At 44.1% G+C, this 72,089-nt stretch overlaps 2 protein-coding genes and 1 long non-coding RNA gene across 6 annotated transcripts; all 3 read right to left on the minus strand.

Moving 5' to 3' along the window:
• Positions 1 to 11,465: 11,465 nt before the first annotated feature.
• LOC100136663 (leukotriene b4 12-hydroxydehydrogenase/15-ketoreductase) lies at positions 11,466 to 23,149 on the minus strand. 3 transcript variants are annotated; one of them, XR_016488658.1, is made up of 10 exons: positions 23,019 to 23,149; positions 20,961 to 21,114; positions 19,866 to 19,969; positions 18,967 to 19,134; positions 18,722 to 18,839; positions 17,522 to 17,677; positions 17,250 to 17,355; positions 14,611 to 14,729; positions 11,748 to 12,048; positions 11,468 to 11,674 (listed from the first exon to the last, which is right to left on the minus strand). XR_016488658.1 is itself a non-coding variant. In NM_001124634.2 (9 exon segments), coding segments are annotated over 8 exon segments (990 nt in total). In that variant the 5' UTR covers positions 21,069 to 21,114; positions 23,019 to 23,133; the 3' UTR covers positions 11,466 to 11,937.
• A 1,707-nt stretch (positions 23,150 to 24,856) lies between these two features.
• LOC149974979 (uncharacterized) lies at positions 24,857 to 37,894 on the minus strand. The gene is made up of 4 exons (XR_016488767.1): positions 37,260 to 37,894; positions 32,827 to 32,951; positions 32,498 to 32,622; positions 24,857 to 27,032 (listed from the first exon to the last, which is right to left on the minus strand). It is a non-coding gene; the product is annotated as an uncharacterized LOC149974979 (long non-coding RNA).
• A 16,754-nt stretch (positions 37,895 to 54,648) lies between these two features.
• Positions 54,649 to 57,774, minus strand: LOC110518994 (N-acetylaspartate synthetase). Of its 2 annotated transcripts, none has more exons than XM_090210108.1 (3): positions 57,449 to 57,774; positions 56,942 to 57,106; positions 54,649 to 56,320 (listed from the first exon to the last, which is right to left on the minus strand). In XM_090210108.1, exons 1-3 carry the CDS (start codon positions 57,663 to 57,665, stop codon positions 55,926 to 55,928), a joined length of 777 nt encoding a protein of 258 aa, XP_090066234.1. In that variant the 5' UTR covers positions 57,666 to 57,774; the 3' UTR covers positions 54,649 to 55,925. The 2 variants fall into 2 exon arrangements, with proteins under 2 accessions (XP_090066234.1, XP_090066235.1); XM_090210109.1 differs by having other exon boundaries at positions 56,942 to 57,024; positions 57,449 to 57,767.
• Between the last annotated feature and the right edge of the window lie 14,315 nt (positions 57,775 to 72,089).

A 72,089-nucleotide genomic window follows, 5' to 3' on the forward strand; every position in this document is an offset into this window, starting at 1 on the left:
GTGCAAGTAGAAATACTGGTGTGCAAAAGAGCAGAAAAACAAAAACAAATATGGGGATGAGGTAGGTAGTTGTTTAGGCTATTTACAGATGGGCTGTGTACAGCTGCAGCGATCAGTAAGCTGCTCTGACAGCTGATGCTTATAGTCAGTGAGGAAGATATAAGTCTCCAACTTCAGTGATATTTGCAATTTTTTCCAGTCATTGGCAGCAGAGAACTGGAAGGAGAGGCAGCCAAAGAGGTGTTGGCTTTGGGGATGAACAGTGAAATATACCTGCTGGAGTGGTTGCTACGGTGACCAGTGAGCTGAGATAAGGCTGAGCTTTACCTAGCAAAGACTTATAGATGACCTGGAGCCAGTAGGTCTGGCGATGAATATGTAGCAAGGGCCAGCCGACGAGAGCATACAGGTCACAGTGGTGGGGAGTATATGGGGCTTTGGTGACAAAACGGATGGCACTATGATAGATTGCATCCAGTTTGCTGAGTAGAGTGTTGGAGGCTATTTTGTAAATGACATCGCTGAAGTCGAGGATCGGTAGATAGTCAGTTTTACGATGGCAGCATGAGCGAAGGAGGCTTTGTTGCGAAACAGGAAGCCGATTCTAGATGTAATTTTGGATTGGAGATTAATGTGAGTCTGGAAGGAGAGATTACAGTCTAACCAGACACCTAGGTATTTATTTATGTTGTTCACGTATTCTAAGTCAGATCCGTCCAGAGTAGTGATGCTAGTCGGGCGGGCGGGTGTGGGCAGCGAACGGTTGAAGAGCATGCATTTAGTAGCATTACTAGCATTTAAGAGCAGTTGGAGGCCACAGAAGGAGTATTGTATGGCATTGAAGCTTGCTTGAAGGTTTGTTAACACAGTGTCCAAAGAAGGGCCAGATGTATATAGAATGGTGTCGTCTGCGTAGAGATGGATCAAAGAATCACCCACAGCAAGAGTAACATCATTGATATATACACAGAAAATAGTCAGCCCGAGAATTGAACGCTGTGGCACCCCCATAGAGACTGCCAGAGGTCCGAACAACAGGCCCTTCGATTTGACACACTGAACTCTATCTGAGAAGTAGTTAGTGAACCAGGCGAGGCAGTCATTTTGAGAAACCAAGGCTGTTGAGTCTACTTGTGATTTAGGAAGTCGAAAGCCTTGGCCAGGTTGATAAAGACGGCTGCACAGTACTGTCTTTCATCGATGGCGGTTATGATATCATTTAGGACCTTGAGCGTGGCTGAGGTGCACCCGTGACCGGCTCAGAAGCCGGATTGCGTAGCGGAGAAGGTACTGTGGGATCCGAAATGGTCGGTGATCTGTTTGTTAATTTGGCTTTCGAAGACCTTAGAAAGGCAGGGCAGGATAGATATAGGTCTTTAGCAGTTTGGGTCTAGAGTGTCCCGCCCTTTGAAGAGGGGGATGACCGCGGCCGCTTTCCTCTCAGACGATATGAAAGGTTGAACAGACTGGTAGTAGGGATTGCATCAATGGTGGTGGATAGTTTTCAGAAGAGAGGATCCAGATTGTCTAGCCCAGCTGATTTATAGGGATCTAGATTTTGCAGCTCTCAGAAAATCAACTGTCTGGATTTGGTTGAAGGAGTAGCGGGCGGAGCTTGGGCCAGTTGGTGCGGGGGGTGCAGAGTTGTTGGTCGTGGTTTGGGTAGCCAGGTGGAAAGCATGGCCAGCCGTAGAGAAATGCTTATTGAGATTATTGATTATCATGGATTTATCGGTGGTGACAGTGTTACCTAGCCTCAGTGCAGTGGGCAGCTGGGAGGAGGTGCTCTTGTTCTCCATGGACTTTACAGTGTCCCAAAACTTTTTGGAATTAGTGCTGCAGGATGCAAATTTCTGTTTGAAAAAGCTAGCCTTTGCTTTCCTAATTGACTGTGTATATTGGTTCCTGACTTCCCTGAAAAGTTGCATATCGTGGGGACCAATCGATGCTTGTGCAGTACGACACAGGATGTTTTTTTGCTGTTCAAGGGCAGTCAAGTCTGGAGTGAACCAAGTGCTATATCTGGCTTTGGGGGGGCAAATCATTTTTCTGCTGGGCCATATTTGGCCCACGGGAGCCAGTTGTGGAATCCTGCTTTATAGAGACCAGAGCTATGTGGAGAATGTCTACTATTCATGAGGACCAAGTGAGAACTGTGGTCTAATAGGCTCAAACTGTGGACTAACTAGACTAACTGTGGACTAACTAGACTAACTGTGGACTAACTAAACTAACTGTGGACTAACTAGACTAGTGGTGGTCTTACTAGACTAGTTGTGGACTAGCTAGACTAGTTGTGGACTAGCTAGACTAGTTGTGGTCTAACTAGGCTCTAACTTTGGTCTAACTAGATTGTGGTTTAACTAGACTAGCTGTGGTTTAACTAGACTAGCTGTGGTCTAACTAGGCTCTAACTGTGGTCTAACTAGGCTCTAACTGTGGTCTAACTAGACTAGCTGTGGTCTAACTAGACTAATTGTGGTCTAACTAGACTAATTGTGGTCTAACTAGACTAATTGTGGTCTAACTAGACTAATTGTGGTCTATGTGTTACATTATAGTGTGCATATAACTGCCTTTTCCAAGAACTTCTCAGTATTTGGTATTCACACTTACATTATTCAGTCACGGAATGCGCTCTGCAGGTGTGGCTACCTTGCACGCTCTGAATACATTTCATTCAACCACTGAAAATCCTCCTTCTTGCTGGTCAACAGAATTTCTCGTGGAGTTTTCATTCAATAGGGTTTTCAGCACATACACTTGATCTAGTCCTTGGTTTATATCCTAATCAGACTTTGGTGCAGGTCATGTTGTTCTTCACATTACCGTCTCTGGTAAACACACACTACATCAAATATAATATAAATGGAATGTGTCACATGCACAGGATACAGAAGGTGTAAACAGGACAGTGAAATGGTTACCAGAGACCATAATGTGAAGAACAACATGCACAGGGTACAGAAGGTGTAAACAGGACAGTGAAATGGTTACCAGAGACCATAATGTGAAGAACAACATGCACAGGGTACAGAAGGTGTAAACAGGACAGTGAAATGGTTACCAGAGACCATAATGTGAAGAACAACATGCACAGGGTACAGAAGGTGTAAACAGGACAGTGAAATGGTTACCTGCATAGTAGCAATATCAAACACAGAAAGCGTCCAGATAAAAATATTTGACAAACATTTTAGAATTATGAGATTATGCCTACCTGACACACTTGTCTAAATTGATGGGTCTTGTAATGATCTGGTGATGTAGCTAGCTATTTAAAAACAATGAATTGGCATAATCCCAACTCATACAACTACCAACCAATACAAACATTGTCATAGCTGTAGTATGACTCTGCAGGTAGCTGAAGAAAACCAACCAGGTTCAATGTTAGCTAGCTAAAATTAGGCTACAAATTGCAATGCAAATGGATTTCTGATTCGAATAATATTGCTACACAGATCATACATGTAACGTTAGCTAGAGAGCCAGCAAGCTAGATTTCACTACCTAGCAAACAGTACATTTTAACTCACAACAACTTTCTGACTAAATTAAAAACGTGTCATATCTGAAAATGAAGATAGACTCTTACCCGAATACATAGATGAACGCTTCAAGGCAGACTGGAACCATTTACCTCTGTTTGGTTTGTAGCTACATCTTGTTTGGTCAGCGTTGTGTCAAGTCACTCCAGTTCACGCAGAAAGTAGCAAATCACTTTTTTCCAACTGATCTGTTGATAGTGTCTAAATTCAGGGCATAAACGTTGTCGAGAAATGTAGCAAACTTTTATAGTTCTCGATGGCTAACGTTATATATTTCAAAGACGGCGCGGTACAAAGGACTATCAACACATACTGAGCAGCTCACGTTATAGACAGAAGCATGCTACATGGCAGACGATTCCAAACTCATCTCCCGGCATGTTCAACCCAGCCATTATCTCAGCCAATTGTGATTAACGGTTCCTGACTTTCTCTGTGGCTAAACCAACTAGGCACGTCATTTAACAATTGTATTTATGGATGGGATACATGTTTGTTATGAAGGCACATGAAAGTTCCAGAAGCAATTTCTGCCCAACAAGGCCTTTTGATAAAAAATGTATGTTTACATTCAAATTTCTCTCCTGTGAAGTGGTGACTTGTGACATACACCTAGTTTAGTGAAACGAGTCACATTTTTAGATACGGTGTGCCTTTTGGTTAGAATTTTGTTGACACACAAGAATATATAGAGAGAACGGGTTCAGAATATATGCATATTCATCTCTGTCTCAGCACCAACTGGTAGATTTAATAATACTCTTGATCTTGTAGATTATTTAGGTTTGGGAAAGTGTTTAAGAATCATTAAAAAGTGGTTTTGGGAGCCTTTACACACGAAAGAAAGATAACGATGGTTTGATTAATTCTGAAAATTGCTACATTCAGTTCTTCAACCCATGTGTATGTTGTAAAATGATACCCTCGTCTATTGACTGTACTAATCATGGAACTGTGTGATGATACGTGCAACCAAGTATTACCCTTCGCATCAGGTTCAAACTGTTACAGCTCCATTCCATAACGAGCTACAGTTATTATAGCGATTATAAAATATAAAAGGGATCCAAAACAATATTTACAACTCTCAAATGGATAACTAATTCATGTCACATCCTAACCTGTTTCACCTGTTTTGTGCTTGTCTCCACCCCCCCACCAGGTGTCTCCCATTTTTCCCCATTATCCCCTGTGCATTTACACCTACGATTTCTGTCTGTTGCCAGTTCGTCTTGTTTTGTCAGGTCATACCAGTGTGTTTCCCTGTTCTTAAGTTTTGGTTTCTAGTTTTCCCGGTCCTGACCTTTCTGCCTGCCTGCCATTCTGTACCTGCCTGACTCTGACCTCGATTACGAACCTCTGCCTGCCCTCAATCTGCCTTTTGCCTGCCCCTGTGTTATAATAAATATCAGGGATTTGAACTATCCATTTCCTGTGTCTTATTCATGGTTATTCTAGACCTTGTTCAAGTTTCCTCGTGCTTAAAGGTGGTGGAATTAAGTCAAGGTCAGAATATGGCCTATCTGTAGAAACACCTCTGCCACACCTTAATTTATTCAAGCTGCACCCAAAAGGAATAGTGGGTGAACAGCATGCTATTCTCATACTTAAGTTCAAGGTCAGAATACACACAGAGAGAAGTGCATTAAAAGGGAATTACGTTCCATTAACGAGCGCTTAACTCGGGTCAAAATAGGGCCCTTAATTATTAAATGTATTTAGTTAAAATACAGGTCCTTGTCTAGTACATTGTTCTCCCTACTCTGTTTTTATCTAACATGGAGTCTAGAAAGACAAGACAAGTTTTAAGTTCCTCGGCATACACATCACAGACAAACTGAATTGGTCCACTCACACAGACAGCATCGTGAAGAAGGCGCAGCAGCGCCTCTTCAACCTCAGGAGGCTGAAGAAATTCGGCTTGTCACCAAAAGCACTCACAAACTTCTACAGATGCACAATCGAGAGCATCCTGGCGGGCTGTATCACCGCCTGGTATGGCAACTGCACCGCCCTCAACCGTAAGGCTCTCCAGAGGGTAGTGAGGTCTGCACAACGCATCACCGGGGGCAAACTACCTGCCCTCCAGGACACCTACACCACCCGATGTCACAGGAAGGCCATAAAGATCATCAAGGACATCAACCACCCGAGCCACTGCCTGTTCACCCCGCTATCATCCAGAAGGTGAGGTCAGTACAGGTGCATCAAAGCTGGGACCGAGAGACTGAAAAACAGCTTCTATCTCAAGGCCATCAGACTGTTAAACAGCCACCACTAACACTGAGTGGCTGCTGCCAACACACTGACACTGACTCAACTCCAGCCACTTTAATAATGGGAATTGATGGGAAATTATGTAAATATATCACTAGCCACTTTAAACAAGACTACCTTATATAATGTTACTTACCCTACATTATTCATCTCATATGCATACGTATATACTGTACTCTACATCATCGACTGTATCCTTATGTAATACATGTATCACTAGCCACTTTAAACTATGCCAATTTGTTTACATACTCATCTCATTTGTACATACTGTACTCGATACCATCTACTGTATCTTGCCCATGCTGCTCTGTACCATCACTCATTCATATATCCTTATGTACATATTCTTTATGCCCTTACACTGTGTACAAGACAGTAGTTTTGGAATTGTTAGTTAGATTACTTGTTATTACTGCATTGTCGGAACTAGAAGCACAAGCATTTCGCTACACTCGCATTAACATCTGCTAACCATGTGTATGTGACAAATAAAATTTGATTTGATTTGACCTGTCAATCATCCACACCTGAAAGCAACAGGGTTGGGAGTCTACTTTCATATAGCTTCTCTGATCAGTAATCACCTGTCAATCATCCACACCTGAGAGCAACCTGGTTGGGAGTGTCCGTTCATTTAGCTTCTCTGTTCAGTAATCACCTGTCAATCATCCACACCTGAGAGCAACAGGGTTGGGAGTCTACTTTCATATAGCTTCTCTGATCAGTAATCACCTGTCAATCATCCACACCTGAGAGCAACCTGGTTGGGAGTCTACTTTCATATAGCTTCTCTGATCAGTAATCACCTGTCAATCATCCACACCTGAGAGCAACCTGGTTGGGAGTGTCCGTTCATTTAGCTTCTCTGTTCAGTAATCACCTGTCAATCATCCACACCTGAGAGCAACAGGGTTGGGAGTCTACTTTCATATAGCTTCTCTGATCAGTAATCAACAGTCAATCATCCACACCTGAGAGCAACAGGGTTGGGAGTCTACTTTCATATAGCTTCTCTGATCAGTAATCAGGGTTGGGGTCATTTTCATTTTCATTCAGTCAATTTAAGAAAGTAACTGAAATTCCATTTCCACAATGTTGCTCTCAGGCTGTTTATCTGGCAGCTCAATTCTGACATTTAGCCCAATGACGAAGGGGCACAACGATGGAGGAATTCAGATATTATATCATAGTTTGAGCATCATCCACAGACTTTAAACCACGGTGCGTAACATGGTTCAATGTGCTTATAAATCAGCACAATCTGCTTTTTGTTTTTAAAATTGCCGCTGTCTTGGAGCTAGAATTGGGATCATGTATACTGTGCTAATGACAATACAAAAAAATTGTAACAGAGAGTACTGGGCAATACAGTTAATTTAGCAAATGAGGTGTTTGTGGTAAGAACATGAGGGACACCATCTTCATTCACCTTCGCCATTATTGGCAAAGAGCTGATCTCATTGTCAAAAGACAAACTTTGTCTCAGCACATTGGCTGCATTTACACAGGCAGACAAATTCGGATATTTTTCCACTAACTTGTCTTTTGACCATTCACACACATCAAATATTTTTCAGAGCTGATCTGATTAGTTCAAAGACCAATTTTGAAATGAAAGAATCAGAATTGGGCTGCCTGTAATAATGCAGCCATAGAGAAGCATTGAGAAAAATGTGGATTTCAGTTGGTTCCCTGAATTAACTTCTACATCTGCATTGCACACTGTTTGGGGTTTTAGGCTGGGTTTCTGTATAAGCACTTTGTGACATTTGATGGAGGTTTGATTTGACTGAATGGAATTGACCTCAACCCTGGTGAAAATCACAGGATCCTCCCTGATCCTGGCCCTGCCTGCTGCTGCCACCTAGTGGGAGGATGTGAGTAGTGGAAATGGAGGTGAAGGGAAGTGAACAAGTGCCCACTACAGGAGAAAGGAGACATTATTTGTACGCAACCTGATTCCCTGACATAATCCACTTATCTACCTCCATTCCTAACATCATGTCGCTGTATCTCATGTCAAATGTTTATCTTTGCGAGTTGTGACAATTACTAAATGCTTTGGATAGAATGTGACTGAATGTGGCAGGAAAAAATGGTTTGAAAGTAGTTCTGTTGTGAACATTGTAAATTAAATGTGTGATATTTTCCTTGTCCCAAATGACAGGTATTTATCCATGGCTTGAGAAGGGAGGTCTGGATGGGACTTCATGACAGCCATGCAGAGGAAGTTTGGGAGTGGGTTGATGGGACATCTTACTACCCAGAGAGTTGACCACCTGGCTCTCTGTGCTATTGAACAAGATGATTTGGTTACACTTTATAACAACCCTCATGAATAGGCCATTATAAATGCTCAGGAATTGTAATGGTTATAATGTTTAGAAATTGTTTATAAATGTTTACAAATAAGACAATAATAATGTATTAATACTATTGTCACACCCTGACCATAGTTTGCTTTGTATGTTTCTATGTTTTGGTTGGTCAGGGTGTGATCTGAGTGGGCATTCTATGTTGGATGTCTTGTTTGTCTATTTCTATATCTGTTCTCAATCAGAGGCAGGTGTTAGTCATTGTCTCTGATTGGGAACCATATTTAGGTAGCCTGGGTTTCACTGTGGTTTGTGGGTGATTGTTCCTGTCTCTGTGTTTTGCACCAGATAGGGCTGTTTTTGGTTTTCCACGTTTATTGTTTTGTAGTGTTGTAGTGTTCATGTTTATCTGTTTTTATTAAACATGAATCAATATAACCACGCTGCGTTTTGGTCCGCCTCTACTTCACCTACAGAAAACCGTTACAACTATGTACATTATTTATGAAGAGTCTATTAAAATATGCTTATCCATCAGTAATTCAATGTCATTTTAAACAACTGCTTTGGAGGACTGTGCTATTTTCACCCAAAGTTAGTCAGATCCATTGAAGAGCTTGAACAATGTAGGGAGCACTATGAAATCAACTGGGTCTGTGAGAACCAGACACAATCAACTGGGTCTGTGAGAACCAGACTCACAATCAACTGGGTCTGTGAGAACCAGACTCACAATCAACTGGGTCTGTGAGAACCAGACTCACAATCAACTGGGTCTGTGAGAACCAGACACAATCAACTGGGTCTGTGAGAACCAGACTCACAATCAACTGGGTCTATGAGAACCAGACGCACAATCAACTGGGTCTGTGAGAACCAGACACACAATCAACTGGGTCTGTGAGAACCAGACACAATCAACTGGGTCTGTGAGAACCAGACTCACAATCAACTGGGTCTGTGAGAACCAGACTCACAATCAACTGGGTCTGTGAGAACCAGACTCACAATCAACTGGGTCTGTGAGAACCAGACTCACAATCAACTGGGTCTATTAGAACCAGACACAATCAACTGGGTCTATGAGAACCAGACACACAATCAACTGGGTCTATGAGAACCAGACACAATCAACTGGGTCTATGAGAACCAGACACAATCAACTGGGTCTGTGAGAACCAGACGCACAATCAACTGGGTCTGTGAGAACCAGACACAATCAACTGGGTCTGTGAGAACCAGACTCACAATCAACTGGGTCTATGAGAACCAGACGCACAATCAACTGGGTCTGTGAGAACCAGACACACAATCAACTGGGTCTGTGAGAACCAGACACAATCAACTGGGTCTGTGGGAACCAGACACACAATCAACTGGGTCTGTGAGAACCAGACACACAATCAACTGGGTCTGTGAGAACCAGACGCACAATCAACTGAGTCTGTGAGAACCAGACACACAATCAACTGGGTCTGTGAGAACCAGACACACAATCAACTGGGTCTGTGAGAACCAGACACACAATCAACTGGGTCTGTGAGAACCAGACACACAATAAACTGGGTCTGTGAGAACCAGACGCACAATCAACTGGGTCTGTGAGAACCAGACACACAATCAACTGGGTCTGTGAGAACCAGACACACAATCAACTGGGTCTGTGAGAACCAGACGCACAATCACCTGGGTCTGTGAGAACCAGACACACAATCAACTGGGTCTGTGAGAACCAGACACACATCCATGTTGAACACTAGTTGTAATGGTTATGGGTCCATGGTTAAAGAAGGGTTTGTAAGAACCAGACACACATCCATGTTGACCACTAGTTGTAATGGTTATGGGTCCATGGTTAAAGAAGGGTTTGTAAGAACCAGACACACATCCATGTTGAACACTAGTTGTAATGGTTATGGGTCCATGGTTAAAGAAGGGTTTGTAAGAACCAGACACACATCCATGTTGAACACTAGTTGTAATGGTTATGGGTCCATGGTTAAAGAAGGGTTTGTAAGAATCAGACACACATCCACGTTGAACACTAGTTGTAATGGTTATGGGTCCATGGTTAAAGAAGGGGCAGTCTGGGATTGTCTAAGTGACAGGGTGTCTGGTCGCTTTGTTGTTTGATTCCCAGACTGACCCTTTAAGGTTATCTGATGGAGTTGTGTTGGATATCCATGTGGGGTTTTAAGCTGTTTTAGTTTCTATTTGTAATTAAACTGACAACATATCAGAAATTATTATGTAATCTAGTGCACTAAATATATAATAGAGGTTAGCAGGTGTTATATTAGTGGTGAAGAATACATGTACACCATTGTGTAATGTATTGTAGTGAATGTGGGGACTAGTCCCTCATCCAGCAACTGTCAACCCAACACCTTAGTCGTTACACCAAGAGATATGAAACCTTTGATGAGGTTGCTAGGTGTTGGGTTAAGGTCACTACAGTATAAACTCAGTATAGACCAGGTTATGAGGTTGCTAGGTGTTGGGTTAAGGTCACTACAGTATAAACTCAGTATAGACCAGGTTATGAGGTTGCTAGGTGTTGGGTTAAGGTCACTACAGTATAAACTCAGTATAGACCAGGTTAGTGAGGTTGCTAGGTGATGGGTTAAGGTCACTACAGTATAAACTCAGTATAGACCAGGTTATGAGGTTGCTAGGTGTTGGGTTAAGGTCACTACAGTATAAACTCAGTATAGACCAGGTTATGAGGTTGCTAGGTGTTGGGTTAAGGTCACTACAGTATAAACTCAGTATAGACCAGGTTATGAGGTTGCTAGGTGTTGGGTTAAGGTCACTACAGTATAAACTCAGTATAGACCAGGTTAGTGAGGTTGCTAGGTGATGGGTTAAGGTCACTACAGTATAAACTCAGTATAGACCAGGTTATGAGGTTGCTAGGTGTTGGGTTAAGGTCACTACAGTATAAACTCAGTATAGACCAGGTTATGAGGTTGCTAGGTGTTGGGCTAAGGTCACTACAGTATAAACTCAGTATAGACCAGGTTATGAGGTTGCTAGGTGTTGGGTTAAGGTCACTACAGTATAAACTCAGTATAGACCAGGTCATGGGATTGCTAGGTGTTGGGTTAAGGTCACTACAGTATAAACTCAGTATAGACCAGGTTATGAGGTTGCTAGGTGATGGGTTAAGGTCACTACAGTATAAACTCAGTATAGACCAGGTTATGAGATTGCTAGGTGTTGGGTTAAGGACAGTATAAACACGGTTGTGGGGACTGTCTGGTAATTAGTCAAATGTGACGTTATTGGTGTAGAAACAGTAAATGATCAGTAGGCTGGATGTATTATAAACATTATATTGTGAAGACATGTTTATTTAGTTAATAGCATTACACTGGACCAAACCTGTCTGGCTGTCTGTTGAATTACACTGGACCAAACCTGTCTGGCTGTCTGTTGAATTACACTGGACCAAACCTGTCTGGCTGTCTGTTGAATTACACTGGACCAAACCTGTCTGGCTGTCTGTTGAATTACACTGGACCAAACCTGTCTAGCTGTCTGTTGAATTATACTGGACCAAACCTGTCTAGCTCTCTGTTGAATTACACTGGATCAAAACCTGTCTAGCTGTCTGTTGAACGTGTCTATGAATAAACATGGAACAGAACACTTGAGTGATTTTCATGAAGGATATTGGAATGTTAAGGTGAAACAGATTCTGGTTCTAGAACCTGGAGTGTATGAAGTTGAGTGTTCTGGAATGCTTTCGCCAGATGTTCTGGAGGAGTGTAATGTTGATTGTGACGTCATCACACCTTGACCACAGCCTTGCCGGTGTTGTCTCCCTGTAGCATGCCCATGAAGGCAGCAGGCATGTTGTTGAAACCAATGGTGATGTGTTCATTGCATCTCAGCTTGCCCTGAAGGATCAACACAAACATTTTATTCTCCTCCTCCTCGTCATCAGCATCATCATTACCAACTATTTTCATGGATTCAGATGACTGTATAAAACTACCTTCACAAGGAATCTTAACTGGATTGGTTTCTATTGTATCCTGAACACTGGTAATGGAACACTTTTTAACATATGACCTTTATTTAACTAGACAAGTCAGTTAAGAACAAATTCATATTTTCAATGACTGCCTAGGAACAGTGGGTTAACTGCCTTGTTCAGGGGCAGAACAAACGATTTGTACCTTGTCAGCTCGGGGATTCGACCTAGCAACCTTTCGGTTACTGGCCCAACACCCTAACCACTAGACTAATTGCCGCCCCTGCCAACAGAACACTGGTAATGGAACACTGGTGATAGAACACTAGTAATAGAACACTGCCAATAGAACATTGGTAACAGAACACTGGTATTATAACATTGGTAATATAACATTGGAAATAGAACACTGGTAAAAGAACATTGGTAACAGAACACTGGTAATGGAACACTGGTGATAGAACACTAGTAATAGAACACTGCCAATAGAACACTGGTAACAGAACACTGGTAATATAACATTGGAAATAGAACACTGGTAAAATAACATTGGTAATAGAACACTGGTTATAGAACACTAGTAATGGAACAATTGTAATAGAACACTGGTAGTAGAACACTGGTAGTAGAACACTGCCAATAGAACACTGGTAATGGAAAACTGCCAATAGAACACTGGTAGTAGAACACTAATAATAGAACACTGGTAGTAGAACACTGCCAATAGAACACTGGTAATGGAAAACTGCCAATAGAACACTGGTAGTAGAACACTAATAATAGAACACTGGTAGTAGAACACTGCCAATAGAACACTGGTAATGGAAAACTGCCAATAGAACACTGGTAATGGAACACCGGTATTGGAACACTGGTAATGGAATACTAGTATTGAAACACTGGTAATGGAACCCTGCCCCTGTACATCAGTCATCCAGTCCAATATTGTCACAAGTAGCAGGACACTGCTAATAAAACACTAGTAGCAGAACACTGCTAATAAAACACTGGAAATAAAACACTGGTAATACAACACTGGTAATACAACACTGGTAAAACAACACTGGTAATACAACACTGGTATAACAACACTGGTAAAAGAACACTGGTAATACAACACTGGTAAAACAACACTGGTAATACAACACTGGTAATACAACACTGGTAAAAGAACACCGGTAATATAACACTGGTAAAACAACACTGGTAATACAACACTGGTAATACAACACTGGTAAAACAACACTGGTAATACAACACTGGTAAAACAACACTGGTAATACAACACTGGTAAAAGAACACTGGTAATACAACACTGGTAATACAACACTGGTAATGGAACACTGGTAATATAACACTGGTAAAAGAACACTGCTAATACAACACTGGTAATACAACACTGGTAATACAACACTGGTAATGGAACAATGGTAATACAACACTGGTAATACAACACTGGTAAAATAACACTGGTAATGGAACAATGGTAATACAACACTGGTAATACAACACTGGTAATGGAACAATGGTAATACAACACTGGTAATACAACACTGGTAAAATAACACTGGTAATACAACACTGGTAATACAACACTGGTAAAATAACACTGGTAATACAACACTGGTAATACAACACTGGTAATACAACACTGGTAATGGAACACTGGTAATATAACACTGGTAATGGAACACTGGTAAAATAACACTGGTAATATAACACTGGTAATACAACACTGGTAATGGAACAATGGTAATACAACACTGGTAATATAACACTGGTAAAATAACACTGGTAATACAACACTGGTCAAAGAACACTGGTAATACAAAACTGGTAATGGAACACTGATAATACAACACTGGTAATACAACACTGCTAATACAACACTGGTAATACAACACTGTTAATACAACACTGGTAATGGAACACTGGTAATATGACACTGGTAATATAACACTGGTAATAGAACACTAATAATAGAACCCTGGTAATAGAACTTTGGTAATAGAACACTGGTAATAGAACACTAGTAGTAGAACACTGGTAATAGAACACTAATAATAGAACACTGGTAATAGAACACTAATAATAGAACACTGGTAATAGAACACTAGTAATAGAAAACTAGTAGTAGAACACTAGTAGTAGAACCCTGGTAACAGAATCCTGGTACTAGAACACTAGTAGTAGAACACTAGTAGAAGAACCCTGGTAATAGAACACTAGTAATAGAACACTTATTAGAACACTGGTAGTAGAACCGAGGAAGTAGAACACTAGTAATAGAACACTTATTAGAACACTGGTAGTAGAACCCAGGAAGTAGAACACTGGTAATAGAACCCTGGTAATAGAACACTAGTAGTAGAACACTAGTAGTAGAACACTGGTAATAGAATCCTGGTAATAGAACACTGGTAATAGAAACCTGGTATTAGAACAATAGTAATAGAACCCTGCTAGTAGAACCCTCTCTCTGTACCTCAGTCATCCAGGCCATCAGCCTCCTCAGTGACTGCTGGTGTTTGTGTTTCCAGCGAGCACACAGGAAGCCCTCCATCCTCAGCTGCTTGAAGATCATATGGGTGTGTACATACGGCCCTGAAATATAAACACATACAGTAGCCAAATATTAACATGTACAGATATACGGATCCAGTTCCACAGATACAGTAAGATCACATAGGTGTGTACATACGGCCCAGAAATACAAATAAATAACAGTATACCTGTCTGTGGCGTGGACAGTAGACCTGTCTGTGGTGTGGACAGAAGACCTGTCTGTGGTGTGGACAGTAGACCTGTCTGTGGTGTGGACAGTAGACCTGTCTGTGGCGTGGACAGAAGACCTGTCTGTAGTGTGGACAGTAGACCTGTCTGTAGTGTGGACAGTAGACCTGTCTGTGGTGTGGACAGAAGACCTGTCTGTGGTGTGGACAGTAGACCTGTCTGTGGTGTGGACAGTAGACCTGTCTGTGGTGTGGACAGTAGACCTGTCTGTGGTGTGGACAGTAGACCTGTCTGTGGTGTGGACAGAAGACCTGTCTGTGGTGTGGACAGTAGACCTGTCTGTGGTGTGGACAGTAGACCTGTCTGTGGTGTGGACAGTAGACCTGTCTGTGGTGTGGACAGTAGACCTGTCTGTGGTGTGGACAGTAGACCTGTCTGTGGTGTGGACAGAAGACCTGTCTGTGGTGTGGACAGTAGACCTGTCTGTGGTGTGGACAGAAGACCTGTCTGTGGTGTGGACAGTAGACCTGTCTGTGGCGTGGACAGTAGACCTGTCTGTGGTGTGGACAGAAGACCTGTCTGTGGTGTGGACAGTAGACCTGTCTGTGGTGTGGACAGTAGACCTGTCTGTGGTGTGGACAGTAGACCTGTCTGTGGTGTGGACAGTAGACCTGTCTGTGGTGTGGACAGTAGACCTGTCTGTGGTGTGGACAGTAGACCTGTCTGTGGTGTGGACAGTAGACCTGTCTGTGATGTGGACAGTAGACCTGTCTGTGGTGTGGACAGTAGACCTGTCTGTGGTGTGGACAGAAGACCTGTCTGTGGTGTGGACAGTAGACCTGTCTGTGGTGTGGACAGAAGACCTGTCTGTGGTGTGGACAGTAGACCTGTCTGTGGTGTGGACAGTAGACCTGTCTGTGGTGTGGACAGTAGACCTGTCTGTGGCGTGGACAGTAGACCTGTCTGTGGTGTGGACAGTAGACCTGTCTGTGGTGTGGACAGTAGACCTGTCTGTGGTGTGGACAGAAGACCTGTCTGTGGTGTGGACAGTAGACCTGTCTGTGGTGTGGACAGAAGACCTGTCTGTGGTGTGGACAGAAGACCTGTCTGTGGTGTGGACAGTAGACCTGTCTGTGGTGTGGACAGTATACCTGTCTGTGGTGTGGACAGAAGACCTGTCTGTGGTGTGGACAGTAGACCTGTCTGTGGTGTGGACAGAAGACCTGTCTGTGGTGTGGACAGAAGACCTGTCTGTGGTGTGGACAGTAGACCTGTCTGTGGTGTGGACAGAAGACCTGTGTGTGGTGTGGACAGTAGACCTGTCTGTAGTGTGGACAGTATACCTCTCTGTAGTGTGGACAGTATACCTGTCTGTGGTGTGGACAGTAGACCTGTCTGTGGTGTGGACAGTAGACCTGTGGTGTGGACAGTAGACCTGTCTGTAGTGTGGACAGTATACCTGTCTGTAGTGTGGACAGTATACCTGTCTGTGGTGTGGACAGTAGACCTGTCTGTGGTGTGGACAGTAGACCTGTCTGTGGCGTGGACAGTAGACCTGTCTGTGGTGTGGACAGTAGACCTGTCTGTGGTGTGGACAGTAGACCTGTCTGTGGTGTGGACAGTAGACCTGTCTGTGGTGTGGACAGTAGACCTGTCTGTGGTGTGGACAGTAGACCTGTCTGTGGTGTGGACAGTAGACCTGTCTGTGGTGTGGACAGTAGACCTGTCTGTGGTGTGGACAGTAGACCTGTCTGTGGTGTGGACAGTATACCTGTCTGTGGTGTGGACAGAAGACCTGTCTGTGGTGTGGACAGTAGACCTGTCTGTGGTGTGGACAGAAGACCTGTCTGTGGTGTGGACAGAAGACCTGTCTGTGGTGTGGACAGTAGACCTGTCTGTGGTGTGGACAGAAGACCTGTGTGTGGTGTGGACAGTAGACCTGTCTGTAGTGTGGACAGTATACCTCTCTGTAGTGTGGACAGTATACCTGTCTGTGGTGTGGACAGTAGACCTGTCTGTGGTGTGGACAGTAGACCTGTGGTGTGGACAGTAGACCTGTCTGTAGTGTGGACAGTATACCTGTCTGTAGTGTGGACAGTATACCTGTCTGTGGTGTGGACAGTAGACCTGTCTGTGGTGTGGACAGTAGACCTGTCTGTGGCGTGGACAGTAGACCTGTCTGTGGTGTGGACAGTAGACCTGTCTGTGGTGTGGACAGTAGACCTGTCTGTGGTGTGGACAGTAGACCTGTCTGTGGTGTGGACAGTAGACCTGTCTGTGGTGTGGACAGTAGACCTGTCTGTGGTGTGGACAGTAGACCTGTCTGTGGTGTGGACAGTAGACCTGTCTGTGGTGTGGACAGTAGACCTGTCTGTGGTGTGGACAGTATACCTGTCTGTGGTGTGGTGTCGTTGTACATGGAGATGCTTCCACACACAGCTATTCTGCCATACTCTCTCATCTGAGGCATCACTACACTGGAGAACTTCCCACCAACCTGGACGGAGAGAGAGAGATTGAGCTTTGATACACACACACACACACGCATGTCCACACACACACGCAAATCCACACACACACATGTCCACACACACACATGTCCACACACACGCATGTCCACACACACAAAGAGTGTGTGTGTGCGAGTGGTGCAGTGACCTCACGTTCTCAAAGTAGCAGTCGTATCCGTGTGGCGCGGCCTCCCTGAGTGATTCCTCCAGAGAGGTGGCAGTCTTGTAGTTGAAGACCTGGTCAAAACCCAGCTCCTTTAGATAGGACACCTTGCTATCTGTCCCCGCACAGCCCACCACTCTGCAGCCCTGAGGACGGACACACACACACACAGTGTCACGACTTCTGCCAAAGTCGGTCCCTCTCCTTGTTCGGGTGGCGTTCGGCGGTCAACGTCACCGGTCTTCTAGCCACTGCCGATCCACTTTTCATTTTCCATTTGTTTTGTCTTTGTTTTCTACACACCTGGTTTCTATTCCCCAATTACATGTTCATTATTTAACCTCTGCTCCAGCAGGTTTATCTCTCTGGTCACCCCCAAAGCCAATTACTCCTTCAAGTTCTCTGCTGCCAATGACTGGAACGAACTACAAAAATCTCTGAAACTGGAAACACTTATCTCCCTCACTAGCTTTAAGCACCAGCTGTCAGAGCAGCTCACAGATTACTGCACCATCTATAATTTAGCCCAAACAACTACCTCATCCCCTACTATATTTATTTATTTTGCTCCTTTGCACCCCATTATTTCTATTTCTACTTTGCACATTCTTCCACTGCAAATCTACCATTCCAGTGTTTTACTTGCTATATTGTATTTACTTCTCCACCATGGCCTTTTTTTGCCTTTACCTCCCTTATCTTACCTCATTTGCTCACATTGTATATAGACTTATTTTCCTACTTTATTATTGACTATGTTTGTTTTACTCCATGTGTAACTCTGTTGTTGTATGTGTCGAACTGCTTTGCTTTATCTTGGCCAGGTCGCAGTTGTAAATGAGAACTTGTTCTCTACTTGCCTACCTGTTAAATAAAGGTGAAAAACAAAATGAAATAAAAATGTTTGTTTGTGAGTTGTTGTTTATTGTATTACGATCCGTTATTGTGGGCTCGGTTTATTTTGTTGTATGTTGTGAATATTATGAGTAAATATGTGTTTTACTCAATGCGCCTGACTCTCTACACCAGCTACACACAGACCTTATTACACACAGACTCACTATACATTATGAAAGTCACTGGTAACACACAGAGAATATAGAACACAACTTATCCTCATCTTCAGGAAGTAACTAACACTGTTGAGACGTTGTTGGGAACGCTCTGGGAACGTTGGGGGAATGTTGTACCTTGATCTTGGCGATCTGTCCCACCACTGAGCCCACGGCTCCTGCTGCAGCGTTCACCAGAAGAGTCTCCCCCTTCTTTATCTCACACACCTCCTCTAGTCCATACAGAGCTGTCAGACTAGAGAGAGATATCATCATCACCATCAGCACTATTATAACCACTACTGTATATCACACACCTCTCAACCACACAGGGCAGTCTGCATATCTATCTATCTATCTATCGAGAGATCCATCCATCCTACCCAGGCATGCCGATGGCCCCCAGGGCCAGGGAGAGGGGGATGTCCTGGGGCCAGTCAGGAAGCACAGGGGTCAGCTCTGCCCCATCACACACCCAGTGACTCCTCCATCCACAATCACTGACCACATGGCAGCCCACCGGGAAGCTGGGGTTATAGCTCTGGATCACCCTGGAGGGGGGGGAGAGAGAGAGAGACAGAGAGAGGTGAGTGTGTGTGTCAACATGACTGTCAGTCAGTCTGTAGTGTGTCAACATGAGTGTCAGTCAGTCTATAGTGTGTCAACATGAGTGTCAGTCAGTCTATAGTGTCAACATGAGTGTCAGTCAGTCTCTAGTGTGTCAACATGAGTGTCAGTCAGTCTATACATGACTGTCAGTCAGTCTGTAGTGTGTCAACATGAGTGTCAGTCAGTCTATACATGACTGTCAGTCAGTCTATAGTGTGTCAACATGAGTGTCAGTCAGTCTATAGTGTCAACATGAGTGTCAGTCAGTCTCTAGTGTGTCAACATGAGTGTCAGTCAGTCTATACATGACTGTCAGTCAGTCTGTAGTGTGTCAACATGAGTGTCAGTCAGTCTATAGTGTGTCAACATGAGTGTCAGTCAGTCTATAGTGTCAACATGAGTGTCAGTCAGTCTCTACATGACTGTCAGTCAGTCTATAGTGTGTCAACATGAGTGTCAGTCAGTCTATAGTGTGTCAACATGAGTGTCAGTCAGTCTATAGTGTGTCAACATGAGTGTCAGTCAGTCTATAGTGTGTCAACATGAGTGTCAGTCAGTCTATAGTGTTAACATGACTGTCAGTCAGTCTATAGTGTGTCAACATGACTGTCAGTCAGTCTAGTATGTGTTTGCATCCACATGCTCGCCTCCCTCCCCCATAATGTACCCTTACTTGGCAACTTGTGATCCAATCATAACGTCTCCCTCCTTCATCATCGTCTGGCTGTAGGGTCTCATGTAAGGGTCCACACTGAGGAACACAGCCTCCAACAGCACCTGAACAGTGGTCTATTCATTAGTACACACCGTAGCGAAACATTTTGCAACTGAAAATATTTTGCTAAAAAAATGTATAATTTGTTAAGGGGTATATTCATTAGTGGACACCGTTTTGCAAAGAAAACACGTGTTTTTTAACACAGATATCAAGTGCCATGGAACAATGATGCAGTTTCCGGTAGGGCGCCAAGACAATTTTCCCCTCTGGGACATTAAGGGGCAATTCCGCCACTTTCAACTTCATATTCTTTATCTCCAGCAACAATCCAGTGTCTACATGTGAAAATAGTGTGTTACAGGCACCTGTGTCTTTTGACACTATATAAACGAGTCATCCCGCAGTGTTTGTGATGATACCCTGATGAAGACAGCTTGGCTGTCGAAACGTTGGTAATTACATTTTTGCATCTGAGCTCCTAGAGTGTGCGGCTCTCTTTTATTTTCAAGTTTTCTACTCCGCTAGCCAGCACCTCTAGCCAGCACCTCTAGCCAGCACCTCTAGCCAGCACCGCTAGCCAGCACCTCTAGCCAGCACCTCTAGCCAGCACCTCTAGCCAGCACCGCTAGCCAGCACCGCTAGCCAGCACCTCTAGCCAGCACCGCTAGCCAGCACCTCTAGCCAGCACCTCTAGCCAGCACCTCTAGCCAGCACATCTAGCCAGCACCTCTAGCCAGCACCGCTAGCCAGCACCGCTAGCCAGCACCTCTAGCCAGCACCGCTAGCCAGCACCTCTAGCCAGCACCTCTAGCCAGCACCTCTAGCCAGCACCTCTAGCCAGCACCTCGCCTAAATAGGTGTGCGTTTCTTTTTCTTCTAGATTAACTTTTGATGATGTCATCGAGTAGAACTTTTTAAAGTTATATTTTTTTCTACAAAACATAGAAATGTCCACATATGTAGTAGACACTGTTATTGTGCTGCATATGATGAAGATAGGTTGGAAAATGGTGGAATTGCCCTTCAAAGTCTATCCTATCCTATCCTCACCTGTCCATTCTTGGGCTGCGGCAGCGTCTCCTCCCTCAGATGGAAGTCACTAGCCTTGGGGAAACCCTGGAAGTGCTGGCGTAACGTCCAGGCCTTGGACACAACCATGGTGCTCTGCTCCTCTGGTCAAAAACAGTAGATCTGTAGAGACTGGCTGGAGGGAAGAGGAGGAGACAGAGGTCTGAGTGTATGAGAGAGACAGAGGTATGAGTGTATGAGAGAGACAGAGGTATGAGTGTATGAGAGAGACAGAGGTCTGAGTGTATGAGAGACAGAGGGAGATCTAGAACATGTGTTGTGTGTCTTGGGTTGAAATCACAGCGTAAATATTTGCATTCCTTTGTGCATATGCTAATAAATCCTATCACAGCCATGTTTACTCAGGGCAGGTCATGAAAACTATTGTTTAGCTATGTTTACTCAGGGCAGGTCATGAAAACGACTTTGTCCCAATGTTTTCTCAGGGCAGGTCATGAAAACGACTTTGTCCCAATGTTTTCTCAGGGCAGGTCATGAAAACTATTGTTTAGCCATGTTTACTCAATGGCAGGTCATGAAAACTATTGTTATGACATAAAAACAGAATAAGCTACTTTGGGTTGGGAGCAAAATACATTTTCATTCACTACTACTAATGGACAATAAAGTATTATTATTGTAATTCAAATGAATCTACTTGATTCTACCTGAATATGCTGATTATTGCAGCATAAAACTCAAGGGCGCGACTTTGGTTTTAGAAGTGGGGGGGCATAACAATACATATATTATTAACAGCCTACCCGACCGCTCGGAGACGTCCGCATTGTCCTAAAGCACACTTTTGCCTCGTTTTGTATCACATTTCCAATTATAAAACTGGGGTGGAAAAAATTGAAATATCTGCATGCCCCCATCTGTCCGCAGTGAAAGTTGCGCCCCTGATGAAACAGAAGTATGTCCAGCTATCCTAGTCTTCACACTCTACATTTTATTTTCTGGCTGAATCTTTATTTTAACTAGGCAAGTCAGTTAAGAACAAATTCTTATTTACAATGATGGCCTACCCCGGACAACGCTGGGCCAATTGTGCGGCGCCCTATGGGGCTCCCAATCACGGCCTGATGTGATACAGCCTGGATTTGAACCAGAGACTGTGAACTGTGAGCACATCTAGCACTGATATGTAGTACCTTAGACCACTGCACCACTCGGCAGCCCATGTACATCGAGTACATTCCTTACCTAGCTATATTTCAATGTGCAAAGCTGATTAAATATTGTCATCTATGTTTTCCATTAAAGTATTTGGTAATTGAATGGAATAGATCTAAGCATTGCCACTGTGGATTTCAGACAGCTTCATTTCAGCTACTTTGCAACAGTGTTGCTATGGGTTACTTTATAGGTGGCTGTAACGACTTTGATCTCGAATGTCCACTTCATACAGAGAAATCACACCCCAGCAATGAACTAAAGCAGCCGTTCAGAATTAAATATAGTTGTGATGAATGGGCTTTTATGGAATGCAATATATGCACGTGTTCAGACAAGACAACTCAACCCAAGGCTGGTCCCAGATCTGTTTGTATGCCAACTGTAGCCAACATGCAACCTATTCCTATTCCTATAGTCGTTGTTTGTACTTGAAGTTGAATTCTTGGTTTGAAACAGACGACCGAGCTACTCTATGCTAGCCGTTATGCTTAATGTTAAACTGATCAATATGTGTTGTTAATTCAACGTTTCTCAGGAGTCAACATGCGGAATAGATCTACTTCAGTAGCAACAACAAAAAGGCGAGGAGCGGAAGAACCCTCCCGTAAACTACATGCGTGCTGGTAAGCATCTCATCCAAGCAGCCAGATAACGGAATGGGACTAGTCCTACTTTTAGCTAAAGCGAATCCTCACTCGTACGACATCCGTTAGTAAACGCGTAATTACGCCACCGCGAAATCGACTGAATGAGTGTAGGCCAACGTCTTATAAACGCGGAACTTGTAAATTCGATAAACATTTGTACTAGACAAACACTGAATATTAGGGTAGAAAGTGTTGATATGTCTGTTTACTTTACCGTTTGGTCCGTGCTTGCGCGTCTCCTGTTTCAGTTCAGGCTCGCCCAAATCTGCTGGAGAAAGTTGGCTTGTCGGTGGATCTCAGGATTGGGTATAGAAACCGATCTGTCGCAGTGTCCGGAAGGGAACTGTGGGCTTTGTTACTGGCATTGGAGTTATAACGTTGCCTAACCTTTCACCCTAATATTTCCTCACCGACCGAAAAAGCAGAATCATTGAACAGTGCGATGACAGAAGTTGTAGCCTAATGCTACGTTCATAACCAAGTGGAAAGGTTGTATTTGCCATGTACGACTGGGGAAAAACATCCTCTTGTGAACGTCCCCTCCAACTGGTAATTACTAGAGGAAAACACGTTTATCATCCCTGAGCTCAGACTTCTCCCACATGCTGACCTTTGTCGTCATCTACTAAGAAAATTACTTCCAGAACAGCATTTTCTGCAGTTAAGTGCAACAAAACCTTATTTATAAAAAGTAATCTATTAATATGGTTTTGTAACATTATAATTTGTTTTCAAGCATGATGTCCATGGTTGATGCAGCTTGTTGGCTTTTAGCCAGTTGCAGTTTCTCAACGAGTTCAAAGCATGTGAATGCATCAACTGGTATTATGACTTCACAACTGGTACTTACCACTTTACATGAATGCAGCATTACTCCGTCAATTTATGCTGCATTCATAACCAAGTGGGAGGTGGTTATTACTAGAGGTGTGCGGAGTAGTAGAAACAAGCTAGTATGGTGAAGGAAATGAGCAATTCTCTTGATACGATTATGATCCGAGTCTTTCTTTATTATCCGTGATCGGAAACGCATCTTTCTCTTGTCAGTCAGTCAAGTGAGGTGCTGCTACATCATCTAAATACTGGCTAGTTTGCCTGTCTGTAAAGAGAAGGGTGGGCTGTATATTGATCCTGCTGTTCTGATTGGATAGAGTAAAGCTGTATGTCTCTGTCCACTCGCTTCATAATTTCACCCGATCACTTTCATTTCTGTTTCGGTGTGGTCATTCACGTTAGCATGCTTCTATGATAAATCACATGGCAAGGACGTTTGCTATCAAGCTATCAATGTGCTTAATATCTAACAAACGGGTGAGGGTAGGAAAAAAAGATGAAACGCCAACTCGCATTCTGACTGATAGCAAAATTCTCCGCCCACTGCAAGTTGAGGAGACACAGGTGGAACACACACCCCTCCGCGTCTATAAAAGTGCAGGGAGATAGGTATTTGCCAACATCTACTTATCCGACCCAACTATCAACTGTCAATGTATGATTATATGATATATATGATTACGAATATGAGGATGGCCATGTAATTAACAGTTGTGAAGTCGTAAATACCAGTTGGATACATTCGCATGCTTTGCATTGAGAAATGCCGATAAGATAATGGCCAACAAGCTGCTAGGTAATATTTAACTAGGCAAGTCAGTTAAGAACAAATTCTTATTTACAATGACTGCCACACCGGCCAAACTCAGACGACTCTAGGCCAATTGTGCGCCGCCCTATGGGACTCCCAATCACAGCCGGTTGTGATACAGCCTGGATTCGAACCAGGGTGTCTGTAGTGAGGCCTCTAGCACTGAGATGCAGTGCCTTAGACCGCTGCGCCAACTTGGAAAGCCAAGAGTAAGCCAATTAGTGTTCAAAAAACATATTAGTAGATTGTTTTTGCCTAAAATGCACTTATCGAGATCATTTCCTTAGTAGGTGACATCAGAGGTCAACATGTGGGAGAAGTTGGAGCTCAGGGATTTCCCACTAGTAATTACGAGTTGAAGGGGCATTAAAGTGGTGGGAAGGTGGTATTTATGATATTGACTTACATTTGGATATTGTCTTTTTTATTTAAATGTTTATTAATATCACACATTAAGGCATACTATTTATAGGGTTATTGGCAGCATATTGTAGGAAATGTTTCATTTTATTCTTCCACCTCAACATGAATCGATTAATCACTTTTTTTTCTTAGTAGCTGAAAGTCATAGGCCTAGCTCTGGTCCAGTGCGTTAATGCGCGTTTCACTTCAACGATTACGCTTTGAACACACCGACTGTACTTGCGCAAAATAGTTCGCTGCGTCATCTAGATATGTGTGCAACAAAAGTTCAACATTCACCTTATGTTACCATTTCTGTCAACCCGTTTACGCATACAGTTTGACGTATGCGTTAGATAAATCCAACGTATAAACCACACAGAACGCACTGAAACAGCCTCTGCAACGCAATTGTCAAAGGCAACGCAGCGTTCCATTGGAAATTAATGTACCTCTGGTGTCCCAAAACGCAAAATTCACAGTCACTGTGTTCAACGCGTAAGATATAAGAGAAATGCGCTCTAACGCTCTGGACCAGAGCTATGGAAGGAGGAACTGAAGTGCAAGCTCCAATCTATTTCGCCAGGTGGCGACAATAGTCCAGACAAAGTATCAATGATTTTCTACACACCCATACACCAAGGCTTTTGCACTATTATTACCAGTACAGCATACATGGTCTACTGAGCTAAAATATTACCAATACAGCATACATGGTCTATACTGACCCATTATATTACCAGTACAGCATACATGGTCTATACTGAGCCATTATATTACCAGTACAGCATACATGGTCTATACTGAGCCATTATATTACCAGTACAGCATACATGGTCTATACTGAGCCATTATATTACCAGTACAGCATACATGGTCTATACTGACCCATTATATTACCAGTACAGCATACATGGTCTATACTGAGCTAAAATATTACCAGTACAGCATACATGGTCTATAATAACATATTGTATTACCAGTACAGCATACATGGTCTATACTGAGCCATTATATTACCAGTACAGCATACATGGTCTACTGAGCTAAAATATTACCAGTACAGCATACATGGTCTATACTGACCCATTATATTACCAGTACAGCATACATGGTCTATACTGACCCATTATATTACCAGTACAGCATACATGGTCTATACTGAGCCATTATATTACCAGTACAGCATACATGGTCTATACTGAGCCATTATATTACCAGTACAGCATACATGGTCTATACTGAGCTAAAATATTACCAGTACAGCATACATGGTCTATACTGACCCATTATATTACCAGTACAGCATACATGGTCTATACTGACCCATTATATTACCAGTACAGCATACATGGTCTATACTGAGCCATTATATTACCAGTACAGCATACATGGTCTATACTGAGCCATTATATTACCAGTACAGCATACATGGTCTATACTGACCCATTATATTACCAGTACAGCATACATGGTCTATACTGACCCATTATATTACCAGTACAGCATACATGGTCTATACTGAGCCATTATATTACCAGTACAGCATACATGGTCTATAATAACATATTATATTACCAGTACAGCATACATGGTCTATACTGAGCCATTATATTACCAGTACAGCATACATGGTCTATACTGACTTTGTACTGTTAAATAATAAGCTTTTACGTTTCTTTGCTAATACATCAGGATTTCTATTACTTAAGCTGCTTCGCCAGTCCACTTAACTCCATAACAGTTTCTGATAATATAATGTTGGGATGTCATTACAAAATAAAACATAATCTAGTCACATTGGATATCCAAATGAGAATTTTAGGCTGTTTATGTCGCCGGCTGGGTTTTGAACCAGGGTCATATGTGCAAGAACAGAGTGTGTTAGCCCACCATGCTAAGATAAGGGTCAATTTACCTATGTTTTTTCCCCCCAATCACTTTGCCAAATTTTCACAAGAATGAGCTTAACACAAAAATCTAAAACAGATCATCAAAATGTCTCATGTTTCAAAACTCTAAACACATAATTACAATGTGGACGTTGTCTTCTCACACATCCAGTGCGTATTCATTGTGCATGGTACGTCATTCCAACTCTTTAGTGGGTCTGATGCCTTTGAGAGATGAGCGCAGTCTTCACCCTGATTTGCATCATTTGGTTCCCCATCCCTCCAATACCTATAACAAAACAGATGGCAAAAAGTAGTCAAAAAAGCAATCAAACATGCTACAGCACAGATAGTCAGACGGTAAAAAGTCACATGGAACAACACCACAGATAATCAGACGGTAAAAAGTCACCAGGAACAACACAGGGAAACAGAAGGTAAAAAGACATCCAACACATATGACATTTACATTTGAGTCATTTAGCAGACGCTCTTACCCAGAGAGACTTACAGTTAGTGAATTCATCTTCAGATAGCTAGGTGGGACAACCACATCTCAGTCATAGTAAGTACATTTTTCCTCAGTAAAGTAGCTATCAGCAAAGTCAGAGCTAGTAAGGTAAGGTAAGAGCTAGTAAGGTAAGGTAAGAGCTGGTAAGGTTATGTAAGAGCTAGTAAGGTTAGGTAAGAGCTAGTAAGGTAGGGTAAGAGCTAGTAAGGTAAGGTAAGGTAAGAGCTGGTAAGGTAAGAGCTAGTAAGGTAAGAGCTAGTAAGGTTAGGTAAGAGCTAATAAGGTAAGGTAAGAGCTAGTAAGGTAAGAGCTGGTAAGGTTAGGTAAGAGCTAGTAAGGTTAGGTAAGAGCTAGTAAGGCAAGGTAAGAGCTAGTAAGGCTAGGTAAGAGCTAGTAAGGTTAGGTAAGAGCTAGTAAGGTAAGGTAAGAGCTAGTAAGGTTAGGTAAGAGCTAGTAAGGCTAGGTAAGAGCTAGTAAGGTTAGGTAAGAGCTGGTAAGGTTAGGTAAGAGCTAGTAAGGCTAGGTAAGAGCTAGTAAGGTTAGGTAAGAGCTAGTAATGTAAGGTAAGAGCTAGTAAGGTTAGGTAAGAGCTAGTAAGGTTAGGTAAGAGCTAGTAAGGTTAGGTAAGAGCTAGTAAGGTTAGGTAAGAGCTAGTAAGGTAAGGTAAGAGCTAGTAAGGTAAGGTAAGCGCTAGTAAGGCTAGGTAAGAGCTAGTAAGGTTAAGTAAGAGCTAGTAAGGTAAGGTAAGAGCTAGTAAGGCTAGGTAAGAGCTAGTAAGGCTAGGTAAGAGCTAGTAAGGTTAGGTAAGAGCTGGTAAGGTTAGGTAAGAGCTAGTAAGGCTAGGTAAGAGCTAGTAAGGTAAGGTAAGAGCTAGTAAGGTAAGGTAAGAGCTAGTAAGGTTAGGTAAGAGCTAGTAAGGTTAGGTAAGAGCTGGTAAGGTTAGGTAAGAGCTAGTAAGGCTAGGTAAGAGCTAGTAAGGTTAGGTAAGAGCTAGAAAGGTAAGGTAAGAGCTAGTAAGGTTAGGTAAGAGCTAGTAAGGTTAGGTAAGAGCTAGTAAGGTTAAGTAAGAGCTAGTAAGGGTGGAAAAAGTCAAGTGTGAGTGTTAGTTCATGAAAGGCTTCTGGGTGGGTGTGGTGGGGGAGGGGTATGTGGGATGATTTAAGCTACTTTCTGAAGATGTCGGCTTTCAGATGTTTTTTGGAAGATTGTTGTCCTAGCTTCAGGAGGAAGAGATTGGACTGGGCTTCCGTAAAGGTGGGAGGGCCAAGAGACCAGAGGTGGGAGAACTGAGTGCCCGGGTTGGGAGAGAGTTGGTCAGAGACCGCACGCTCAAGTGTTTTGGACAGAAAATGTAAAAAAGGAAACCGGTCTGTAGTTTTTGATGTCAGAGGAGTCGAGTGTTGGTTTCTTGAGGAGAGGAGCGGATCGGGACATTTTGAAGTCAAGAGGGGATGCAGCCAGTGGTCAGGGATGAGTTGATGAGGAAAGCGAGAAGGTCTCCAGAGATGGTCTGGAGGAGGGGATGGGGTCAGGTTGTCGGGTGGGAGTTACATTTTCCTCCCTTTTCACCCAACTGCCCACAGCCCTGTTCTGTAAACTCGCAATGAGTCACAGCCACGGGGCAGGAGGGGAGGGCCGAGCCGGCCAGGGAGGAAAGGGGACAGTGTGAGTCATATGATGTGGAAAGGGAGGAGAGTAGGGTCAAAAAGGCAGAATCGGGAGACAGGAGGGAGAAGGATTTAGCAGAAGGGAGAGATGATAGGATAGAAGAGGAGAGAGTAGTGGGAGAGAGAGAGAGAGAGAGAGAAGATTGTGACGGTGCATGGCCATCTAGTGCTGAGTGGTTAGGGTTGGAGGAAAGGGAGACAGAAAAGGAAACAAAGTAGTGAACAGAGACCTGGAGGGGGTTGCAGTGAGATTAGGAGGCGAACAGAGACCTGGAGGGTTGCAGTGAGATTAGGAGGAGAACAGATACCTGAAGGGTTGCAGTGAGATTAGGAGGCGAACAGAGACCTGGAGTGTTGCAGTGAGATTAGGAGGAGAACAGAGACCTGGAGGGTTGCAGTGAGATTAGGAGGCGAACAGAGACCTGGAGGGTTGCAGTGAGATTAGGAGGAGAACAGAGACCTGGAGGGGGTTGCAGTGAGATTAGGAGGAGAACAGAGACCTGGAGGGTTGCAGTGAGATTAGGAGGTGAACAGAGACCTGGAGGGTTGCAGTGAGATTAGGAGGCGAACAGAGACCTGAAGGGTTGCAGTGAGATTAGGAGGCGAACAGAGACCTGGAGGGTTGCAGTGAGATTAGTAGGAGAACAGAGACCTGGAGGGTTGCAGTGAGATTAGTAGGAGAACAGAGACCTGGAGGGTTGCAGTGAGATTAAATCAAATCAAATTTTCTTTGTCACATACACATGGTTAGCAGATGTTAATGCGAGTGTAGCGAAATGCTTGTGCTTCTAGTTCCGACAATGCAGTAATAACAAGTAATCTAACTAACAATTCCAAAACTACTGTCTTGTACACAGTGTAAGGGGATAAAGAATATGTACATAAGGGTATATGAATGAGTGATGGTACAGAGCAGCATGGGCAAGATACAGTAGATGGTATCGGGTACAGTATGTACAAATGAGATGAGTATGTAAACAAAGTGGCATAGTATAGTATAAAGTGGCTAGTGATACATGTATTACATAAGGATACCGTCGATGATATAGAGTACAGTATATACGTATGCATATGAGATGAATAATGTAGGGTAAGTAACATTTATATAAGGTAGCATTGTTTAAAGTGGCTAGTGAGTGGGAAGGGACTGGGGAAAGGTGAGGTCAAGCATATTGCCTGCCTTGTGAGTGGGAGGGGACTGGGGAAAGATGAGGTCAAGCGTATTGCCTGCCTTGTGAGTGGGAAGGGACTGGGGAAAGGTGAGGTCAAGCGTATTGCCTGCCTTGTGAGTGGGAAGGGACTGGGGAAAGGTGAGGTCAAGCGTATTGCCTGCCTTGTGAGTGGGAAGGGACTGGGGAAAGGTGAGGTCAAGCGTATTGCCTGCCTTGTGAGTGGGAAGGGACTGGGGAAAGGTGAGGTCAAAAGAGGCAAGGAGGGAAAGATTAGGAGGAGAGCGGAGACCTGGAGGGTTGCAGTGAGATTAGGAGGAGAACAGAGACCTGGAGGGTTGCAGTGAGATTAGTAGGATAACAGAGACCTGGAGGGTTGCAGTGAGATTAGGAGGAGAACAGAGACCTGGAGGGTTGCAGTGAGATTAGGAGGAGAACAGAGACCTGGAGGGTTGCAGTGAGATTAGGAGGAGAACAGAGACCTGGAGGGTTGCAGTGAGATTAGGATGAGAACAGAGACCTGGAGGGTTGCAGTGAGATTAGGAGGAGAACAGAGACCTGGAGGGTTGCAGTGAGATTAGGAGGCGAACAGAGACCTGGAGGGTTGCAGTGAGATTAGGAGGCAAACAGCCTCTTGTAAAGATGAGGTCAAGCATATTGCCTGCCTTGTGAGTGGGAGGGGACTGGGGAAAGGTGAGGTCAAGCGTATTGCCTGCCTTGTGAGTGGGAAGGGACTGGGGAAAGATGAGGTCAAGCGTATTGCCTGCCTTGTGAGTGGGAAGGGACTGGGGAAAGGTGAGGTCAAGCGTATTGCCTGCCTTGTGAGTGGGAAGGGACTGGGGAAAGGTGAGGTCAAGCGTATCGCCTGCCTTGTGAGTGGGAAGGGACTGGGGAAAGGTGAGGTCAAGCGTATTGCCTGCCTTGTGAGTGGGAGGGGACTGGGGAAAGGTGAGGTCAAGCGTATTGCCTGCCTTGTGAGTGGGAAGGGACTGGGGAAAGATGAGGTCAAGCGTATTGCCTGCCTTGTGAGTGGGAAGGGACTGGGGAAAGGTGAGGTCAAGCGTATTGCCTGCCTTGTGAGTGGGAAGGGACTGGGGAAAGGTGAGGTCAAGCGTATTGCCTGCCTTGTGAGTGGGAAGGGACTGGGGAAAGGTGAGGTCAAGCGTATTGCCTGCCTTGTGAGTGGGAAGGGACTGGGGAAAGGTGAGGTCAAAAGAGGCAAGGAGGGAAAATTAATCGGAAATGAAGGAAAGAAATTAATCAAAGGCCAACGTCAGGAGGTGTAAGTCACCAAATACGAAGAGCGGTGACCCATTGTCAGTAAATTAGCTTTAAGGTGTCAAGCTCATTGAGTAACTCTCTAAGGGCACCTGGTGGGCGATAGATAACAACAATGTTAAACTCAAGTGCACAATTGACAGTAACAACATGAAATTGAAATGAGGAGATGGACAGGTGAGAGAGGGAGACAAGAGAACATCTCCACTTAGGAGAACTGAGTAGTCCTGTGCCATCACCACGACGACCAGATGCTCTCGAACTATGAGAGAACACGTAGTCAGATGAAGAGAGAGCAGCTGGAGTAGCAGTGTTCTCTGGGGTGGTCCATGTCTCTGTCAGGGCCAAAAGGTCAAGGGACTGAAAAGCAGCATAGGCTGAGATGAACTCTGCGTACTTGACCGCAGATCGGAAAACCAGGAATTCCACATGGGTTGTGCGTGCATGGTACACTACATTAGAAGTGCTGTATTGGAAGGGTGGGGAGTGTTTTAAAGCCTACAGGGAGAGGAGTGAACAGGTATAGAACACACTAATAGTCACCAAATCTACAAAAGAGCAAAATGAGATCATCAGAAAGGAACTAGGTAAGACACTCAAGTGAGAGAGTGGTGTGGAGCCTTCCTTGAACAACTCGGCAGAACCGCCTTTGTGTCGACGACCATCTTAGTTTTGGCAACAAGACCACCACTGACATGACAGCTGCCGCTGAGGAAACAGGGGAGACTGAAGTACTAACACTAAATGCTAATTGCCTTTCAAAGGTGAAGAACATTTCATTTTTTACCTTTGAGGTGCTCATTTCTGATTGCCTAGGAGAGGAGAAACCACTCCCCCTCCAATACAGCCACTGATTACCAAAACAACAACAGTCCCAAATGGCCCTGCCCCTTAATCCTGGTTGATGTGTCAACAATCATCTGGAAGTTATGAGCAGTCAGCAGTTCACGCACAAAGTAGGCTACTGGGAAGACAGGCAGCACTTAAAGTAGATGGCCCTAACTATAGAAGGAAGCACATAGAAACAGACAGTAAAAAGTCATCCAATACCAATACAGATAATCAGACGGTAAAAAGGAATTTGTTACAAATTAGACTGTAAAATATAATCCAGAACAGGTCCACTCACGTAGTAACAGGAGCTGATGATTGGTCTAATGCGCCATCGTTAATCCACTCCCAAACCCCCTCTGTATTGGTGTCATGGAAACCAAGATAGATGTCCAGGCATCCACTCCATTCATGGATAAATTCCTATAGTTTTGTCACAAAGAAAAGATCTTGAATCACATACAAACATGCTTTTCTGTCAGGACTAGTCACGTTTTATTTTTGGAGGGGGGGGCTTGCAAACATTGGTTAAAGATAGCGACATGATAAAGTGAAAAACAAACAGGAGCTGAAATAGAAACAAAATGTTGAAACTATCAAAAATATAATTGACTAACTCCCTCTCACCTGTTCCTCTTTGCTGTTAATGATCACCAGGTGTGCTCCTCGTCCCAGACAGTCCTGCCTGCTCTCTGTCCAGGATTTCTTCTCAGTAGAGAGGTAGTACAAACTGGACTTAAACTTCTTCCATCCTTGGGGACAGGAGCGTAGAGGTTATTTCATGACAAACCCATGACAGCGATCACATTTGTCTACATCAGGGACAAAATAGCACCGTATTCCCTACGTAGTGCACTACTTTCCACCAGGACCCAAATGGCATGGTGGTTTAGAAAACAACAGCGTCCTTGGTGACTTTCAGTGGGAATGGAAGCTGGTCCTTTCAGTTCCCCGAAATGTTTTGACCTAGATTCAATCAGATCAAGTGTTAAGGCGACAGCAGACAGCTGCATAGCGGATGTTTTGGTGGTGTTGGAGGTGGAACTGTGTTAGATCCGCGAGTGGCTGCTCTTGCCATCAATGTCACGAAGCCACACACTTGTGTTTAGAAGTTCAGAACGAGAAAGTGTAGACTATATAGAAATGACGCTCAAATGGAAAAATCATTCAAATAAATCATGTGGATTCTATCATCCTAATCATTCCTGGGTTCGAACGTGTAAACAAGGCTGCATGGGATCTCTTAATGCAAATCTGTGTAGCCAATGGCGATGTCTGCATTAGGTACACTGAGTGTACAAAACATTAGGAGCACTTGCTCTTTCCATGACATAGACTGACCAGGTGAATCCAGGTGAAAGCTATGATCTCTTATTGATGTCACCTGTTAAATCCACTTCAATCCGTGTGGATGAAGGGGAGGAGACGGGTTAAAGATTTTTAAGCCTTGAGACATGGATTGTGTATGTGTGCCATTCAGAGAGTGAATGGGCAAGACAAAATATTTAAGTGCCTTTGAACAGGGTATAGTAGTAGGTGCCAGGCGCACCGTTTTGAGTGTGTCAAGAACTGCAACGCTGCTGGGTTTTTCGCACTCAACAGTTTCCTGTGTGTATCAAGAATGGTCCACCACCAAAGGACATCCAGCCAACTTGACACAACTGTGCATTGTAGTCAGCATGGGCCAGCATCCATGTGGAATGCTTTTGACACCTTGTAGAGTCCATGCCCCGAGGAATTGAGGCTGTTCTCTGGGTTAAAGGGGATGCAAGTCAATAATAAGGAGGTGTTCCTTATATTTAGTACACTCAGTGTACAATGCCAGGAGCTGCTTGTGGATTTGACAGCTCTAACGCAGTTCCACCTCTGACACCATCAAAACAACTGCTATGTGGATGTCGGCTAAACCGGATCTGATTAAATACACCCCTTACTGAACATGAACTGATCTGCTCTAGTCTATTTGAAATATCCAAAACTCCAAAAATATGCTTTCCTTGGTTGCTTTCCACAAAAAACTTTTTTTTTAACAAAAAAAGTCTGACCCCTACTTACTGAGAAATGAACCATCACATCAAAAGGTCATTTTTAATTAATCAACACAGCTCCATCCTGTTTACTTTCCAAACACTGGGAAGACACACATGACAAACCAGATGCCTACTCAGCAGCCTGGTTTCAACTGATAAGCGTCCACAGCCAGCTTCCTTCTCAGAAGCCTGGTATCAACTGATAAGTGACCAGAGCCATCTAAATACGCAAAAATCTGTCTTTGCTGACAGATCTACTTGTTTTTGCCAACTCTTTGAATAATCTACATCAAGGGTTCTTTAACTTTTTCAGCTCAAGATCCAACTTAGAAATTGGCCTTACTCCCGTGACCTAAATTAGCAGAGTATCGCACAACTGATCATCTAACTAATGAGATGATCACATTTATCTTGTATCCGTTACATGTCCGTTTAGGTTAAAAATCCATTGTGTTGGATGGGAACAGCATATGTTAAAAATCCATTGTGTTGGATGGGAACAGCATATGTTAAAAATCCATTGTGTTGGATGGGAACAGCATATGTTAAAAATCCATTGTGTTGGATGGGAACAGCATATGTTAAAAATCCATTGTGTTGGATGGGAACAGCATATGTTAAAAATCCATTGTGTTGGATGGGAACAGCATATGTTAAAAATCCATTGTGTTGGATGGGAACAGCATATGTTAAAAATCCATCGTGTTGGATGGGAACAGCATATGTTAAAAATCCATTGTGTTGGATGGGAACAGCATATGTTAAAAATAAAATAACACTTATTTCGAGGTAATCCAATGGATTACATTAAATGACTTGTATTGAAATCTGTCCAACCCTGATCTGTAAAAATACAGTAAATCAAGCGCACCTAAAATATATATTTTTTAGAAAACAATTAGGCTACTATTTGGATCAAGCCAGGCCCCCAGTGTCCGGTTTGGAGCATGAAGTCAAGTGCTCTGTTGGTCGCCCACTGCATAGCAAACTAGCGGTGCCCAAAAAAAGCCTAAATCCATTACGATCGCTAGAACGGACCCATTTTTTAAAGATACTGTTTTGGGCTCAACAATTTGTTTACTAAGATCAAGTTTGATCCCCTATGTGAATACATTTTTAAATTCTCTACAAATCGGGATATTTAATTAAATAGTGATAAATTCTGATCACTATATTGTCGTCACACAGGACCACGTCCTGACACAGACCAATCACGGGCCGGCAGGCTTAGAGGAGGCTCACGCCCTCATGCACGTGCTCTCAGGCAGGATGAAAACGACTACATCGACCATGATGCTTTGCTAGTGACGGCTGCTTTCAACATGATCCTTAGCGATTTTCTGGGTAACATTCAGTCCCATTCAGCAATATGGCACGCTTCAAATGAAAACACTTCCGGATTCATTCGTCATCGGAACTTATCCATAAGAAATAAGTGGACGACGTCAGCGTTATCACTATGTACTGGTCTTAATGTCTATGGATCTAGCAGATCTGGCGTACAGTGAAACAGTCAATTGATCTAGCACAGTGGTTCCCAAACTTTTTATAGTCCCGTACCCCTTCAAATATTCAACCTCCAGCTGTACCCCCTCTAGCACCAGGGTCAGTGCACTCTCAAATGTTGCTATTTGCCATCATTGTAAGCCTGCCACACACACTCTATATGATACATTTATTAAACATAAGAATGAGTGAGTTTTTGTCACAACCTGGCTTGTGGGAAGTGACAAAGCTCTTACAGGACCAGAGCACAAATAATAATATAATAATAATAATCAATAGTTTTACTCTTTATTTAGCCATCTTACATATATAACCTTATTTGTTCATCAAAAATGGTGAATAACTCACCACAGGTTAATGAGAAGGGTGTGCTTGAAAGGATGCACTTAACTCTGCAATGTTGGGTTGTATTAGAGAGAGTCTCAGTCTTAAATACTTTTCCACACACATTCTGTATTTAGTTTTCATGCTAGTGAGGGCCAAGAATCCACTCTCACATAGGTACATGGTTGCAAAGGGCATTCCTGTCTTAACAGCACTGTTTGCCAAGGCAGGATACTCTGAGTGCAGCCCTATCCAAAAAATCTGTCAGTGGCTTTTAATTAAATTCTATTTTCACAGAACTGCTTTGTCACGCTATGGTCAAAGTATTTTGTGTTTATTTTCATTTATTTGGTCAGGCCAGGGTGTGGCATGGGTTTTTGTATGTGGTGTGTTGGGATTGTAGCTTAGTGGGGTGTTCTAGTGAAGTCTATGGCTGTCTGAAGTGGTTCTCAATCAGAGGCAGGTGTTTATCGTTGTCTCTTATTGGGAACCATATTTAGGCAGCCATATTCTTTGGGTGTTTCGTGGGTGATTGTCCTTAGTGTCCTGATGTCCTTGGTCTGTGTTAGTTTACACAAGTATAGGCTGTTTCGGTTTTCGGTCGTTACGTTTATTGTTTGTGTTTTTTCATTAAACATTAATCGTAATCTACACGCCGCATTTTGGTCCGACTCTCCTTCACACCTAGAAAACCGTGACATGCTTGTTGCAATTTCAATGAGGCTCTCTTGTTCAGATATCGGTAAGTGGACTGGAAGCAGGGCATGAAAGGGATAACGTATCCAGTTGTTTGTGTTGTCCTTTTCGGGAAAGTACCTCCGTAATTGCTCACTCAGGTGCGTCGCTATATCACATTTGACATTGTCCATAAGCTTTAGTTCATTTGCACACAAAAAATCGTACAATGATGGAAAGACCTGTGTGTTGTCCTTGTTAATGCAGACAGAAAATAGCCCCAGCTTCTTAATCATAGCCTCAATTTTGTCCCGCACATTGAATATAGTTGCGGAGAGTTCCTGTAATTCTAGATTTAGATCATTCAGGCGAGAAAAAACATCACCCAGATAGGCCAGTCGTGTGAGAAACTCGTCATCATGCAAGCGTACCTCCGACGGCATTGCGCGTTCCCCAGTTTGGGAATACCTAATCTAGCAGATCTGGAGTACCACAAAACAGTCAAGTCATATTCCAATTTCTTACCACAGCTCTGTTTGTTTAGCTCTTCCTTCAAGTGGTCTCTCTCTTCAGTCAGGTTGTTGTAACTGGTCTGTAACTGGTCTCTCTCTTTAGTCAGGGTGTTATAACTTGTCTGTAGCTGGTCTTTCTCTTTAGTCAGGGTGTTGTAACTGCTCTGTAACTGGTTTCTCTTTTTAGTCAGGGAGTTGTAACTGGTCTTTAACTGGTTTGTCTCTTTAGTTGGGGTGGTGTAACTGGTCTTTAGCTGGTCTCTCTCTTTAGTCAGGTTGTTCAAACTGGACGTCTGGAATCTCTCTGCAGAGTAGTAATGACCAATGACTCGGGTATCTGTTGAAATAAAAACAGATTTTTTTTTTTTTACAATTTTATAAAACAAAAATCAGCCACAAGTGGATATAGTATACACATGTGCTTACATCACTGAGGACAACACAGTAATTTCCCCGTTGTGGTCCTTTGAACATCTAATTATTAAACTACTGATGATGAACAATGTATACTCAGCCAAAAAAGAAACGTCCTCTCACTGTCAACTGCGTTTATTTTCAGCAAACTTAAAATATCTGTAAATATTTGCATGAACATAAAAATATTCAACAACTGAGACATAAACTGAACAAGTTCCACAGACATGTGATAAACAGAAATTGAATAATGTGTCCCTGAACAAAGGGGGATCAAAATTAAGTCTGTATCTGGTGTGGCCACCAGCTGCATTAAGTACTGCAGTGCATCTCCTCATGGACTGCACCAGATTTGCCCTCACCCTCCGATCCAACAGGTCCCAGATTTGCTCAATGGGATTGCAATCCGGGCTCTTCGCTGGCCATGGCAGAACACTGACATTCCTGTCTTGCAGGAAATCACGCACAGAACGAGCAGTATGGCTGGTGTCATTGTCATGCTGGAGGGTCATGTCAGGATGAGCCTGCAGGAAGGGTACCACACGAGGGAGGAGGATGTCTTCCCTGTAATGCACAGCGTTGAGATTGCCTGCAATGACAACAAGCTCAGTTCGATGATGCTGTGACACACCGCCCCAGACCATGACGGACCCTCCACCTCCAAATCGATCCCGCTCCAGAGTACAGGCTTTGGTGTAACGCTCATTCCTTCGACGATAAACACGAATCCGACCATCACCCCTGGTGAGACAAAACCGCGACTCGTCAGTGAAGAGGACTTTTTGCCAGTCCTGTCTGGTCCAGCAACGGTGGGGTTGTGCCGGTTGTCTGGTGAGGGCCTGCCTTACAACAGGCCTACAAGCCCTCAGTCCAGGCTCTCTCAGCCTATTGCGGACAGTCTGAGCACTGATGGAGGGATTGTGCATTCCTGGTGCAACTCGGGCAGTTGTTGTTGCCACCTGTCCCGCATGTGTGATGTTCGGATGTACCGATCCTGTGCAGGTGTTGTTACACGTGGTCTGCCACTGTGAGGACAATTGGCTGCCCATCCTGCCTCCCTGTAGCTCTGTCTTAGGCGTCTCACAGTACGGACATTGCAATTTATTGCCCTGGCCACATCTGCAGTCCTCATGCCTACTTGCAGCATGCCTGTTCACGCAGATGAGCAGGGACCCTGGGCATCTTTCTTTTGGTGTTTTTCAGAGTCAGTAGAAAGGCCTCTTTAGTGTCCTAAGTTTTCATAAATGTGACCTTAATTGCCTACCGTCTGTAAGCTGTTCGTGTCTTAACAACCGTTCCATTAATTGTTTATGGTTCATTGAACAAGCATGGGGAACAGTGTTTAAACACTTTACAATGAAGATTTGTGAAGTCATTTGGATTTCTACGAATTTTCTTTGAAAGACAGGGTCCTGAAAAAGGGACGTTTCTTTTTTTACTGAGTTTATTAGTGAAAACAAAATAAATGTATAAACTTACAGTAGACAGACAGGCCTATGATCCCAGCCAATAGGAGAACACACAGCAGCCCCAGACACACTGCAGCAACTCCGGATGGTCTCTTCCACCACTGAAAGTTAGCTGAATCTCAAGGTATTATAAACTCTCTCAGGTAATGTTACATTTTTTTGATATCATCCAGAATTTTGAGGGGACTAATAGGTACTCGTCTGAGAAAGTGGTGTGTGTGTGTGTGTGTGTGTCTGTACTTGCATTGATACCTGAAAATGTAACACCAATGTAATCCTTTTTTCTGGTCTTGTTGGCATATGTGTCTTTGTCAATATCCATGATCTGCATTGTTGGATTCTCCACCTGTTTGTATACATTGTCTCTTACATTTTTACACTCAAAATGTGTATCTGTGCCTTATGTATCGTTATTTGAAGTACTGGAGGTGAGCTTGACGTAGTTGATTTACCACAGAGGAAACAATGGGATAGTCCCAAACGTACAAACTCAATTAGTGATTAGTCTGCTTAGGTCAAATATCCATATTTTAAACATAAAGTTGTATATATCTAACCCCCCCCCCACACAGACAGTGCATAACAGTAGCATGTATTAATCAGGTGAAATGAGGAAGAAAATCTTACCATGGTCTTTGAGAGTTGAAAAGAAATGCGTCCAAATATATTACATTGGTGTGTAAATATGTCCAACGTAACCAGATGTACTGAGTGAGCACGAAATGTAAGATTGGAGTTTTTTTTTTTTTTTTGTCCAAACCACTGCACATTTTGTGTCAACATCAGCATATCCTTTACCTTATTTGGCCAAACAATTATGAACTAATACACCACTGGACGATAGGTTCAGATACAAGGTATCATGTGGTTAACTTAGGCTTATCCAGAAAGTGTGTGAGTGGTTGGAAACAGGCAGTATGTGTAACTAAAGTTCACAGTCAACTGAAAGTTCAAGTTACAGAATACTGCACAGAAATGTGGGGTCATTTGGACTGTTAAAAAAACATAAGGACACTTAACAATGCTCAATCACTACATTTTGTTAGGCTTGTCTTAACAACGAACCAATATAGACCGTAATAAGATTTATTTTGTTATGATTATGTCATATTTTATGCATTGTCTGATTCGTATGTAATGTGTTAGAAGCTCTGGGGCGATCAAAATACATACAGGACAACTGGTTTAGAGATATGGAATTTAGGCTTTAAATATGAATGTTTTACCCAATAGGAGCCTGTGTTGCTAGTTGGGCAGATTTTGCACCTTTGTGACTATCCCATTGGTTCCTTTGTACTGGTTAAGCTGAATCATGCTAACCTCAAGTTTTTGACGTCTGCAAACGCAGGTGCAGTTGAGAACAAATAATAAACCAGTCCTTCAATTCGCAAGTGGCTGAAACTATCTTGAGTGGAGCGGCTAGCGAACAAATTATATATTTTTTTAAATATGACTATTATTTGTTTTGAATTATGCCCAGGTCATGATGCTTCCCTCTTCTACCTAAGGGTAAGTCTGCCAGTGGGGAGGAGGGAAGGAGAGGCGAGAGACAGCAACCGACAAAGCCGACTCGCGCTATAGTAGACTAATAGCTGCTATAGCTAGGTTATTTATCATCCAATATGATTGCATAGTACCTGTCTTGACTGAATCAAACTGGAGAAGCTAGTTAATAACTAGCTAGCTAGCTAGGCTAATTAAAGCTGCATGTGTTTTCTCGTCCTACAGCTACAAATAACAACAACTCCAATGAGAATATGAATTATTAGATGCTTCAGGATTATGGCAATGAAGCCCTTTATCTCCTTCTCCAGAGTCAGATGAACTGGACACCATGTTTATGTCTCTGCATGAAGTTTAAAGGAAGTTGCTTAATAGCTTTAGCGTTAGCTAACTAGCGTTAGCGCAATGACTGGAAGTCTATGGTATCTACTAGCATGCTAGTTTGCATTGGCACGTGAAACTACAGTGCCTTCAGAAAGTTATCACACCCCTTGACTTGTTCCACTTTTTTGTTGTGTTTTAACCAGATTTTTCTATAAGTACCTCATTTCTGTACCCCACACATACAATTATATGTAAGGACCCTCAGCCGAGCAGTGACTTTCAAACACAGATTCAACCACAAAGACCATGGATTTTTTCCAATGCTTCCCAAAAAGGGCACGTATTGGTAAATGGGTAAAAATGATAAAAGCAGACATTTAATATCCCTTTGAACATGGTTATTAATTGTACTTTGGATGGTGTATCAATAAACCCAGTCACTACAAAGATACAGGCGTCCTTTCTAACTCAGTTGCCGGAGAGGAAGGAAACCACTCAGGAATTTCACTATGAGACCAATGGTGACTTTAAAACAGTTGCAGAGTTTAATTCCTGTGATAGGAGAATACTGAGGATGGATCAACAACATTGTAGTTATTCCACAATACTAACCTAATTGACAGAGTGAAAAGAAGGAAGCCTGTACAGAATAAATATATTCCAAAACATGTTTTCTGTTTGCAAAAAGGCATTAAAGCAATACTGCAAAAAAATGTGGCAAAGCAATTCACTTTTGTCTTGAATACAGTGTTATATTTGGGGCAAATCCAATACAATACATTAGTGTACCACTCCAAATTTTAAAGCATAGTGGTGACTGAATCCTGTTATGGGTATGCTTGTAACCATTAAGGACTGGGGAGTTTTTCAGGATAAAAAAATAAATGGAAAATCCTAGAGAAAAACCTGGTTCAGTCTGCTTTCCACCAGACACTGGCAAATTAATTCACCTTTCAGCAGGACAGTAACCTAAAACACAAGGAAAAGTCTACACTGGAGTTGCTTACCCAGAAGACAGTGAATGTTCCTCAGTGGCCGAGGTACAGTTTTGACTTAAATCTGCTTGAAAATCTATGGCAAGACCTGAAAATGGTTGTCTAGATTTTAAGCAACTGAGGAATCATTGTGTGAGACAAAACAGAAAGGCAAAATCTGACTAATATGTAACTGCTCTTTTAGATTGTATTTTTAATTTTACCTTTTATTTAACAAGGCAACTTGGTTAAGAACAAATTCTTATTTACAATGACGGCCTACACCGGCCAAACTCGGACGACGCTGGGCCAATTGTGCGCCGCCCTATGGGACTCCCAATCATGGCCGGTTGTGATTTATAGTTTGGATTCAAACCAAGTTGTCTATAGTGACTCCTCTAGCACTGAGATGCAGTGTCTTAGACCTCTCCGCCACTTGGGAGCCCGGCTTGTAATGGAAAACCGGCTAAATTCTGGAAAACTGTCAGAGACCTGAAAATAGCTCTGCAGCGACACACCTCATCCAACCTGACAGAGCTTGAGAGGATCTGCAGAGAACAATGGGAGAAACTCCCCAAATACAGGTGTACCAAGCTTGTAGCGTCATACCCAAGAAAACCTGAAAATGCATTTAATCCATTTTAGAATAAGGCTGTAACAAAATGTGGAAAAAGTCAAGGGGTCTGAATACTTTCTGAATGCACTGCATTATTTATCAAAGTGCAGCCGCTATTACTCTTAAACCTTTGGATGTCATCTACCATACATTCTTAGAAAAAAGGATTCCGAAAGGGTTCTTCGGCTTACCCCATAGGAGAACCCTTTTTTGGTTCCAGGTAGAACTCATTTGGGGTCCATGTAGAACCCTCTGTGAAAAGGGTTCTACCTGGAACCAAAAAGGGTTCTTTAAAGGATTTTCCTATGGGGACAGCTGAAGAACCCTTTTAGGTTCTAGATAGCACCTTTTTTTTCCTAAAAGGGCAGAAACCTTTGTTTGCAATTACAGAGATCATACGTCTCCTGTAGTTCTTGACCAGGTTTGCACACACTGCAGCAGAGATTTTGGCCCAATACAGACCTTCTCCAGATCCTTCAGGAGCAATACGGACTTTCAGCTCCCTCCAAAGATTTTCTATTGGGTTCAGGTCTGGAAACTGGCTAGGCCACTCCAGGACCTTGTGATGCTTCTTACGGAGCCACTCCTTAGTTGCCCTGGCTGTGTGTCTCGGGTCGTTGTCATGCTGGAAGACCCAGCCACGACCCATCTTCAATGCTCTTACTGAGGGAAGGAGGTTGTTGGCCAAGATCTCGCGATACATGGCCCCATCCATCCTCCCCTCAATACGGTGCAGTCGTCCTGTCCTCTTTGCAGAAAAGCATCCCCAAATAATGATGTTTCCACCTCCATGCTTCACGGTTGGGATGGTGTTCTTGGGGTTGTACTCATCCTTATTCTTCCTCCAAACACGGCGAGTGGGGTTTAGACCAAAAAGCTCTATTTCTGTCTCATCAGACCACATGACCTTCTCCCATTCCTCCTCTGGATCATCCAGATGGTCATTGGCAAACTTCAGACGGGCCTGGACATGCGCTGGCTTGAGCAGGGGGACCTTGTGTGCGCTGCAGGATTTTAATCCATGACGGCGTAGTGTGTTACTAATGGTTTTCTTTGAGACTGTGGTCCCAGCTCTCTTCAGGTCATTGACCAGGTCCTGCCGTGTAGTTCTGGGCTGATCCCTCACCTTCCTCATGATCATTGATGCCCCACGAGGTGAGATCTTGCATGGAGCCCCAGACCGAGGGTGATTGACCGTCATCTTGAACTTCTTCCATTTTCTAATAATTGCGCCAACAGTTGTTGCCTTCTCACCAAGCTGTTTGCATATTGTCCTGTAGCCCATCCCAGCCTTGTGCAGGTCTACAATTTAACCCTGATGTCCTTACACAGCTCTCTGGTCTTGGCCATTGTGGAGAGGTTGGAGTCTGTTTGAGTGTGTGGACAGGTGTCTTTTATACAGGTAATGAGTGGAGAACAGGTGGGCTTCTTAAAGAAAACTAACAGGTCTGTGAGAGCCGGAATTCGTACTGGTTGGTAGGTGATCAAATACTTGTGTGTGTGTGGGGCGGGTTAGTGTAGTGTAATTCTAGTAGGAGAGGCCAATGGGGGAGTTTCAGAAGAGTAAAATATTAAGAACAGTGAACATTACACTCACACAAGTTCCAAAAGAATAAAGAAATTTCAAATGTCATATTGTCTATATACAGTGTTGTAATGATGTGCAAATAGTTAAAGTACAAAAGGGAGTCCCATAGGGCGGCGCACAAATGGCGTCGTCCGGGTTTGGCTGGTGTAGGCCGTCATTGTAAATAGAAATTTGTTCTTAACTGACATGCCTAGTTAAATAAAGGTTAAATGTAAAACCTGTAAATACAATTTCCCTGCTGTAATGGCACACTGGTATTTCACCCAAAAGATATGGGAGTGTCTCAAATTGGATTTGTTTTCAAATTCCTTGTGGGTCTGTCTCTAAAATCGTCATACATTTGGCAGGACTCTCTTTAACCTCTCTCTCCCATTGTCTCTTTAACCTCTCTCTTTCTCTCCCCTCTCCCTCTCTCCTCCAGCTAGAGTTACAGAATCTAGACATGCTGCTAGCCTGGTCTAGGGAATGATTGCTGGACTCAATGTTTCTAAGAGCAGAACAAGGCTATACTTCTCCCAATGGTTAGAAGAATGACAGCTTTCAGTCTGGTTTAACCAGGCTAGTTCTGAGGGGGTCATGAGCCGTAACATGTAACCTTTTCATGGAATCTCACATCCACATCCTGTGTGTGTGTGCATTTTTAGCTGAGTCAGAAAGCCTTAAGGTGATGCACTCCTGCTCTCTTCCAACGTCCCCTAATGACCTCTTCACTCCCGAATTAGGCCTCCTACACGTGCCTCTCTCCTCTCTGCCCTCCCTTCCTCCCTCCCTCTGCCCTCCCTTCCTCCCTCCCTCTGCCCTCCCTCTGCCCTCCCGCCCTCCCTCTGCCCTCCCTCCCTCTCTCTGCCCTCCCTACCTCCCTTCCCTCACTAAGGGCCCCATTCCAATTTAAGACAGCTATTCCTGTTTTACACACTTCTCAGTAGTTGGTATTCAGGCTGATCTAGTTGGATAGTTTTTATTCAGACTGATCTAGTTAGCTAACTTCTCCATATTCTGTTTGCTATCTTTCTTAACATGATCTGGGTATTTGAGTTTCAATGTGAGTTCAACCATCATTCAGTTAGTTCTCTCCATTCATTAGTCACCATTTAACCAGCACCCATCTATTGTTGTGACGACCTGGACCTACCATTTGTTTTTGAAGTATTGAAACCAAACCAAATGATTTAAAAGAAAGTGAATGTAAAGTGCTCATTTCAATTAGGCTACATGTAGTATTACACACACCTGGTTTCAATTCCCATATCATGTTCCTTATTTAACCCTCTGGCATACATGTCTGTTCTCTCCGTGATTGTTGGTGTCTTAGTGGTTGTTGTAGGTGTTAGTTTGTATATATTTTCCTATTTGGAATATTGCTTGTATTTTTGTGAGCAAACTCAGTTGTGTTAATCAAACCTGTGTCCTGCGCCTGACTCCGCTACATCTCTGCACCCAATCGCTGACAATATAAACACTCTAAATAGGTCAGGCACCAGACAGGGAGCCTAAGAAGGAATGGAAATAAAAAATGTAGCCTATATTATTTCAAGGCTATAGCCTTTAAAGAAATACATTGTGAAGCATTTGCTAGTGCGACATACTAGGCTGGTAGGAAGTCAGGAACATTAAGCGCTAAGCATTTAAACAACATTTCGTTGTATCAAATCATTATAGTCTATAAATTGCACATAAAGGCTTTGACTTACGTAGAATTAAATACAAATTATTTATGCTCAGTGCCTTTCAATTCATTTTTAGAAACACCAGGATGGCAAGTCTGTGGCTTAAGGCTCATGTGATGGTGCCTGGAGAGCAGGTCAGCAGTGGAGAACATCCTCTCCACACTTGCAGAGCCACTGGGGATGATAAACACCCGTTTGGCCACTCTTGCCAGGCTGGGCAGAGATGCAGTTTCTTTTCTAAAGGTAGGCCTGAAGGTTTTTAGACAAAATAACCCAATCAAAACGGAAAGATCCTTAAAATTTGGGAATATGTCAGGCCTATTCGGCCGAAATCAATTATGGCCTATTGTATAGATAATATAACAACAATTAAGGAAACTTTCAAGATATCTGATTTTTAGTATATAAATTCTTTGTTACAATGACAAACTTAATTAGCGACCCATCTTTCTTTTAGCATGTGCACATAGTAAGTACCCCATCATGCTTTCGGGACATGTGTCTTTTCAGATTCCACAATGATTCTTTAGTTGTGGACAGAACGTCATCCCTCTCCCTCTCTTGCGCTTGGTCCTCATATTTGTAAGTCACCTTGATTTGGCACCTGTGTGTTTGATCAGTTTCTTTATGACAATATTTAGAGAACTTCATGACAGTAGCTGAAGCAAGGGGCTATAGCAACACACCAGTAGACTACAGATGCATGCTGGGCCGGGCGCGCCCTGAGCTGGTGAAGTGAGCACTACTGGAGCAGGCCGACTTTACCAACCTTTGGGACACTCTGGTCTGGACAGCAAAAACACTAAAGGGCTGATCGCCAGTTCAAACAATATCAAAGCGCCATTGTAACCGCTGTCAAATTCATAGACAGAGCTATGGATGAAAGGACTGACCATCCATGATACCAACACTATACTTTAATCATGCTTTGAGGCTATACAGTGTTTGTTTACATTTACATTGTTTTACTCCAACGTTTGTAAACTGTCTTATAATTTGGGTTCTGATGGGGCACGACATTAGAACTAACCCTGCTGCACTCTTCCCCTGTTCTCCACTCTGTCCAGAATGGTGTTCCCTGCTGCACTCTTCCCCTGTTCTCCACTCTGTCCAGAATGGTGTTCCCTGCTGCACACTTCCCCCTGTTCTCCACTCTGTCCAGAATGGTGTTCCCTGCTGCACTCTTCCCCTGTTCTCCACTCTGTCCAGAATGGTGTTCCCTGCTGCACTCTTCCCCTGTTCTCCACTCTGTCCAGAATGGTGTTCCCTGCTGCACTCTTCCCCTGTTCTCCACTCTGTCCAGAATGGTGTTCCCTGCTGCACTCTTCCCCTGTTCTCCACTCTGTCCAGAATGGTGTTCCCTGCTGCACTCTTCCCCTGTTCTCCACTCTGTCCAGAATGGTGTTCCCTGCTGCACTCTTCCCCTGTTTTCCACTCTGTCCAGAATGGTGTTCCCTGCTGCACTCTTCCCCTGTTCTCGACTCTGTCCAGAATGGTGTTCCCTGCTGCACTCTTCCCCTGTTCTCCACTCTGTCCAGAATGGTGTTCCCTGCTGCACTCTTCCCCTGTTCTCCACTCTGTCCAGAATGGTGTTCCCTGCTGCACTCTTCCCCTGTTCTCCACTCTGTCCAGAATGGTGTTCCCTGCTGCACTCTTCCCCTGTTCTCCACTCTGTCCAGAATGGTGTTCCCTGCTGCACTCTTCCCCTGTTCTCCACTCTGTCCAGAATGGTGTTCCCTGCTGCACTCTTCCCCTGTTCTCCACTCTGTCCAGAATGGTGTTCCCTGCTGCACTCTTCCCCTGTTCTCCACTCTGTCCAGAATGGTGTTCCCTGCTGCACTCTTCCCCTGTTCTCCACTCTGTCCAGAATGGTGTTCCCTGCTGCACTCTTCCCCTGTTCTCCACTCTGTCCAGAATGGTGTTCCCTGCTGCACTCTTCCCCTGTTCTCCACTCTGTCCAGAATGGTGTTCCCTGCTGCACTCTTCCCCTGTTTTCCACTCTGTCCAGAATGGTGTTCCCTGCTGCACTCTTCCCCTGTTCTCCACTCTGTCCAGAATGGTGTTCCCTGCTACACTTTTCCCATGTTCCCCACTCTGTCCAGAATGGTGTTCCCTGCTGCACTCTTCCCCTGTCCTCCACTCTGTCCAGAATGGTGTTCCCTGCTCCACTCTTCCCCTGTTCTCCACTCTGTTCCAGGCCAACCAGTACAAGTCTCATGGATCATTCCATCTCCTGAGAGAAAGAGATGCACAGGGTTTGTGATAAGTAGAACGGTATACAATATCTGAGGTATGATTTTGAAGAAGTACTGAACAATTAAAATAATTATTGAATTACCGAGCAGGAAGATGAAAAGTTCAAAAGCACTTCTACTCCTTTCTAGCAACTTCTAATGGGTGATTGATTTGATTAATCTTGTTATTATGGGTGCACAATTGCTGTGTTATATACAAATCAAATCCCATTTTTATTACTAATAATGTACAGATGTAAGATCTTAATATGATCACTCTTTTGGTGCTAAGAATTTTCCTGCACGGCAGGAAATGCAAACTTGTATTGTATTCAAGGTATAAAAAGCCTTCTAAATTTTGTCATTTTCACTTTAGAATGTCAGACTTTTGTACTACTCCCTTCACAGAACAGTGCAAACTGGCTCTAACCAGAATAGAAAGAGGAGGGGGAGGCCACGGTGCACAACTGAGCAAGAGGACAAGTACATTAGAGTGTCTACTTTGAGAAACAGACGCCTCACAAGTCCTCAACTTGCAGCTTCATTAATTGTACCCTCAAAACACCCGTCTCAACGTCAACAGTGAAGAGGCGACTCCGGGATGCTGGCCTTCCCGGAGTGCACCAGGGCCTCCCACACCTCTTTCTATTCTGGTTAGGGCCAGTTTGCACTGTTCTATGAACAGTTTCTTGGCAGTTTCTCGCATGGAATAGCCTTCATTTCTCAGAACATGAATAGACTGAGTTTCAGAAAGTTTTTGTTTCTGCCCGTAATCGAACTCACACTCATGCTCCAGATACTCAACTAGTCTAAAGAAGGCAAGTTTTATTGATTCTATAATCAGAACAACAGTTTTTAGCTGTGCTAATATAATTGCAAAAGGGTTTCTAATGATCAATTAGCCCTTTAAAATGATCAACTTGGATTAGCTAACACAATGTCCCATTGGAACACAGGAGTGATGGTTGCTGATAATGGGCCTCTGTACATCTCTGTAGATATTCCATTTAAAAAATCTGCCGTTTCCAGCTACAATAGTCATTTACACCATTAACAATGTCTACACTGTATAGACATTGTAATGTAAGAATTATATTAATAATGCATTGAACTGCATCCATCTATTCTGGCAACAGTGCCTTACTGTACATCATGGAATTTTGAGCCAAATAGAACCTCTTTTTATATTATTATATCTGAAGTGAAATAGAAAGGTGAATGCAGCAATCAGGTGGGTTCCACCATGCTAATCTTAACCAACACTGATAATGTTTTCTCTGTGTGTGGTGACCAGTATCTTTGAGGGCCAGGAGCTTATCTAAGCTGCCATGGCCATCAATGGAGCGCTGGCCAAGACCTCATGTCCAGCCTCACCTCCTTGCCTGCTCACCAACGACCTCGATGGGGAGACCAGAAGTAGGTAGGTTAAGTCTGATCTGTTCAAACTTCAACATTAGTATACGTTTTTGTTGTCAGAAATCACCTATCCTTACTGCCATTGGTAACACTGAACAAAAAAAATAAACTCAACATGCAACAATTTCAAAGATTTGACTGAGTTACAGTTCATAAGGAAACCAGTCAATTGAAATTCATTAGGCCCTAATCTAAGGATTCCACATGCCTGGAATACAGATATGCATCTGTTGGTCACAGGTACCTTTAAAAAACAAAGTAGGGGTGTGGATCAGTATCTGGTGGGACCACCATTTGCAGTGCAACACTGTTACTGTAATTTAATTATTCCAATATGTTTTCATTAATTGAATTCCCTTAATCTATTTTATGAGAATTTGTAAGATTCTTGTTTGCATAAAATAGACGGAGACCAGTCTTATCAATAATAGATAAAAGTATTTATTCTCGGAGCGCGCTGCCACGTTACCACGAGCAACAGTTTATATACAATAACATGACGTAATTTCATTGCTTCTAGAATGATATGCCCTCCTCCCGACCTAGAATTAAGTGAGTTTAAAAGTTCATTCCAACTCACTAACACAACATAACTGAATTAACTTTTGACCCCTCACCATTATCGATCACCACTTAGCTGACAGTTCTAATTAACAGAACCTAGGCATGCACTCACTGCCTTATCTAAAACACCCCAGAGCTCAGTTTTGTCGGTTCAACCATAGGTTAACGACCCTGCTTACTTAACCCACTCCTCTCCAGACTAGTTTGGAATGGTGTTCGTTATATTTAATTACTCCTTGTCCGTGTCACACAATCCCTTCTTATGAACTCATATTGTTAATCAGATATAATAAAACAGAGTATAAGTTTACTTAGTTACAGTTCCATTTAAAATTAGAATATTGTTCAGTCATTTATTAATAATATTCCTAACAAACACATTGCCTTCGCATGGAGTTGATCAGGCTGTTGATTGTGGCCTGTGGAATGTGGCCTGTGGAATGTTGTCCCACTCCTCTTCAATGGCTGTGTGAAGTTGCTGAATATTGGTAGGAACTGGAACACGCTGACGTACACGTCGATCCAGAGCATTCCAAACAAGCTCAATGGGTGACATGTCTTGTAAGTATGCAGGCCATGGAAGCACTGGGACATTTTCAACTTCCAGGAATTGTTTACAGATCCTTGCGACATGGGGCTGTGCATTATCATACTGAAACATGGTATCTGTGTGCATTCAAATTGCCATCGATAAAATGCAATTGTGTTCGTTGTCCGTAGCTTATGCCTGCCCATACCATAACCCCACCGCCACCATGGGGCACTCTGTTCACAACGTTGACATCAGCAAACCGCTCGCCCAAACGACGGCGTACATGCTGTCTGCTATCTGCCCGGTACAGTTGAAACTGGGATTAATTCGTGAAGACCACACTTTTCCAGCATTCTGGTGGCCATCAAAGGTGAGCATTTACCCACTGAAGCTGGTTCTGACACCAAACTGCAGTCAGGTCAAGACTGTGGTGAGGACGCAGATGAGCTTCTGTAACGGATGTGAAACGGCTAGCTTAGTTAGCGGTGCGCGCTAAATAGTGTTTCAATCGGTGACGTCACTTGCTATGAGACCTTGAAGTAGTAGTTCCCCTTGCTCTGCAAGGGCCGTGGCTTTTGTGGAGCGATGGGTAACAATGCTTCGAGGGTGACTGTTATTGATGTGTGTAGAGGGTCCCTGGTTCGCGCCCGGGTATGGGCGAGGGGACGGTCTAAAGTTATACTGTTACATTGATGCTTTTGACCCGGATCACTGGTTGCTGCGGAAAAGGAGGTCAAAAGGGGGGTGAGTGTAACGGATGTGAAACGGCTAGCTTAGTTAGCGGTGCGCGCTAAATAGCGTTTCAATCGGTGACGTCACTTGCTCTGAGACCTTGAAGTAGTAGTTCCCCTTGCTCTGCAAGGGTCACGGCTTTTGTGGAGCGATGGGTAACAATGCTTCGAGGGTGACTGTTATTGATGTGTGTAGAGGGTCCCTGGTTCGCGCCCGGGTATGGGCGAGGGGACGATCTAAAGTTATACTGTTACACTTCCCTGAGATGGTTTCTGACAGTTTGCAGAAATGATTTGGTTGTGCAAACCCACACTTTCATCAGCTGTCCGGGTGGCTGGTCTCAGACAATCCTGCAGGTGAAGAAGCTGGATGTGGAGATCCTGGGCTGGCATGGTTACACGTGGTCTGTGGTTGTGAGGCCAGTTGGACATACTGACAAATTCTCTAAAACAACTTTCTTATGGTAGAGAATTTAACATTCAATTCTCTGGCAACAGCTCTGGTGGACATTCCTGCAGTCAGCATGCGAATTGCATGCTCCCTCAACTTGAGACATCTATGGCATTGTGTTGTCTCAAAACTGCACATTGGAAACAGGCAGTATGTCTAACTAAAGTTCAGTCACGCTCAAGTCCAACTGAAATTTCAAATTGCAGACTGCTGCACTGAAGCGTTTCAAAACCCCCTCTCTCAAGCACAAAACCTAGGGTTATGAATGATCTACTATTCTGCTACTCCAAAATTCCCTAAAGTTAGAAAACATGTGTCTATAGCTTACTTTCAAATATCATTTTTTTGCGAAATGATGTGGTCTGCGTGAATGACAGTGCAGGGAATCTTCTTTAGTGAAATAAACCCAAACCTGGACTCGATGCAAAGCAAATGTAGATCTAGGAGATCAACCATCTCAGGAATACTGACGTGGGATCAAGTCATTCCTGTCCACATGACCTTATTCATTATGATCAAAAAGGATAAACAGATCCTAGATCAGCACTCCTGCACTGACACGTTTGATAAATATGGGCCCTGACTTTAGTCTGCTAATGCAACAAAAATATGTATTTTACCTATGACTGAAGAGAGAGAGTAATGAGAGACGAAAACAGGAAAGTATGTTGTGGAGGAGCTGTGTCAGGGTGATAAGGCGGAATCCCCCTACCCTTCACTATGTTACTTATTTTAAGTCCTATACCGTTCCTTGTAAAACACATGATTCTGCTTCTCATACAGTAGGCCTTACAAAGGCCCTAAAAAAGGTTACCTAGCCACTCTACAATAGGCCACCTAGCCACTCTACAATAGGCCACCTAGCCACTCTACAATAGGCCACCTAGCTACTCTACAAGAGGCTACCTAGCCACTCTACAATAGGCTACCTAGCCACTCTACAATATGTCACCTAGCCACTCTACAATAGGCTACCTAGCCACTCTACAATAGGCTACCTAGCCACTCTACAATAGGCTACCTAGCCACTCTACGATAGGCTACCTAGCCACTCTACGATAGGCTACCTAGCCACTCTACAATAGGCTACCTAGCCACTCTACAATAGGCTACCTGGCCACTCTACAATAGGCTACCTGGCCACTCTACAATAGGCTACCTGGCCACTCTACAATAGGCTACCTGGCCACTCTACAATAGGCTACCTGGCCACTCTACAAGAGGTTACCTGGCAACTCTACAAGAGGTTACCTGGCAACTCTACAAGAGGTTACCTGGCAACTCTACAAGAGGTTACCTGGCAACTCTACAAGAGGTTACCTGGCAACTCTACAAGAGGTTACCTGGCAACTCTACAAGAGGTTACCTAGCCACTCTACAAGAGGTTACCTAGCCACTCTACAAGAGGCCACCTAGCCACTCTACGATAGGCCACCTAGCCACTCTACGATAGGCCACCTAGCCACTCTACGATAGGCCACCTAGCCACTCTACGATAGGCCACCTAGCCACTCTACGATAGGCCACCTAGCCACTCTACGATAGGCCACCTAGCCACTCTACGATAGGCCACCTAGCCACTCTACGATAGGCCACCTAGCCACTCTACGATAGGCTACCTAGCCACTCTACAATAGGCTACCTAGCCACTCTACAATAGGCTACCTAGCCACTCTACAATAGGCTACCTAGCCACTCTACAATAGGCTACCTAGCCACTCTACAATAGGCTACCTAGCCACTCTACAATAGGCTACCTGGCCACTCTACAATAGGCTACCTGGCCACTCTACAATAGGCTACCCGGCCACTCTACAATAGGCTACCCGGCCACTCTACAATAGGCTACCCGGCCACTCTACAATAGGCTACCCGGCCACTCTACAATAGGCTACCCGGCCACTCTACAATAGGCTACCAGGCCACTCTACAATAGGCCACCCGGCCACTCTACAATAGGCCACCCGGCCACTCTACAATAGGCCACCCGGCCACTCTACAATAGGCTACCTAGCCACTCTACATGAACCTAGTTACCCTAAAATAGGCTAGCTAGGGAACCTACAATAGGCTAGCTAGCCACTCTACATTAACCCATAATAGTCTAAGCCCTGTATTACAATTATTTGATGAACATTTTTATTTAGCTATTAGCCCATACAAATGCATTGAATAACAGATCCACTACATGGAACAGAGATTTTTTAGGGGGGGGGGGTACTAAAGGAAGTTTGTTCGGAAGTGTCTGTCCAATATCTGAGAGATATATTAGAATGATCAGTAAAAAAAATGTACATGTATTTAGCCCCTTATTTTTGTCACTAAACAGTCTCCATATATATATTTCCATTAATTTGTTCTACTGGTACGAGGGGACCTTCAGATGAGTCTTCTAGAGCATTCTAGAGCAAAACAACGGAAATGTCCGTGTCCGCGAGAGTCTCACCTTTCCACAGAGGTGTCATATCAGTGTGTAGCCCAAACTGCTCGGATGCTACAGACAGAAGTTGGCAGATGGGCTGTAGAGCAAAACGAGGTCATAGAGCAAAACGAAGAAAGCAATCGTGTTTGTGAGAGTCTCATCGGTGTCAGCTTTCCATCAAGGGGTTATAATAGTTTGTAGGTCAAACCGTTTGGAGGTTACAGGTGATGTTGTGAGAAGACCAATTTTCAGGCTGTCTAATGGTCTAACATTCGTAATGACTTATCACACTACGTGTCTAGCTAACTCCTAAGGCTCATGCTAACACCTAGTTCAACTCATACAGAAACATTGGTTTTGTTTGGAACACTATTCAGTGGTATTGTTTTTTTTTTTTGATTTGATTTTTGGAACAAAACAGTAAAAAAATAAAACAATAGACCCATTAAGAAAGTTAATTGGGGAAAAAAAATACACAAAATATAGTAAAAAAATATAGTAAATATATTTATTGGTTAATTTTGAAAATGTAATGAATTGAAGGTTATTGGTTGATGTAAACATTGAAATGTACAGATTTGAAGGTTGTATCATTAGATTTTGGGGTGTGTTGTGGTCGCGAGAAATTATTGCGGAAAAAGTCCCCAGAAATTCTGGCAGGGAAAATTCTAAACTGAAAAAGTTTGAATCCCACTTGAGGTGACCGTAGGATTTTAACAGTGAGGAGACTGACGAAGCCGATGGATTTCTCTTGTCCAGTGTGAGTATTTTGATTTGCAAGTGAAGATAATAGCCGGCAAAATGTGCAAGTATTTACAAGAATGATCACATAGAGCATTTCAAACAAACCTGAGCAGCATGCCGACCTGTTCCCCGTCCTGTTCCTCAAACAAAGAGCTTCTTATAGCAATACCCAAGCCTTCTACATCTGCACAATTAACATTCAAACAAACCTGAGCAGCATGCCGACCTGTTCCCCGTCCTGTTCCTCAAACAAAGAGTACAGGCTTCTCATAGCAATACCCAAGCCTTCTACATCTGCTCAATTAACATTCAAAGCACATGATATACCCCACAGACATGTTCAGATAAACATATGTAATAATACAGGCACACATTGCGATTGGAGACGCTGCTATGCTTTAAGCATCAATAACCTGGGATATAAACATGTCCCCCGGGAATAAGCTACTAGCGCGTTACCCTGAATAAACCATGCGCTCGAACGCACCCAATTTCCCCACCAATTCTCTGAACAGGAAATGAACAGAACCCTCTTCAAATCACAAGGGAAACAGGTACGTTTGCGAACAATTCTTTACCTTTAACCTAGCGATTACATACATTACGTTCTGGTGATTTTCTTCCATTCCCTAAATGGTGAAACAAGGTGCTCTGAGTTCAGGGTCTCAGGGGGTTGGGTTAGAGTGTGTGCTTGCGTGTGTGGTGTGCATTCATGTGTGTGTTTGCCGGCATGTGCACTCGTGTGTTGTGCTCCATTCCTGTTCCGTGCTGTGCTCCATCCCTGTTTCGTGCTGTGCTCCATCCCTGTTCCGTGCTGTGCTCCATCCCTGTTCCGTGCTGTGCTCCATCCCTGTTCCGTGCTGTGCTCCATCCCTGTTCCGTGCTGTGCTCCATCCCTGTTCTGTGCTCCATCCCTGTTCTGTGCTCCGTCCCTGTTCTGTGCTCCGTCCCTGTTCTGTGCTGTGCTCCGTCCCTGTTCTGTGCTGTGCTCCGTCCCTGTTCTGTGCTGTGCTCCATCCCTGTTCTGTGTTCACTGCTGGCTGTGAGTGTTAGTATTGTGAACGGTCATGTCCTTCCGGTAGTGGTGATGACTGACCCAGTAGAAGAGCTGCTCCGGTACCGACCGGCTCACGCCAGGCGTGGCGTATCCCTTGGTGACGCCGACGCATCGGAACCCCAGAGTCTGGTATAGCTGGTGAGCAGCCGGCGAGTAGGCCGTGGTTCCCAAGACGACAGAGAGGTAGCCACGGTCCGCTGCATATTGTAGAACCTTCCGCCCGAGGGCAACGCCAACCCCACGTTGCCGACAGCGCCGGTCCACCGACATGCGATGCAGCTCCACAGTGCCAGCTTCCCCCCACAGGGCACGGGCCGCCACTACACCCACCACACTGCCCTCCAGCACTGCAACCCACAGACAGGAGTCTGAGAGAGAAATAAGAGGGGTGGAATTTGGAAATAGTGGGTTATATCAAATAATATCCTAATCCTCCCATTTAATAAAAGCTGATGTCATTGTCGATTGACTTTTATACTTTAAATGAATCCTTTTCTTGAAAGGGGCGGCAGGGTAGCCTAGTGGTTAGAGCATTGGACTAGTAAGGTTGCAAGTTCAAATCCCTGAGCTGACAAGGTACAAAATCTGAACAGGCAGTTAACCCACTGTTCCTAGGCCGTCATTGAAAATAAGAATTTGTTCTTAACTGAAAAAAGAGCCTAATCACTGACTGGTCATCCTGTTGGGGACAAATACTTTTTATCTTCTATTGATGGGTAGACCGAAATGAGCCTGGAGTCAGAGGGATCATGCGTGTCATTTTAGATGAGTAATTATATTCAAGAATGGAGACAGGAATGAAGCCCCGGTTTTATTTTACCTCCCTGCTCATTTTTGTTTTTAACCAGGCACGGAATCTTGTGTGCAAATCTATTTTAATAAAATAACTATGTGCAATATAACTAAACTAAAGCCAACTACACTCAAATATACAAATAAAACGAATGATACATGCATTTTTTTTTAAACTATTCCACCAAGACTATTACCTGGAGTTTTCATGTAATGTCCCTCGATGTCGCCCATATCCGTGAGTTTGGCGCGCTCCAGGTAACCAAGGGCAACCCTCCTGCTGTAGTAGCAGCGCGCGCACAGGACAGCGAGAGGCACCAAACAAGTCAGCAAGAACGACTTGGTCGCAATAAAGCAAACAACTGCAAAAGCCGTGTCGGAAAATGGATGATTGAGTCATCTAAATGTTGACATACAATAGTCACAGGAAGGAAATGAGTTGGTACTATCGCAATCGAGCACAAATGATGCATTCTACTGCATTTTCCCCAAAATTATACTAAATAATACAATCAAATAAAACAAACGGTATTGATGAAATGTCAAGATGGCCTAACTGTAAATTACATTTATAACACATTCTCCATTGTCAAAAGCACATTTTCCCAGACTAATGCAATCAAATAACAGTGAAAACTAACCTTTTGCTGTAATAACAGTCAATATATAAATATAAATTGATATAAGACCTATTTCTCCCTTACTTGTCATAGCGGCGTACAGGAGCAGGCTCTCAGGGTGATGTTTTAACCCTCTAAACGCGGTATCCGGAACCATCTCCATCAGCCCGTCAATGAATATGCGCTCGACGTCCGGATAGTCAGCGCTTTCGAATTTACGCACAAACACACGGTCCGTTCTGAATCCATTATTCCCTTTCTGATGGCACTTTCTTGTCACTTGGTTGTTGTTGTCTTCCATGTTATCTCACTCAGAAACTTTGTTGACGTCTCCCTGGGAAAAGTTAACTGGCTCGCGTAAGTCGTTAAATACTGTCACACCTTCTTCTTTTTCTTCGTCGATGAGGTTTAACGGCGGTTGGCATCCAATTTGTTGCATTACCGCCGCCTACTAGACTGGAGTACAACGCCCTTACACTTTGTATGAAAAATACAAATGTAAAAATGAAATACACTACTCACTCATTTCAAAATGATAGAAAACAAAATTACCACCCTACTCCACTAATTAACCATATTTATTCCTACCTCATGCCATCACCCTGAAAATGTTTAAGCCAAAAGGCTAAAGTCCACTTTTTCCATAAACTTCACTCCTACTGCCACAGACTCACCCTCTTCTCCCACCTCTCTCTCTCACTTAGACCTTCTCTCCCTCTCTTCCTCTCTTTTAACCATCTTGTTCTTGCTTTCTCTAGGGACTCCATTTCCCCCACATTGTCGGATGTAGCACGCAACAGTCAGTGAAGTAAACAACAGCCTGTCACACCCTGATCTGTTTCACCTGTCTTGTGCTTGTCTCCACCCCCCTCCAGGTGTCTCCCTTTTCCCCCATTATCCCCTGTGCATTTATACCTGTCATTGTGCTTGTCTCCACCCCCCTCCAGGTGTCTCCCTTTTCCCCCATTATCCCCTGTGCATTTATACCTGTCATTGTGCTTGTCCCCACCCCCCTCCAGGTGTCTCCCTTTTCCCCCATTATCCCCTGTGCATTTATACCTGTCATTGTGCTTGTCCCCACACCCCTCCAGGTGTCTCCCTTTTCCCCCATTATCCCCTGTGCATTTATACCTGTCATTGTGCTTGTCTCCACCCCCCTCCAGGTGTCTCCTTTTTCACCCATTATCCCCTGTGCATTTATACCTGTGTTTTCTGTTTGTCTGTTGTCAGTTTGTAAAGTCTACCAGTGTTTTCCCTGTACTCCCGGTTTCCTCTAGTCCCTGTACTCCTGGTTTCCTCTCTAGTCCCTGTACTCCTGGGTTCCTCTCTAGTCCCTGTACTCCTGGGTTCCTCTCTAGTCCCTGTACTCCTGGTTTCCTCTCTAGTCCCTGTACTCCTGGTTTCCTCTCTAGTCCCTGTACTCCTGGTTTCCTCTCTAGTCCCTGTACTCCTGGTTTCCTCTCTAGTCCCTGTACTCCTGGTTTCCTCTCTAGTCCCTGTTTTGACCGTTCTGTCTGCAGTTCTGTACCTTGTGACACTGCCCTGGATTACTGACCTCTACCTGCCCTGACCGTTCTGCCTGCAGTTCTGTACCTTGTGACACTACCCAGGATTACTGACCTCTACCTGCCCTGACCCTGAGCCTGCCTGCAGTTCTGTAACTTGTGACACTGCCCTGGATTACTGACCTCTACCTACCCTTACCCTGAGCCTGCCTGCAGTTCTGTAACTTGTGACACTACCCTGGATTACTGACCTCTACCTGCCCTGAGCCTGCCTGCAGTTCTGTACCTTGTGACACTGCCCTAGAGTACTGACCTCTACCTGCCCTGAGCCTGCCTGCAGTTCTGTACCTTGTGACACTGGCCTGGAGTACTGACCTCTACCTGCCCTGAGCCTGCCTGCAGTTCTGTACCTTGTGACACTGGCCTGGAGTACTGACCTCTACCTGCCCTGACCCTGCCTGCAGTTCTGTACCTTGTGACACTGCCCTGGATTACTGACCTCTACCTGCCCTGACCCTGAGCCTGCCTGCAGTTCTGTACCTTGTGACACTACCCTGGATTACTGACCTCTACCTGCCCTGACCCTGCCTGCAGTTCTGTACCTTGTGACACTGCCCAGGAGTACTGACCTCTCTCTACCTGCCCTGACTGTTCTGTCTGCAGTTCTGTACCTTGTGACACTGCCCAGGATTACTGACCTCTGCTTGACCTGTCGTTTGCCTGCCCCCTGTTTTTGTAATAAACTTTTATTACTTGGAACTGTCTGTACCTGGGTGTTATCCTGAGGTCTGATAAGATACCCCATGTTCCTCGTAACGAATGATGAAAGTATGGTACTGTTGGCTTTGGCAAGGGACCAAATGGTCAAATATTTCTAACCTTGCATTTCCTACTAGGATACTTGTCCTTACCCAAATCAACATCTATTCCACATTGGTTCAATGTCATTTCATTGACATTACGTGGAAACAACGTGTGTGCCCAGTGTGTGCCCAGTGTGTGCCCAGTGGGTAGTGGTAGAAGTTTGATGAAGTAGGTCGTTGATGAAATATTTTAGTTGATCACAATAACAGTCACGATATGTTGTCGTTGCTGCACCCATGACACACCAATGTTCCCCTGGTGTTTGGCAAATGGCAACACTTGAACAATTACCAAAGCTTTGGCGTCACATCATGCAGCTCCGCCCCAATTGGCACACTATTCCCTGTGGTGCATACTATTGACCAAAGCCCTATGGGGATAGGTTGTCATTTGGGACACACCCATGCTCTTTCTTTTTCTTTGGGGAGGCAGGACAGCCTAGAGGTTAGAGCGTTGACCTAGTAACCGAAAGGTTGTAAGATTGAATCCCTGAGCTGACAAGTTAAAAAATCTGTCGTCGTTCTGCCCCTGAACAAGGCAGTTAACCCACTGTTCCCCTGAACAAGGCAGTTAACCCACTGTTCCCCTGAACAAGGCAGTTAACCCACTGTTCCCCTGAACAAGGCAGTTAACCCACTGTTCCCCTGAACAGGGCAGTTAACCCACTGTTCCCCTGAACAGGGCAGTTAACCCACTGTTCCCCTGAACAGGGCACTTAACCCACTGTTCCCCTGAACAAGGCACTTAACCCACTGTTCCCCTGAACAAGGCAGTTAACCCACTGTTCCCCTGAACAAGGCAGTTAACCCACTGTTCCCCTGAACAAGGCAGTTAACCCACTGTTCCCCTGAACAAGGCAGTTAACCCACTGTTCCCCTGAAGAAGGCAGTTAACCCACTGTTCCCCTGAACAGGCAGTTAACCCACTGTTCCCCTGAACAGGGCAGTTAACCCACTGTTCCTAGGCCGTCATTGAAAATAAGAATTTGTTCTTAACTGACTTGCCTAGTTACATAAAGGTAAAATAATACAAATAAATCCCGATTGGCTCGGGTATCCATAAAAAGTTGCTGGCCCCAATTCTGATTAAATAATGCTTTGGCAGAACGGCTAGTTTATTCTCCAAAACTGCTGCCAGCTGTCTCCTTCAACATGTTACTTTCAAAGTCCACTAATTCATATTGCAGGAAGGTGCATGGTGCACGAGTCACCAGTCAAACAGAACATTTGAATAGGTTATATTTAAAACACATGTAAGAACCTGAAAATGAGTCAACAATCTACTATTTGTACTGTATTCCCATCACTACTTCAGCATATGTTCCTCCTGCTCTCTCTTGTCTTGAGCTGTTAAAACACATCACTAGGAGATGTAGTAAGACTATAACACCACCGGGGGGCAGAGAGAGAGAGAGAGAGAGAGAGAGAGAGAGAGAGAGAGAGAGAGAGAGAGAGAGAGAGAGAGAGAGAGAGAGAGAGAGAGAGAGAGAGAGAGAGAGAGAGAGAGAGAGAGAGAGAGAGAGAGAGAGAGAGAGAGAGAGAGAGAGAGAGAGAGAGAGAGAGGAGAGAGAGAGAGAGAGAGAGAGAGAGAGAGAGAGAGAGAGAGAGAGAGAGAGAGAGAGAGAGAGAGAGAGAGAGAGAGAGAGAAGAGAGAGAGAGAGAGAGAGAGAGAGAGAGAGAGAGAGAGAGAGAGAGAGAGAGAGAACCCTATCGACCCAATAAGATCAGCAGGCTAATGTTCCTATTGACCCAGTGAGATCAGCAGGCTAATGTTCCTATCGACCCAGTAAGGCCAGCAGTCTAATGTTCCTATCGACCCAGTTAGATCAGCAGGCTAATGTTCCTATCGACCCAGTTAGATCAGCAGGCTAATGTTCCTATCGACCCAGTAAGGCCAGCAGGCTAATGTTCCTATCGACCCAGTAAGGCCAGCAGTCTAATGTTCCTATCGACCCAGTTAGATCAGCAGTCTAATGTTCCTATCGACCCAGTAAGGCCAGCAGTCTAATGTTCCTATCGACCCAGTAAGGCCAGCAGTCTAATGTTCCTATCGACCCAGTTAGATCAGCAGTCTAATGTTCCTATCGACCCAGTTAGATCAGCAGTCTAATGTTCCTATCAACCCAGTAAGGCCAGCAGTCTAATGTTCCTATTGACCCAGTTTAGATCAGCAGTCTAATGTTCCTATCAACCCAGTAAGGCCAGCAGTCTAATGTTCCCTTTATAGTGCACTACTTTGGACCAAGCCCTATGGGCCCTCCTCAAGAGTAGTGCACTATAAAGTGCACCATATTAAGAGAATATGGGGTGGTTTGAGACGCAGCCCTATAATCTAGGATGACTCGTCACCGGGCAGATATCTTGAGATGGATCTGTCAGAGAGCATCATGGGACATGACCAGACCAGAAGGAGCCAAAACACACATGACTGAGTGGTGGATCCATACACACACACTGGTAGATCAGTTAGAATCCATTTACACTGTGAGATAATGTTCACTGGCGTCTTCTCTCCTGAAGACAGGATGACATGCTGACTGGGGAGAGAGAGGAGTACAAATAAATATATATATAAACTAGGTCTGCATCCCAAATGGCTCCCTATTCCCTATATAGTTTGGGACACACACAGGCCCGCAGGCCTGGAAGAAAGGATGGAGGGAGAGAGGGATGAGACAGATGGAGAGAGAGAGAGAGAGAGAGAGAGAGGCAATGAGGAGGTGGAGGAGAAAATGGAAGAGAGCATCTGGTAATTGTCCATAGTGACGTTGTTGAGTCACAGAGACGACAGACAGGACAGATTGAACCTGAAGATGGAGAGAGAGAGAGGGGAGAGGGATAGAGAGAGAGAGGGGGGGGATGGGTGAGAAAGGGCAGAGAGAGAGGAGGGGGAACGGAAGATGTTATGATTAGAACAGGACATCTTGTGTCTGAGAAGAGAGATAGAGAGAGAAGGGGGAGGGTGGAGAGAGAGAGAGGGGGATACAGAGAAAGAGAGGGAAAGAGAGATGTTATGACTAGAAATTTGACAGCTTGTGTCTGAGAATAGAGAGATGACCGAGAGGAAAGAGGGGGAACACAGAGAGCAGGGCCGATGAAGTAAGATAGAGGAGTATAGAAATAGAGAGAGAGGGAAATGTAGATGATAGGACTAGAAACTTGACAGCCTGTGTCTGAGAATAGAGTGATTGAGGGAGAGAAAGACAGAATGAAACAGGGGGAAGTGAAGGAGAGAAAAAGAGAGGACCGGTAGATAGATGGAAGCAGGTGGGGTTATAAGAAAACATGTGGCACCCTATTCCCTATATAGTGCACTTCTTTTGACCAGAGCCCGTAATGCACTATATAGGGTGCCATTTGGGACATATCCATCGAAGATAGACAGACAGAAGGAGGAGGGGAGACAAACAGACGGACAGAAGGAGGATGGGAGAAGACAGACAAACAGAAGGGGGGGGGACAGACAGACAGAAGGAGGGGGGAGACAGACAGACAGAATGAGGAGGGAGACAGACAGACAGACAGAAGGAGAGGGAGGAGGAAGACAGACAGACAGACAGACAGACAGACAGACAGACAGACAGACAGACAGACAGACAGACAGACAGACAGAGACAGAAGGAGAAGGAGGAGGAGGACAGACAGACAGAAGAGTAGAGAAATGTTGGCTTGTCATTCATATCTGTTCATTCTTACCCACACATGGAAAAGCTGTCAGACTTCACTGCTGTCAAAAAACGTCAACTTAAAATAACGTGTTTGGGTAAACGCATCGTTTGATCAGCCAATGACGTGACTGCGCTCAGGAGTGTCAGATTGACGCATCAGAGCACTATCATTTCTCTTTCCTTTCCTCTTTCAAACTTCCCCTACTCCACTCTCCTTTCCTCTTCCAACCTTCCTCTACTCCTCTCTCCTTTCCTCTTTCAACCTTCCTCTACTCCTCTCTCCTTTCCTCTTTCACCTTCCCCTACTCCCTCTCCTTTCCTCTTTCAACCTTCCCCTACTCCTCTCTCCTTTCCTCTTTCAACCTTCCCCTACTCCTCTCTCCTTTCCTCTTTCAACCTTCCCCTACTCCTCTCTCCTTTCCTCTTTCACCTTCAACTATCTCTCTCCTTTCCTCTTTCAACCTTCAACTACTCCTCTCTCCTTTCCTCTTTCAACCTTCCTCTACTCCTCTCTCCTTTCCTCTTTCACCCTTCCCTACTCCTCTCTCCTTTCCTCTTTCAACCTTCAACTACTCCTCTCTCCTTTCCTCTTTCAACCTTCAACTACTCCTCTCTCCTTTCCTCTTTCAACCTTCAACTACTCCTCTCTCCTTTCCTCTTTCAACCTTCCTCTACTCCTCTCTCCTTTCCTCTTTCAACCTTCCTCCTACTCCTCTCTCCTTTCCTCTTTCAACCTTCCCCTACTCCTCCTCCTTTCCTCTTTCAACCTTCCTCTACTCCTCTCTCCTTTCCTCTTTCAACCTTCCCCTACTCCTCTCTCCTTTCCTCTTTCAACCTTCCTCTAATCCTCTCTCCTTTCCTCTTTCGACCTTCCTCTACTCCTCTCTCCTTTCCTCTTTCGACCTTCCTCTACTCCTCTCTCCTTTCCTCTTTCAACCTTCCCCTACTTCTCTCTCCTTTCCTCTTTCAACCTTCCTCTACTCCTCTCTCCTTTCCTCCTTCAACCTTCCTCTACTCCTCTCTCCTTTCCTCTTTCAACCTTCCCCTACTCCTCTTCCTTTCCTCTTTCAACCTTCCTCTACTCCTCTATCCTTTCCTCTTTCAACCTTCCTCTACTCCTCTCTCCTTTCCTCTCCTCTCCTCTGCTTATCTGCCTGCCATCCTCACTCCATCAACCCTTTACTCACCTCCCTCCCTCCCTCCCTCCTCTCTCTCTCTCTCTCTCTCTCTCTCTCTCTCTCTCTCTCTCTGTCTCTCTCTCTCTCTCCCTCTCTCTCCATCCCTCTCTCTCTCTCTCTCTCTCCATCCCTCTCCCTCTCTCTCTCTCTCCATCCTTCTCCCTCTCCCTCTCTCTCCATCCCTCTCCCTCTCTCTCTCTCTCTCTCTCTCTCTCTCTCTCTCTCCATCCCTCTCCCTCTCTCTCTCTCTCCCATCCCTCTCCCTCTCCCTCCCTCCAGTCAGTCTGTGTTTGGTGTTACCAGTAGATCGTCACAGCTCTGAGACAGACTCGTCCCCCGGATATATGACAGAAGCCCTACCTACACCCTGTTTGGTCCCTACCTCGTTATAGAGATGACTCTATCGCTGTCCCAAATAGAACCCTATTTCCTATGTAGTGCATTACTTTTGATCAGGTTCCATGGGGTTGTGCATTTAGGACACAGCCTCTATAGAGTGGAGAAGGCCCATATCAGGGTTCTCCAAGCGAATTTGGGCCGAGGGTGATTTTATTTGACCCCCAAGTTATCTGAATCCCAATTTCTTAGGGGGGGGGGGGGGGGGCATTAAAGACTGTAAAAACACCAGCAAATCAGCTACAAGTCATTTTCATTTAGTAAATCTGTTCCAAATCCTTCTCACACACAATAGAGATATATGTGATTGTATGGACACTAGGTTTGAGATGATGCTGTATTCGTCAAATATTAGATCTGTTTGGGCTTCTTGAGGGTCAATTTGCAGTCTACAAATTATTTGTAATTATTTTTCCGTTCCTCTGACTACTACTACAAGAAAAAATTGTCCTGTGGCTGAATCTAGTTGATGATCCCTGGCCTATATTATGGAGAAAACTCTGTAAGATATGGTAATAATGAACCTCTGGTCACTTTGCTCTCTGTCTCTCTCTCTCTCGCACACACACACACACACACACACACACACACACACACACACACACACACACAAGCACGCCCACACGTAGCTAAACCAGTATGTTTTGAGCGTCAGAGAAGGGAGAAGTAGAGAGGTTGTAGGACAGAAGCTCCCGGTTAATTCAAAACAAACTGTCAATTCAGGTAGAGACCACTAAAGACTAGTTGTACTGTGGGGTAGCCACGCCTCTAACCACACCCACACCTCTAACCACACCCCCACCATCAGCTTAATAGCTAATCATCATGGTGGGCGTTCCCCTGCTCAGACCTCACAAGCATGAGAAAAAATAAGAAACTGCTCTTGCTAGCACCACTGCTCTTACTAGCATCACTGCTCTTGCTAGCATCACTGCTCTTGCTAGCATCTCACTGTTCTTACTAGCATCACTGCTCTTGCTAGCATCCCTGTTCTTGCTAGCATCCCTGTTCTTGCTAGCATCCCTGTTCTTGCTAGCATCCCTGTTCTTGCTAGCATCACTGTTCTTGCTAGCATCCCTGTTCCTGCTAGCATCACTGTTCTTGCTAGCATCCCTGTTCTTGCTAGCATCACTGCTCTTGCTAGCATCCCTGTTCTTGCTAGCATCCCTGTTCTTGCTAGCATCACTGCTCTTGCTAGCATCACTGCTCTTGCTAGCATCCCTGTTCTTGCTAGCATCACTGTTCTTGCTAGCATCACTGCTCTTGCTAGCATCCCTGTTCTTGCTAGCATCCCTGTTCTTGCTAGCATCACTGCTCTTGCTAGCATCACTGCTCTTGCTAGCATCACTGCTCTTGCTAGCATCCCTGTTCTTGCTAGCATCACTGTTCTTGCTAGCATCACTGCTCTTGCTAGCATCCCTGTTCTTGCTAGCATCCCTGTTCTTGCTAGCATCCCTGTTCTTGCTAGCATCCCTGTTCTTGCTAGCATCACTGTTCTTGCTAGCATCACTGCTCTTGCTAGCATCCCTGTTCTTGCTAGCATCCCTGTTCTTGCTAGCATCACTGTTCTTGCTAGCATCACTGCTCTTGCTAGCATCCCTGTTCTTGCTAGCATCCCTGTTCTTGCTAGCATCCCTGTTCTTGCTAGCATCACTGCTCTTGCTAGCATCACTGCTCTTGCTAGCATCACTGCTCTTGCTAGCATCCCTGTTCTTGCTAGCATCCCTGTTCTTGCTAGCATCACTGTTCTTGCTAGCATCACTGCTCTTGCTAGCATCCCTGTTCTTGCTAGCATCACTGTTCTTACTAGCATCACTGTTCTTGCTAGCATCACTGTTCTTACTAGCATCACTGTTCTTGCTAGCATCCCTGTTCTTGCTAGCATCACTGCTCTTGCTAGTATCACTGTTCTTGCTAGCATCACTGTTCTTGCTAGCATCACTGTTCTTGCTACCATCACTGTTCTTGCTGGCATCCCTGCTCTTACTAGCATCACTGTTCCTGCTAGCATCACTGTTCTTGCTAGCATCACTGTTCTTGCTACCATCACTGTTCTTGCTGGCATCCCTGCTCTTACTAGCATCACTGTTCTTGCTAGCATCACTGTTCTTGCTACCATCACTGTTCTTGCTAGCATCACTGTTCCTGCTAGCATCCCTGTTCCTGCTAGCATCACTGTTCTTGCTAGCATCACTGTTCCTGCTAGCATCCCTGTTCCTGCTAGCATCACTGTTCTTGCTAGCATCACTGTTCCTGCTAGCATCCCTGTTCCTGCTAGCATCCCTGTTCTTGCTAGCATCACTGTTCTTGCTAGCATCCCTGTTCCTGCTAGCTTCACTGTTCTTGCTAGCATCACTGTTCCTGCTAGCATCCCTGTTCTTGCTAGCATCACTGTTCCTGCTAGCATCACTGTTCTTGCTAGCATCCCTGTTCTTGCTAGCATCACTGTTCTTGCTAGCATCACTGTTCTTGCTAGCATCACTGTTCCTGCTAGCATCCCTGTTCTTGCTAGCATCACTGTTCCTGCTAGCATCCCTGTTCTTGCTAGCATCACTGTTCCTGCTAGCATCCCTGTTCTTGCTAGCATCACTGTTCCTGCTAGCATCACTGTTCTTGCTAGCATCCCTGTTCTTGCTAGTATCACTGTTCTTGCTAGCATCCCTGTTCTTGCTAGCATCACTGTTCCTGCTAGCATCCCTGTTCTTGCTAGCATCACTGTTCTTGCTAGCATCACTGTTCCTGCTAGCATCCCTGTTCTTGCTAGCATCACTGTTCCTGCTAGCATCACTGTTCTTGCTAGCATCACTGTTCTTGCTAGCATCACTGTTCCTGCTAGCATCACTGTTCCTGCTAGCATCACTGTTCCTGCTAGCATCACTGTTCTTGCTAGCATCACTGTTCCTGCTAGCATCACTGTTCTTGCTAGCATCACTGTTCTTGCTAGCATCACTGTTCCTGCTAGCATCCCTGTTCTTGCTAGCATCACTGCTCTTACTAGCATCACTGTTCTTGCTAGCATCACTGCTCTTGCTAGCATCCCTGTTCTTTATTAAGCTTTACGTATCGGCTTCAAGGCCTTCGTCAGAACTTACCACAAGTATGTGGTAACATTTCTTAACTCTCAGTACAAAACTCAAAACTTTAAGCACACGGTAACTTTTTCACCAAACCCAATCAGTGTTTCATCTAGAAATACCTTTCACATAAAGTAACTGCCTTTCACAATGCAATGCTCAACAATCATTTTCATATGATTATCTTCTCATCTGTTTAAAGACATTTGACCATCACTTAATCCAACTGCACTTAATGGTTAATCACTTAACCGTTTGGTAAACCAATAGATTTTACACTTCTTTATCTACTATATATAGATTTAGAGAACTAAAGAAATAAAATGTGAGTTTATAAAGTAGAAACATCTAAATGACATGTATGATACATGATAACCATACATAATGACTAGTCAGTATTGATAATTGACATGTATGGTACATGATAACCATACATCATGACTAGTCAGTATTGATAATTGACATGTATGATACATGATAACCATATATCATGACTAGTCAGTATTGATAATTGACATGTATGGTACATGATAACCATACATCATGACTAGTCAGTATTGATAATTGACATGTATGGTACATAATAACCATATATCATGACTAGTCAGTATTGATAATTGACATGTATGATACATGATAACCATACATAATGACTAGTCAGTATTGATAATTGACATGTATGGTACATAATAACCATACATCATGACTAGTCAGTATTGATAATTGACATGTATGGTACATAATAACCATACATCATGACTAGTCAGTATTGATAATTGACATGTATGGTACATAATAACCATACATCATGACTAGTCAGTATTGATAATTGACATGTATGGTACATAATAACCATACATCATGACTAGTCAGTATTGATAATTGGTTCCACATAGTGGTAACCACAATTGGTCACCATATAAAAGGGGGTGTGAACACTTGACATTTCTTTCAACATGGAGCAGAATAGACAGCAGGGAGAGGAAGAAACCAAAGAGCTCCGGGGGCCATCAGAGAGGTGGGCATCGGTCCAGTCAAAAAGGTCAAAGAGGTGGGTATGGACCCCATCAAAGAGGTCAAAGAGGTGGGTATGGACCCCATCAAAGAGGTCAAAGAGGTGGGTATGGACCCCGTCAAAAAGGTCAAAGAGGTGGGTATGGACCCCATCAAAGAGGTCAAAGAGGTGGGTATGGACCCCATCAAAGAGGTCAAAGAGGTGGGTATGGACCCCGTCAAAAAGGTCAAAGAGGTGGGTATGGACCCCGTCAAAGAGGTGGGTATGGACTACAATAGTCATTTACAACATTAACAATGTCTACACTGTATTTCTGATCAATTTGATGTTATTTTAATGGACAAAAAAATGTGCTTTTCTTTCAATAACAAGGACATTTCTCAGTGACCCCAAACTTTTGAATAGTAGTGTATATTTTGAATCAATGGTTGTATGGCGAGAGATGTTTACAATCAGAAAAGACTGCACAGTGAAAGGTTTGGAATGAAAGACTGGCTGGAGTTTGGAGTGTTGTACTTGTGAAAACGGTACCAAAGCCAAATAAAAAAAACTGTTAATACCTCTCCGGGCGTTGTAAGATCTGTCAGGAGTCAGCACCATCTGAGCAGGAGAACAGACTGTTAATACCTCTCCGGGCGTTGTAAGATCTGTCAGGAGTCAGCACCATCTGAGCAGGAGAACAGACTGTTAATACCTCTCCGGGCGTTGTAAGATCTGTCAGGAGTCGGCACCATCTGAGCAGGAGAACAGACTGTTAATACCTCTCCGGGCGTTGTAAGATCTGTCAGGAGTCGGCACCATCTGAGCAGGAGAACAGACTGTTAATACCTCTCCGGGCGTTGTAAGATCTGTCAGGAGTCAGCACCATCTGAGCAGGAGAACAGACTGTTAATACCTCTCCGGGCGTTGTAAGATCTGTCAGGAGTCAGCACCGTCTGAGCAGGAGAACAGACTGTTAATACCTCTCCGGGCGTTGTAAGATCTGTCAGGAGTCGGCACCATCTGAGCAGGAGAACAGACTGTTAATACCTCTCCGGGCGTTGTAAGATCTGTCAGGAGTCAGCACCGTCTGAGCAGGAGAACAGACTGTTAATACCTCTCCGGGCGTTGTAAGATCTGTCAGGAGTCAGCACCGTCTGAGCAGGAGAACAGACTGTTAATACCTCTCCGGGCGTTGTAAGATCTGTCAGGAGTCAGCACCGTCTGAGCAGGAGAACAGACTGTTAATACCTCTCCGGGCGTTGTAAGATCTGTCAGGAGTCAGCACCGTCTGAGCAGGAGAACAGACTGTTAATACCTCTCCGGGCGTTGTAAGATCTGTCAGGAGTCAGCACCGTCTGAGCAGGAGAACAGACTGTTAATACCTCTCCGGGCGTTGTAAGATCTGTCAGGACTCAGCACAGTCTGAGCAGGAGAACAAGACCAGTGTCAACATAGTCTTGGCCCAGTACATCAACACGTTGTTTTGATATATTCATAGTTTAGTGGATTTTATGGTCATTTCCTTTTCACTGTATGGTGACATGTTCCCAGTCAGCTGTGTCCATTTGCCGAGGTCAGTTGCCTTTTTGCACAACATAGCAAAATGTGTGTGTGTGTGTGTGTGTGTGCAAGTGAGTGTATGTGTTATTTGTTTGACAATGACGTGCTCGAGAACGTCTGTCTTCCTGCGGGACTTTGTTAACACGCACTGTGTGTGTTATGTGTGTTATGTGTGTGCTCACACTTAAGCCTCCCAAATGTACCCGACGTCAACGTGATCCAAGTATGTGTCATCACACTGGTTCTGTTCTGTTGCTGCTCTCTCTCTCTCTCTCTCTCTGCCTGTCTGTCAGTCTGTCTCTCTCTCTCTTTCTCTCTCTTTCTCTCTCTCCGTCTGTCTGTCTGTCTCTCTCGCTCTCTCTGTCTGTCTGTCTCTCTCTCTGTCTGTCTGTCTCTCTCTCTTTCTCTCTCTTTCTCTCTCTTTCTCTCTCTCTCTCTCTTTCTCTCTCTCTCTTTCTCTCTCTCTCTCTATCTCTCTCTGTCTCTCTCTCTCTCTCTTTCTCTCTCTCTCTCTCTCACTGTCTCACCTCCCTCGCTTGTACCCTGTTGCAGTCTGTAACTTTGTAGCATTTTTGCACTTAGTGTCAGGAGACAGGACTCTCCACAATGCAAATTACTAAATGTTCTTAATTAGCAAAACAAGCAAAGGAGCACACACACACTTATCTAATTAAGACGGTTCATTGTACAGTCAGTTATTTGTCAGTTATTTGCAACACGTACAGGGAGAGTCCTTGTCACACAAGGGCATGATGACACCATGCCCAGAACAAAGGTAGTGTGTGTGTGTGTGTGTGTGTGTGTGAGAGAGACAGAGAGCAAAGTGACCACAGGTACTCAGATACTGATCAAATACTTTTTCTGACTTGTTACAAAGACACACACACACACACACACACTCACACAGCTCTGCTGTGCTTTGATTTCACCAATAATGAGATCCCTACGGTGTGGGCGGGGGGGACACAGAACAGAACAAAATGGAGATTAGGTAGGAGGAATGGCAGCCATGATAGAAATCTGGGAGTCACATCTGAAGACAGACCACTGATAGAAACACTACACGGATATACACACTACACTGATATATACACTACACTGATATACACACTATGATATACACACTACACTGATATTTACACTACACTGATGTATACACTACACTGATGTATACACTACACTGATATACACACTACACTGATATACACACTACACTGATATACACACTACACTGATATACACACTACACTGATGTATACACTACACTGATATACACTACACTGATAGAAACACTACACTGATATACACACTACACTGATAGAAACACTACACTGATATACACACTACACTGATATACACACTACACTGATAGATACACTACACTGATGTATACACTACACTGATATACACACTACACTGATGTATACACTACAGTGAAAAACACACCACTGATATACACACTACACTGATATACACACTACACT

This window comes from Oncorhynchus mykiss, chromosome 19, assembly GCF_057628025.1.
Source record: "Oncorhynchus mykiss isolate SJ-2025 chromosome 19, ASM5762802v1, whole genome shotgun sequence".
Taxonomy (NCBI): domain Eukaryota; kingdom Metazoa; phylum Chordata; class Actinopteri; order Salmoniformes; family Salmonidae; genus Oncorhynchus; species Oncorhynchus mykiss.

What these genes read in the sequence shown, in the direction of transcription:
- LOC110518994 (XM_090210108.1), bottom strand. Translation starts at nt 57,665, where the DNA reads ATGGAAGACAACAACAACCAAGTGACAAGAAAGTGCCATCAGAAAGGG. An exon ending in CCTGTACGCCGCTATGACAA is followed by an intron (nt 57,107 to 57,448) that starts GTAAGGGAGAAA and finishes CGGCTTTTGCAG; the next exon opens with TTGTTTGCTTTATTGCGACC. An exon ending in ACATTACATGAAAACTCCAG is followed by an intron (nt 56,321 to 56,941) that starts GTAATAGTCTTG and finishes TTTCTCTCTCAG; the next exon opens with ACTCCTGTCTGTGGGTTGCA.